Below are 72,089 nucleotides of genomic sequence, written 5' to 3' on the forward strand. Positions count from 1 at the left end.
CTGTCCAGAAAAAGTACATTTTTTTTTTCATTCAGAGAAAGTTGTTGAGAGTCCGTAGGCTAAAGAAAAATAAACAAGATCAAGAGTTTCAATTTCCATGAAACATAGAGTGTGGGAGCTGTGAAGAATAAATGGTAATGAAGTTCTACCTATTTGCACGTATGTATAGCAGCGCAGTTCACAGCAGATAAATCATGGAACCAATCTAGTTGTCCATCGACAGAAGAATGGATTACAAAATTGTGAGATATAAAAACACAGTGAATAATACTCAGCAAAAGAAAGAACAAATTTGTCACTTGTAGGCAAATGGATGGACCTGGAGAACATTATGTTAAGTGCTATTAGGTAGTCACAGAAAGTGAAGGGTCATAAGTTCTCTTTCATATGTAGAAGCTAGGGAATAATTGGAATACAAAAGAGACTTTAAATAATGAAGAAGAAAGGCCCGTGGAGCGATGGAGGTAATAAGGTGATATCGGGAAAGGGAGGAGAGAATCAATGAAGTAAACACTTCCACTGAAGTTATGTGCATGTGTGAGGATACCAATGCCAATCTCAGTGTCATGAATGGGGAAGGGACGGATTGGGGGAGCCAGGGAGAAGCTCACCAAGTGCTCTGCACACATGTCACTCTCACGTTGAATTACACTATGATGGGAGGCTACAATGCACTAATACAAGTATATATTTTTTTAAAAAAAAGTAAGGAATTTCTGCCTCAAAAAATATATAATGAGCCCAAGGCAAGTGGAAACAACACAAGAAAGAAAATCGGGAAAATCAAAAGTGACAGCTTTGCAGCAAATCTAGCAAGCTGTAGATTAAAAATAGAAAACAGAAAGCTGACTCATAGTTCACTTTCAAGAAGAAAGTGGGATTTGTCAACCAATTGTGTTACTAGGAAAATAAAAATGTTCACTTGTCTTCTTTTCCAACAACACAAACAAAGGGAAGAGACATTTGGAGATTTTTGAATTTCATAATCTTTTTTCTTTGCTTTATTGGGGACAGAAACCAGATGAATTCTACCTCTGAGGTAGGTATTTTGAAAGAGGGTCTCACTGAGTTACAAAGGGTCTCACTAATTAGCTGAGGCTGTCTGTGAATCATGATCCTTCTGTCTCAGCCTCCCAAATGCCCACAGGCTCTATTCTACTTTTTATTTTGAAATGGGATCTCATTAATTTGCAGAGGGCTTCACAGTTGAGGCTGGTTGCAAATGTGCTATTCTCCTGTCTCAGCCTCCCAAATACTGGTATTAAAATCCTGCACCACCATTCCCAGCTAAGAAAATCATGTTCCTAATGTTAAATAAACTAAAATATGCCAGAGATCTGAGCAAATTCTTTAATATAAAAGGAGAGGATTCAATTGAACTAGCTCTGTAAAAAATATCATTTGAGTAGCACACATTTCACATGGAATTAAATTTCCTTTTTTTTTTGGTCAAATCACATTATTGTTTCTTCAAAGAAACAAATATTTTCATTAATTTTTATCAGGTATGGTGGTATACACCTGTACTCTCAATTCTTTTAGAGGCTGAAACAGGAGGATCACAGGCCTGAGGCCAGCCTCAGAATTTAGTAAAACCCTGTTTCAAAATAAAAAGAGACTGGTGGTGTATCCTTGAGGAAAATTTCCCTCAATTTAATTGCTAGTGACGCGCGCATGCGCGCGCACAAACTCACACACACACACACACACACACACACACACACACACACTAGGAAGCTAAGCATTAAAGAACTTATTTTATATATAAAACATGAACGTTAGGAATCATGGACCCTCAAAACTGTAATAGTCAAGAGAAGAGAAGAGACATTGTAGCTAATCATCTTTTTTTTAACCTAGCAAGAGATTATTAAATATTTGTTAATTATTAAATATTGTTTAGCAATTATGTACTAAAAACAGAGATGTGTAAAATTTTATTCTTAAAACATAACAACTAAAAGTACAAAAATACACAAAAGCAAAAGTATAGCTGAAAAAAAAGAGGAAGTAGCGATATTAGGTGGTATTTTGTTCTAAATTTCAGCTACAATGGTAATGTTATGGTATACTATCCGACCAATACTGATAAGACATAATACCATTGAGGTTTATAGTTGTAACAACTGGAAATATTAATATCAAGAGGTGGGTCAGTACACTTCTCTACGAAATGAGAAATCACAGAGTAAGGAAGCAAAACGCTTTGTAATTTTACATATACCTTTCCATACTACTTGAAATATTAAGCAAGAACTATTATTAGTGTAATAGAAACAAAAAACCAATTTGGGCGTGGTGGCACACACTTGTAATCCCCGCGCTTGGGAGGAGGAGATAGCATAGGTTCCAACCCAGCCGCGCTGGCTTAAGAGATCCTGTTTCCAAGTAAAAATATATAAAAATTGGTCTGGGAGTATATCCCGGAGGTAGAAGGGTTTCCAGGAACCTCCAACCTCAGTACCACCAAAAAAAAAAAACAAAAAACAAAGAAACAAAGAATCAAAAATACAATAATTATATATTTTATGTGCATCTATATATGTGTACACCTATGCATGCACAAACAAATACCTACAAGGAAAGAGTCCTGTATGTGATTATATGCACGTCTAGGTGCACATCATTGATCCAGGTATATATGTGTAGATGTCAAATTATTTTTTCCTTGTGTGAGTTTACAAAACTCACAGGGTCCTATTTTCAGATAGCTAATGCTGTCGTTTAATGAAGATCTGTACGTTTTCTAGTTATGACTTCCCGTGTTGAAATCATTGCCAGTATTTCTCAGAAACTGTGAAGCATATTCTAGGGAGTATAAATACTTACGGGCAATAAATTGTAATTTTTATTGATACATAAAGTTAATCTCATGACTCTGAAGATGGGGTGGTATAGTTAGCTTCATAAAGCTAAATTATTTTCTCATTGATTATTAGGTCTTAAAATGCACAGTTGCTCATGAAAGAAGATGAACAATTTAGCTGTACAGGGGCTTTTCTGTGCACGGGTTGCTTTTCTGAATGGTATTTTAGTCTCTACGTAGAATACATATTGAGGATAATAATTTTTAAGATACTAAAGCCCCATAGCATAAAAATTTGGCCAGATCATGATCCAAACTAATTCAGAAAAATTATGAAGTTAGAGGAGGCCAAAAGTAAGCACTCAGTGTATTCCCTCACCTCAGCTAAACTGTTCCAGAAGATACCTTAGAAATAAATCAATCTGCCACGCTTATACATCTATTAGTAATTTTTCTAACAAAAAATTATTTTAAATGTATTTTTATTTTTAACAAAAAGTAGTATTAACATTTTATATAGCTAGTCATTTAAATTACAGCTCTAGTACTGCCTTCTTACAAAGCCTCTTCTAATTAGCTCTATCCACATTTACTTACATATTCATTCACTCATGAATTCCATAAGTACCATTTCCTGGGCACTAAGTACTTATCCAGTAATGGAGCATAAATGAAAGTTATAGATTTTGTCCTCAAGCAACCTAGCAAACAAAAACAAAATAACTATATGTGGGCATAATAAAATGTTTATAGGAAAGCCTAGAGTGTTTCTAGAATACCAAAGGACGAAGTTGGGGTCAAAGACTTGTAGAAGGAATATCTGAATTCAGTTGTTAGGGAAAAGTAGAAGTTGATCAGAAATATAAGAGAGCAAGAATCTTCTATGCAGAGGACAACACTAAATCATAAATTAACTGTACTCAGAATTTACGAATCTGTTTGTGTTCCCAAGAACACTTTCTTGCTGCTTGTGAAGCAAACATTGAGTAGAAAAAGGAGGGGAGCAGAGAGAATGATACGGAATCTATTGCAATGATCCGTGTGAAAGATGTCTGTGACTGGGACCATCGTGCCAAAAACAATGAATAAAGATTTCAGGTGATACACACCTGCAATCCCAGTATCTGTCGGGCTGAGACAGGGGGGAATTGCAGATATAAGGAGAGCCTCGGCAACTTAGGCCTTGTTTCAAGATAAAAAATAAAACAGGGCTGGGGTATAGCTCAGAGATAGAATGCCCCTAGGTTCAACCTCCAGTACCACACACACATATACAAAAAACAAAGAACAGAAGAAATTTATGTTATATTTTAGAAGAAGAAAAAAAAAAGATACAACTAGAGGTTTGTGGGTGAGAGAAAAAAAAAGTGAATTTTTTGCAACTGGGTGAATGGTATCAGAGGTATAGGCTGAGGAAGAATATGAAGAGATCCATTGCTGTTGCTTCTGGGAAGACCACGAGCCTATGCAGAAACTGTGGATGACTTCTTTGCTCTTAGAATAAGTCATAAACTTCTCAAAAAGTTGCCACTACACTCCAGCCATACTGACAAATTCTGTGAACATACCCTCTTCTTGTCATTGCAGTCACCAAATCCTCTGCCACATGTACAGTACATCTTGTTTAGCACTCGGATGGTCTGGCTCTGTCCCATTCTTCAGGCCAGGTTCCCTGCACACTCCAGTGAAGATGACTTTTGGCATTCTTTCTACTCCGTTTGCTGCATATAACAGTGCTACCACAGTATGTGTTTATTTTTATTGTTCCCTAAATATAATCTTCATGGAGGCAAATGTAAGCTGTCTTTTTCACTAGTTTTTGGATTGACAGAAGGATGATAGATAAGCATTAGTTATTTCACTAAGAGATGAAGATTAAATATTACAAAGTAAGTTAGAATTATAGTCCATATGTGCTTTAATGGTGGCTTCTACCTGGAAGGCTCTTTGCTGTCCTTGCCTGATTAGTTCCTAATTGGATTTTGAAATTTAATTTATATATTTCTTGTAGAAGTTACACTTTTTTCTCCTGGTACCGGAATGCGTTGCATGCCATTCTGTGTTTCCAGAACATGTATTTTTTTCTCCCCATTAAAAACACTTTGTTTTCTTTATCATGGTGTGTGAGGTTGGCCTTTGTATCTTCTGTCTGTTCTGTTCCATACGTAATACTCCAACCTGTACTTTTAGCTTAACACTCAGCTCAATTACTTAATGTACATTTTTTTCAATATAAGACAAGTCGTGTGTGGAAGTCCTATTAAACTTACCATTGGTTTACATTTTAACTTTACATAACATTGTCACATACATTTGAAAAATATTTTTAAACCAGTATCACGCCTTTCGGATGTGAGGGTGATCTGGCTGCGACATCTGTCACCCCACTGATTGCCAGGGTTGATTCGGCTGATCTGGCTGGCTAGGCGGGTATCCCCTTCCTCCCTCACCACTCCATGTGCGTCCCTCCCGAAGCTGCGCACTCGGTTGAAGAGGACGACCTTCCCGAATAGAGGAGGACTGGTCTTCAGGCAAGGGTATACGAGTAGCTGAGATCCCCCGCTAGAACCTCCAAACAAGCTCTCAAGGTCCAATATCACCCCTTTCTTCATCTCTCTCTCAGCAGATACCCTTGCTTCTCATTTGATGTAGAAAACAAAAGTAATTCAAAGATAATTTCCTCGTATTTTGCTAACAAATCTATGTGCTAATCAGGCCTTTAAAATATTTACTTATTTAATTACATGAGTGCCTGTATTCTGTGACCTCTCTGTACAACTCACAAAAACCCTATTTAGATATTGATTTCCATGTCTTCTCCCATAAAGGATGACATGGTACTACTTTTCACTCTCAGTTCATCAAAATTAACTAATCCCATCAGTTTATTAGCATATAGTATATATCATTTTGAGCTTATTTTTATATTTTTCTACTTTTTAAATTTATATTGGTGCATTGAATCATATAATTTTTTCTTTTATCACCACATCCATCTCCAACTATAATCTTTACACTAGTGTCTTAAAACAATGACCTATATTTTCTGTTTGTTTCCTCCTTTTTTATTCCTTCCTTTCTTATTTCTCTGTCAACTAAGTCTTCATCAGCAACACTTCCAGGAAACTAGTCCCATCAAGGTCACTGATTAACCTCTTCTTTTTTAATTTTGATCACATATTTTCAGTTTTTAGCTTACTCTATTTCAGTAAGCCACTTAAGCATTTTAAGCCACTGATTATTATCACTTACCTTCCTTTTTTTTTTTTTTTTTGCAGGTCAGGGGATGGAACCCAGGGGCATTTGGCCTCCGAGCTACACCCCCTGCCTTGTTTTTTTTTTATTCTTTATTTTGAAACAGGATCTCACTAAGTAGCTGAGGCTGGCCATGAACTGTGACCCTCCAGTCTCAGCTGGAATTACAAGCGTGTGCCACGCCCGACTCCTTTTTTTTTTTTTTTTTTTTTTTTTTTTTGTACTTGGGATTGAACCCATTGGCATTCTTCTGCTGAGATAGACCTCAGCCCTACTTTATTTTTTTATTTTGAAACAGGATCTCATTAAGTTGCTGGGACTGACTTCAATCCTACTATCCTTCTATGTGAGTCTCCCAAGTACTGGAACTATATGTGTGCAACACCACAGATCCACAGATGATTTACTCATGTGTGTGTGTGTGTGTGTGTGTGTGTGTATACCTGAGGATTGAATACAGAGGCATTCTACCTCTGAGCCACACCACCAGCCCTATTTTATTTTTATTTTAAAACTGGGCCTCACTACGTTGATAAAAATCTCACAATTTTCTAAGACTTCCCTCAAACCTGGGATCCTAATGTCTCAGCCTCCCAAGTACTAGAATTACAAGCATGTACCACCATGCCTTGTTTGGCTTACCCAATTCTTAAAACAGCTTCTTCCCATGACCTTCAAATCACATTCCTTATTGTTTTTTCTACTTTATGGATATCTCCCTAATATCTAAGTGGTGGTGACCTCTATTCAATCTCTAATAAATAGACTAATGACACCCAAATTTATATCTTTTATGCTAATTCCTAAACTTTATGACTTTTCATATAACACGTCCAAAACCAAAGTCATTTTACTCTTACAAATCTGCTCCTTAACTCATCTTCCTCATCTCATTAAGTAGATACTCCATTTTTGAAAGGTGTTTTTTTTTTTTTTTTTTTTTTTGTATCAGAACCTTAGTGGTCTGCCAGGTGTGGTGGAGCACGCTTGTTATCCCCGCGCTTGGGAGGAGGAGACAGGAGGATCGCGCAGGTTCGAAGCCAGCCGCGCTGGCTTAAGAGACCCTGTTTCCAAATAAAATGTATAAAATAGTTCCTTGAAGTGTAGCCAGTGGGAGTGTAGCCCAGAGGTAGAAGGGCTTCCAGGAACCCCAGTACCACCAAAAAAAAAAAAAAAAAAAAAAAAAATCTTAGTGGTAAATAAATTCTGCTTTCTCCCCACCACACTCATTCCATCAACCAGTCATCCAGTCATGTTGGTTCTCCCTTTGGTTTCTATGTACAATCAGAATATTTTCCCACCTTTTCCTTCTCTGCCATCTTAGCCCAAGCCATCTTCATCTGTCACTTGGAGTACTGTGTTGACACAGCCTCAAAAATGATACTCAGCTTCTCTGTATCTTTATAGTCTATTTTCCAAATGGAAACCAGAATGAACTGATCCCCATGAAAGAAATATGATCAATTTCTTATCACCCTGAGAGCTTAAAATATATTTAATATCTGTCTTAGCAAATCCAATAGTTAAAATAATAACTTCTGGAGCAAAAATTGTTTGTCTCAGTTCTGGCTGTACCATTTCTTGTCTATGTAACCTTGGCTATAGCCACTATGAAAAACAACATTCAGAAAATTAAGAATGGAAGTACATATGACTCAACAATTTTGCTACTTGATTTGGACTCGACAGATATAAAGTCAGTAAGTTGCAAAGGTATCTGCACCCTATGTTTATAGCAGCACTACACAATAGCCAACGTATAGACTCAACCTTTTCTCATCGGCAAATTCATGGTAAAGAAAATGTGAAACATATACATAATGGAATATTATTCAGCCTTAAGAAAGGAATATAAATCATGAACGAAGAGGACACTGTATGAAGTGATGTAAGCCAGGTGCAGAAACACACAAAAAACACATAATCTCATTTACATATTAAATCTAAAAAAGTCAAACACATAGAAATTGGGTAAAGTAATAGTTACCAGAGGCTAAGTATGGTGGAGAATTGGAGAGATGTTAATAAAAAGATATAAAATTCCTGTTAAATAAAAGAAATAAGTTCAAGTAATCTATTGTACATCATTGTGATTATACTTGATAGCAATATATTGTCTACTTGAAAATTGCTATAAGAATAGATTTTAAGTGTTCTTACCACAAAAAATAAGCTTATGAGATAACACATTGTGAAACAGCTTAATTCTAAAATGTATAAAAATATAAAAACACCATTTTGTACATCATAGAATATATGTATGTATATACATATATCTATAGCTCGCTTTTAAATGAGTAAATTTTAAATATTCTCACCATGCAAAAAATAACTATGTGAAGAAGTTAATGTGAAAATTTGTATGAATATAAAAATCATTTCACAATGTATACTATATCAAACCATCATATGTATATCTTTAATACATTTATATGTATGCATACAATTTTTATTTATCATTTTTCATCAACAAATCTGAAATTCAAGGCTAACTGGATATTTTCAGTGTTCCCAATAGCACTGTTTCTGGTATATAACTAAATTATACTGCAATTATATGAAAGGGTTTTTCATTACAAATAAACCTCAGACTAGTGGAACATAAAGAGGCATTTAATCGTGCAAAGAATAAAGAAGAAGGAAAGTTTTAACAAGATCCATTTAGGACACAGGTGGCTACATAATACCTCTCCCTTGAAAGAGGTATTTTAGAAACATGATTAAACTTTCAGAAGTTCATGAAATCTGGCACATAAAACACAAAACAAACATCTTATATTTTTGTGAAACAGTATGCAAATCACAAGTTTTAATTCAAACTAGAAAATATAAACAAATAGAAAATGACAGTCTCAATAAGGACTAATAGTATCTCATTAAACTATAAGATATCCAGTGACCACTAAATCCCTTCCAGGTGTTTTAGTAAAGATACAGCTATTACTTGTGAAATCATGTAAAATCATTTCTGTTTCTAAGTTTCCTTTGTCTGAATTTATAATGACTTGGGCAGAAGAAGGATCATTTCTGTGCAAAATATCTCTGTTGAGACATCATTAAAGATATTAGATTTTTTCAAACACAACATGCATAATTTAAACATCATCAGAAGCTCATTCCAGTGACGAGGCAGGGTTTGATGAGACAACATTGGGTTTATTGGGAGAAAGAAACCTTTTACGAACACAAAGTATCTCTAATTATCGCTTTATTTTGAACTCACACATAGGCTGCAGTTTCTACTTCTTACTTTTTCTTTCAATTTGTACTTCTTTAATTAAAATAGATTTAATTACCCACATTTTTGTTTGCCAAGAAGCATTATACAAGAAGTATGACTTTGGTATCAGAAAGCAGTAGGTACAAAATAAAGGCCTACTTGTTCAAGTAGCTCATGCTCTGAGACCATTTACATAGAAAATGTCAGCTAAGCCATGCCAGGCATGGTGGCTCATGCCTTTAATCCCAGGACTTTGGAAGCTAAGACAGAAGGATCATGGGTTCAAAAGCTGCCTGAGCTATTACTGTTCATCTATTATTCCTTTTTTGTATTAGTAAATATTACAGACATTCAGTTTCTGAATAAGACATGAATACCTCAATCCTCACCCTAAAACTAAGTATTTAAACTATTGCAAAATGGCTGTATTTTTAGTAAGCAATACATATATTTTAACACATATTTTATGTGTAAATATTGTAATATATATTACAAGTACATATATTAAATATATCACAGACACACATATTTGGGGGGACTAGAATTAAACTCAAGGGAGTTCTACCTCTCAAATAGACCCTCAGACATATTTTATTTTTTATTTTTAAATAGGGTCTCACTAAGTTTCTGAGAACCTAACAAAATTGCTAAATTAGTTTCTGAGAACCTAACTAAATCATGTCTCAATCCCATAAGTATTGGAATTACAGGTGTGCACTACCATGCCTGGCATAGTTTTAAAACATTTTTATTAAGCTTCTCTTTCATATGTTTTAACACAAATATATTAAATAATTTACATATTTTCTTATGAAGAGAAGACACTTTTTATATATGTGTCTGGGATAAAAATGGCTAAAAATCATTTCCCTAGTGAGGCTTACAACCTGGTAGGAGAGCTAAGATAAAATTTCAAAAAGAAAAATAATGCCTACTACAAATAAAGCACAGATAGGAGTTATAAAGCAGAGACTAAATTGAATAACAGAATTTGAAACAAGTACTATTCACAATTAGAAATCTATGGAGTATGTACACAATAAAATTTTATTCATCCATAAAGAAAGAACAAAATTATGTCATTTTCAGAGAAATGGGTAGAACTGGAGAACATTATCCTAAGTGAGATTAGTCAGTCACAAAAAGTTAAAAAATTGGATGCTCTTTCTAATATTTGGAAGTTAGGGAAGAAATGGGTCATAGGAAAACTCTAGATGAAGAAGGTGAAACCAGAAATGAGCAAATAAGGTGACCTAACTTAGGAGGTTGTGAGGGGGGAAGAGATCATGTCCACCCTCAATTATCCCTCCTTACTCTTCTCTACTTCTCCTTCTGAGTCCAATTCTCTTTTTTGTCAAAACAGAGCTTTTGATGTTGGCCTAATGTGTTCACAAAAATTTGAAAGACAGAAGAATAAGATCGACGATTCTTATTAAAAGTAAGATAAAATTGACTGTGTAGCTTTAAATGAATGATAAATGAGTTTAAGATTTGGAGGGAGTTTAGCAAATAAAGAGAAGGCTGAAAGATCAAGCTCAATAAAACAGGAAAAGTAATGAACACTGTTAGAAATTTGGTAGCAAGCTTACTAGGCAGAGGTAAAAATCTAGCAAGAAATCATATTAACCATATGCATTAATTAATATGCATTAATCTCTCACTATAGTCACAACAAAAAGTCATTTTCATTAATTAATAGGTTCTAATTTATCACTATAGTTACAACAAAAACTGTGAGTTTAAATTACTTTCAATTCTTACATCACTCACCAGTATCAGCATCCTAGGCAGGGTCTGTGGGTGAGAAGGAAAATTCTGCCATGTGACGTCATAGGTGAGAGAGTGAACACTGATTCTCACCATTTGGAGTCCAAATTTCTTTATTTATTGTGGCATACTATGTTGATTACATGTATTGAAATTCCACCTTAAAGTCAGGCGTGGTGGAGCACACTTGTAATCCCAGCATTCCGGAGGCTGAGACTAGAGGATGGCGGTTTGCAGACAGACTCAGCTACTTAGTGAGGCCCTCTGCAACTCAGTTAGACCCGGTTTCAAAATAAAGAATAAAAAATAGGGTAGGGGGTGTAGTTCAGAGGCCATATGCCCCTGGATTACAACCCCAGACCCACAAAATGAAAAGGAAATTCCACTTTAACTTTAGCTGACTTGCCAGTATTTTTGAAAAAAATGAAACTTGAATCATTCATATATCTAGTTTAATCCAGAAAGGTATACTTGACTTTGACAGTTTGAAACAAAGAAATATTGATTTTAAAGCATTGTTTTTGCATACAGAATCCTCGGAGAAGAGAGAAAATGGTTATTTGACAATGTGTAGTTTCTCTAAAGGGGTAAGGCTTAATCCAAATTCAAAGATTTTCTGAATAAGTGAAATATAAAAATTACAATATCAAAAAATGATACAAAAATGATACTGAAATTCCCATGTTTCTATTATCAAACTAATGAAGACAATGATGAACCAGAAACATTTTTTTCTGAAGCAAAGATAAATGATTGATAACTCATTACTAATACAAAAGTAGTGGAGAAAAATACCCAAAGCTATCAAACAAGCAAATGGGCTATTTTCTTATTAAATAGTGTAGAAATCTGGAGTTAGCTAATAACTATTTCTTCACCATCACTGGACCAGAACAGCATCAGAAACTTGTTGAGCAGCTGAAAATGATTGTACTAAGAAACTACGTATATTCAATGATGCTCTATTCCTGACACACTCTGAAGTTTAAGATTGTACCTTTTAAAATTATTTATCATAAATTTCATGCTTCTTAAATACATTAAATAGTGGTTGAATTGGTTTGTGTAGTTTTCTATTTAGCCAATATCATTACAACAATATTACCTAGCATATGGATTCTTATTAATTTCATTTATTTTTTCAAAATGGAATTTTGTTTTCAATATGTATTAAAAAGGTTATTAATTTAGAACTTTTGACATCTTTTGTAAGTACTGATGCCTTGAAAATTAATATTAAAATATTAGTAGTGTTATTTTGCTACTGCTTTGTGATCTGTTACAACTTTCTAATTATGCTTCTCACCATAAAAACATTTTTCCAAATAAAAATAGTCATTGATGTAGAATAGAAAATAAATACCAAAAAAAAAACAATCACTCTCAGGACCAGAGACAGCGACACTCGGGCCATACTGAAAATGGTGAGTCCTGTGTCAGGAAATGCAGTTGTAGGAGACAAATTTAATTTTCTCTGTCAAATCTTCATTTTAGTCATGGGAAGGCAAATGCTCCAAGGAAACTCGTAAGTTTATTATAGAGAGTTACGAGTATAATCCTAATAATTTATTGACAAAAGTTATGACAATGGATCAGATTCCACTTTTGAACATTATGGCTAGTAGTCCACAAATTTTCATTTTAAATAAAAAGTAAATGAGTAGGGACAGCATGAACCATTCAACCAAGCATTTGCCCACAGAAATTCTACCAGCGTCCAAAGATAATTTAGCAGGAATAACAAAAATTGCAAAATGTTTTGTTGTGCTGAAAACTTCCCAAAGGTGTGAAAGTGATCAGAGTATTTCATAGTAAAAATGGTATGTTTTAAATGCAAAACAAAGGAAGCAATTGGTGCATGCATCTGCAACAAGTAGAGGAAGAAATTTTAATGACTGTAGAGAAATAGAATGGGATATTTTAGGCATGTTTTCATGTTTCTTAATATTTTGCACTATAGGCTTATCATAAAAGGCTAATCAGTAATTTAAAATAACAGAATCTTAATAATAGCCACAATATTCCAAATGTTGTTATTCACTAAATCAGTGGCTTCATGATTGCTTGAGTTTAGCATTATAATAAGCAGTCTACTATCCACAATGAAGGCCCTTGTCAGTGGGTGAAATATTATACAATTACAGTTTATATTATCACTGCATAAAGGAAAACTTTCAGGAAAGGATCTTAATCAGATTACTTTAAAAACCTGTAAGTAAATGCAGTAATTCATTCGCATGCTATTTTACTGAAGTTAAATTAAAGGGAATATTTAATAGTTCACTGCAGTATTATATAGTCATTTTCCTCAAGTGACCTCAGAGATTCAGCTAAATAATACAAAGAATGCTATCCAAACTAGAATGTGAACTGGAAAAAAATAGTAATCCCACTCTACATAAAACTATAAACTTTTAATAAAACTTATAGCTAAAATTTCCATTTCAAAGTCAAATAGAAGCTATGATCCTTGACACCAGGTTAACACTTCTTAAGATTTTCTGAGAAAAATGATAATTAGACAAGTGACATTTGACATGACTTAGAGGGTTTCTATTAAATATTATCAGATACAGCATCTAAAATCTACAATAATTAGCAATGCTAGACGTACACCACTAATGATATCTTTCTGATTTTCTGCTTGAAGAACAAAACTTTTAGAAAAAAAGTGGTACTGAAATAAGCAAATTAGAAAACTGGTATCTACTTAAAAATTTATTTCAGGAATCTTGCAACAGTTAACTGTTATATGCTGCCAGTATTTACCAATTGCAAAATAAAACTTCATTCATGTAATAAAAACGACATCAATAATCATTACATTAAACTGGGTCCAGTGGCTCATGCCTGAAATCCCATATTTGGAGGCTGAGACAGGACAATCACAACTTTGAAACCAGCCTCGGCAATTTAGTGAGAATGTGCCTCAAAATAAACAATAAGAAGGGCTGGGGTGTAGCTCAGTGGTATATTATCACTAGGTACAAAGCCCAGTATGGAAGGAAGGAAGGGAGGTAGTTACATTAAAGGACAGGTGATTTGGATCAAGTCTACTTTTTCTATCTATAGTTATGTGATCAAATCTCACCATCATTGTGTCTCAGTTGCTTCATATCCCAAATGAAAAAAAAATAATTATAATAATAACAGTAATACATTTTCCTGAATATAAATTGGGTTAGGTAGTCTCTGGGTTATTTTACTGATGAAATTCATGATTTTTAGATTTACTATGCTCATGTTTTCACAGAAATAAAAAGAATACTATTTTCATTCACCTTACCTACAACACCATGAATAAATACTATCTTCATATATCAACCATTGTAGTATTAATTAATTCAATGCTCAGTATAGTATTTAAAGATTTCTATTAACTTCCCCATTCAACAGATGAGGAACTGAACACTAAAGAGATTAATAATTCTCTCTCAGGTTATTTATGTTCTGAGTTCTGAGTGATTGACTTTATTCAGATCTCTTGGGTGACAACACTCCCCTTTTTCTTTATGATGGATTCTCCTGCTTATGTGTCTTAAGCAACTTCTACTGGATTTTACTACTCCAACAAGTCAATAATCATATTTGCTCCAGATGATTACAGAATTCCAGTCAGCCATCACCCTATAACAAAATCTGCTGGTTACAAGAATTATAATGTTATGTGACACACTTAAGTCTTCCAAAACTATGTGACATATTTATCCCAGGAAATTTAACTGATCCAATATCCATGTCTGTCTATTTTTATGTAGCATTAAAATAATAAAACGAAGAAAATTTCCAGAGTTAGGGAATGGTAATGGTGTGACAGAAAAAGCTCTGCACAAAAGTTAAAAAGAGCTTAATCAAAGCCTGGGTGTCCCCAATCCCCACTCCAGTATTTTCTCTTCACTTTTAAATGTTCTGTCCATGGCTTTCTGTAGTCATGGCTTGGTTAAAGATAGCCCCGTAGTAATGGCCGCAGAAACTTTTGAGATTGCCTTTTTTTTTTTTTCAGTACTGAGGATAAAACCCAGGGGCATTCTACCTCCAAGTGACACTCCCAGCCCTAGGTTTTATTCTTTAGTTTGAAACAAGGTCTCTCTGAGTTGCAAGGGCCTCACTAAGTAGCTGAAGCTGGCTGTGAAACGTGATCCTCCTGTCTCAGCCTCCCAAATGCTGGGATTATAAGAATGCACTACCATGCCCGGCTAACAACAGCAGAAACTTTTGAAATGGTAGTATATATGGAATAGACTAACCAAGAAAGTAAGTTTTAGAGAGATAGCCTAGTCAATATGGCCTCTTCCAACAGACATCTTATTTTTTCTAGTTTATTTTTTATTGTTCCTGGTATTGAGAATTGAGACCAGGTGTGATCTGCCTTTAAACTACATCTCCAGCCCTATTTTATTCTTTATTTTGAAGCAGGGTCTCACTGAGTTGCTGAGAGTCTCACATGATATTGAGGCTGCCTTTGAATCTGTGATCCTCCTGTCAGCCTCCCAAATATGGAGATTACAGATGTGTGCCACTGTGTCTGAGTTTTTTTGGTTTGTTTGTCTATTTCTTATTGCTGAATTATCGTTTTACATGATAGGGAGATTCATAGTGAAATATTCATATGTGCGCTTGATGTTTTAAAAAAAAGAAAAGGACTTGATGGTGAAGTTGATCCTAATAATAGAAAATCATATGGAAATATTTTTATACATGACTCCTATTATTTGATTTTAGTTTTTAAGCATGGATACAAGATATTTCAAGTTGGATATTAACCCTATCTAAAATATTTTAAAAAAATAAATACAAACATCCTATCAAAATATATGTTATGATCAGAAAAACAGTGTCGGCCAACAGCACCTAGCTGGGTCTCGGGATGATGCAGAGGGCCAAGAGCACAGGCAGCACCTGGCCTGTGCGGCCACCTGCGCCCTGCCAGCAGAGCCTGCAAATAAGAACTCATTGCTCTCCAGGGACGATGCTTCATGTGTTATGTGGTTACCTCATGAAAACAGCACACTGCAATCATTTTGCAGAAAAGAAAAATGAGTTACATAGTCGTTAAGTTTTTGCCTTAAGTCATACATATGGCGAACAGAAGAGCCAAGAAGTGAACCGCGGCAGGTGGACTCTCAGATCTCCACTCTTACCTTCTGTACTAAATAGCAGCTTCTTCCAACAGAGCATTTGTTAGGTGTCAGGAACAATTGTTTTTGCCCCTGTATTGGATTGGATTTTACCCTTATACTTGTTATTTCTTTTTTCTAGATGAGGAAACTAAGGCTCATTGAAATGAAGTAGGTTAGAGATCATATAGCTGGAGCCTGGGTCAAACTCGTTTTTGTTTTGCTTTTGTTTGTTTATTGCTACTCACATTTAAGAGAGTGTGCACTCTGCCACACTGCCTTGCTGTTAAAACACAACACTACACAGTTACATTCTTTCACTGGCGCAAAGTGATACTAACATACATTCACATATCACTTGAATTTTCCTCAATATTTGCCCCACTCCCCCCAGCCATATAAGGTAGTAAAATTACTGGTCATATCTTCATGTATTTTTTTAAATTTTAAATTGGCACGTTGTAGTTATACATCAAAATTACAATTTCAAATTAACACATTCATATATGTACACAAAATGTCTTTGTATGCTTCACATGAAAATACTGAAGCTTAGAATTAGTAGGAACTTACTAAAAACCCATACAATTTAATTACTTAGAAACTGCAATGAAATCTTGAAGACAATTTATTCAGAGATCATTCAATTGGCTATCCTCCTTAGATTATACTTCTGACATTTTTCCCAGTATGTTATATCTACTGTGTATCATATTTAATTTAGAATGATACATCTTTTATAGTTATTGTTGGCATTTTATGTTTATAATCTCAGTACTTGGGAGGCTGATACAGGAGGGCCTTAACAAATTAGGTAAACCTTCAGAAACTTAGTGAGATTCTGTTTCAAAATAAAAATAAAAAATAAAGGAGGGATTAAGCTATAGTTCATAATAGAATACCCTTTGGTTCAATACTTAGTACCAAATAAAAATATATAAAATATCTCTCTAAAGAACAATTTTTACCTGTGTTAATTTTTTTAACCACCTGGAAAAAAAATTAAAAACACATAATAGTAAAGATACATGGAAAGTCGTTTTTGTTTTTTTTTTTAATCTGGGTTTAACTTCCACATCTAATTTTCAAGGATGGACTCTGTCTGCTTAGTTAATTCACCATCTAATTTAGCCAATAGATTTCCAGAAAATGTTTGAGAGATTTATGAACACTTAAGTTCAGACTGAGGATTTAATGCCACATCAAGGTTTGCTCCATATGAGAATTACTAATGGAAACTTTCAGTAGGCTTATTTGTGAGCACCTTTGATTGAGAGCACTGTAAGGTGAAAAGCCATCCATCAAAAACACTTTTATTTTCTTCCAGTAGTTTATTCTGCAAGGCCATAGGACAGATATTTAGAAGAATAACATTATTTGTGTTCTTAATTTTTTTTCCTTTTAACCTACAGGGAGTTAAACTTGCACACAATTAGAAGCCAGTAAGAATTTCCTGAGCCAAAGAAAGCCAAGGAGATGAAAAACAGAGCAAGGTTTTTAGAGTGGCAGGCAAAAATAAATTGCTTTGTGATACAATTAAATCAAGGATGTATAATACAGAAACTTTAGATGGCCATCCCAATAATGATGTTTTGTCCAATGATGTGATTTGAAACCCACTGAGAAAAAAAAAGCTAAGATCACAGTAAGAACCCTGCAGATATACCTAGTAATGATTCCTCTATCCCTTCAACAAAGGTGATCAGACTGTGGGAATAACTGAACATCCAAGCTGTTCCAGACCTATTAGACACAAAGACCCAGGAACCAAAGGCAGCAACACAGCTCATGTTAGAGTAAGTCAACATGTAGGCAGGCGATGAAGGGCATCCTGGCTTAGATCCAGAGCTCAGAGGATCAATAACATTCAAAAAATCACCTCGTGGTTGTTTTTCCAATCACTAAATAAATAATTTTATCATATTTACTTGTAGTTGGTAAAGTCTTGACATGGCTTTTTGTACCTATAACATAAGAGCCATACATAGATTCTCGTAGAAGGTAAATGCTGCATAGAAGCTCTGAAAGTGTTTCTTCTCCCCAAATGTAGTAAATCAAAATCAATTCTGCATAATCCTAGGATAAACATGGTGATTCATGTCACCCTAAAGAAATTATAGAATGCAGAACTAGCAGTTCCCACCATATTACTACTGCATATACCAGTCTGACCCCCTGCAAAATTGGATGCTTAATGGCACATAAGTGGATTACTACAAACTTTTATGAGAGTGGATTACTACAAACTTTTCTAAGTAATAGTCCAGGAATGCTGGATGTGCTATGTTTGTTAGAGAAATTTAAGTTTCCAGGAAATAGTATAGAGCCACTGACTACTAAATGCATTATTTAACATCAAATGATGCTCTTGGTTCTACACATGAAGTGCATCCATGGTTTCCAGTAACCAATGGCTTCTTTGGGGGTTTGGCCATTAACAATCAGGAGGGATTGGCTACCATCCTGTAAAGGCACCTGATTTGGCATTATAAACTCAAAAGCCTTGAGAAAATAAATCTTTATTGCTTGAAATTATACTAATATTTCCTTCATGGGAATTTTCTGTTAAATTTTGATTATTTTAATTTGATTATAAAATGTTAAAAGTAAGAGAAACACACCAAAAAAATGTGTGTGTATATAAATGTATCACTTTGAATTTCATTACAATGTGTAATTACAATGCACCATTAAAATAAAATACCAAGGCCACCCATAGCAACTTTAGTGAAATCCTGTTTCAAAATAAAAAATCAGGGGCCCAGTAAGACGCTGGGTTCTGGGCAGGGGTCAAGCATGGGGCACGCCAGATGGGGCCCAGGTCGCGGGACTCTGGGCCCCGGGCCGAACTGCGAGTAGCACGCCAGACCCCTGGAGAAACCGGGCCCAGTAAGACGCTGGGTTCTGGGCAGGGGTCAGGCGCGGCGCACGCCAGCCAGGGCCGAGTCGCCGGACCCTGGGCCCCGGGCCGAACTTCGCGTAGCACGCCAGACCCCTGGAGAAACCAAGCTCAGTAAGATGCTGGGTTCTGGGCAGGGGTCGCGCGCAGGGCACGCCAGCCGGGGCCCAGGTCGCAGGACTCTGGGCCCCGGGCCGAACTGCAAGTAGCACGCCAGACCCCTGGAGAAACCGGGCCCAGAACAGAAAAAGATAAAGAAAAATATCGGAGAGGAGGTAAGAAAGCCGTTATGGATGCCAGGACACTGGAGATGCAGACAAAACTTATCTAAATGCACTGGAACTTATGGAAAAATTTGCCGTGAAACAGGACTGCTATTTCTCTATATTGTTAAGAATCTCAGACATCACCTGTAAGGAGAGAGTTTAGCGGAGACCAAGGAGAAATGCGGTGTTGAAAGAGTTCTCCGCGATGGTGGTGGAGACTTGTATTCAGGAGAAGCAGAAACCGAATCCTACCAACTTTATTTTTTTGGAGAAATTACACCAAATGTCGAAAGCTACCATCACGCATGCTTAGGAATACTGGACAACATTCAGAGTGGAAAAAGAGCCTGGGAAGGATTTGAAACGGTGGAGGCAGTGGCAATGCCAGTGGCCAATACTAGGGGAGGCAGAGATCTGATACATTACACCTGGAACCTTTGAAATAATAACCACAGAGACAGTGATCGGAACCTGCTGAGGGATTAGGCGGGCGCCAGGGCCAATGGCCGACATCGGAGCTTATTGTGAGGCAAGGCCACTACTGAGGCCTCCGTGGCCGGGATTGGAACCTGCCGAGGGGTTAGACCAATGCTGGGGCCAACGAGGCCGGCATTGGAGCCTGTCATGAGGCAAGGCTTGTGCTGGGGCCTCTGAGGTCGGGTCCGGAACCTGCTGAGGGGTTAGGCTGGTGCTGGGGCCAGCGAGGCAGGCATCGGAGCCTGCCGTGAGGCAAGGCCGGTACTGGGGCCTCCTAGGCCTGGATTGGAGCCTGCCTTGAGGCAAGGCAGGTACTGGTGCCTCTGAGGCCAGGATAAGAGCCTGCCGAAGGGTTAGGCCAGTGCTGGGGCCAGCGAGGCCGGCATTGGAGCCTGCCATGAGGCAAGGCCGGTGCTGGGGCCTCCGAGGCCGGGATTGGAGCCTGCCTTGAGGCAAGGCTGGTACTGGGGCCTCCGAGGCCAGGATAAGAGCCTGTCGAGGGGTTAGGCTGGTGCTGGGGCCAGCAAGGCTGGCATAGGAGACTGCCATGAGGCATGACCAGTGCTGGGGCCTCCAAGGCCGGGATCGGAGCCTGCCGAGGGGTTAGGCTGGTGCTGGGGCCAGCGAGGCCGGCATCAGAGCCTGCCTTGAGGCAAGGCTGGTACTGGGGCCTCCGCGGTCAGGATAAGAGCCTGCTGAGGGGTTAGGCCGGTGCTGGGGCCAGTGAGGCTGGCATCGCAGACTGCCGTGAGGCATGGCCGGTGCTGGGGCCTCCAAGGCCAGGATAAGAGCCTGCCGATGGGGTAGGCCGGTGATGGGGCCAGCGAGGCCGGCATCAGAGCCTGCCGTAAGGCAAGGCCGGTGCTGGGGTCTCCGAGGCCGGGATCAGAGCCTGCCTTGAGGCAAGGCCGGCACTGGGGCATCCGAGGCTGGGATAAGAGCCTGCCGATGGGTTAGGTCGGTGCTGGGGCCAGCGAGGCCGGCATTGGAGCCTGCCCTAAGGCAAGGCCGGTGCTGGGGCCTCCGAGGCCGGCATCGGAGCCTACCTTGAGGCAAGGCCGGTACTGGGGCATCCGAGGCCGGGATAAGAGCTTGCTGAGGGGTTAGGCTGCTGCTGGGGCCAGTGAGGCCGGCATTGGAGCCTGCCATGAGGCAAGGCCAATACTGGGGCCTCCGAGGCCAGGATAAGAGCCTGCCAAGGGGTTAGGCCGGTGCTGGGGCCAGCGAAGCCGGCACCGGAGCCTGCCATGAGGCAAGGCCGGTACTGGGGCCTCCAAGGCCGGGATTGGAGCCTGCCAAGGGGTGAGGCCTATGCTGGGGCCAGCGAGGCTGGCATTGGAGTCTGCCATGAGGCAAGGCCAGTGCTGAGGCCTCCAAGGCCGGGATTGGAGCCTGCCTTGAGGTAAGGCCGGTACTGGGGCCTCCGAGGCCAGGATAAGAGCCTGCCGAGGGGTTAGGCCGGTGCTGGGGCCAGCAAGGCCAGCATTGGAGCCTGCCGTGAGGCAAGGCCGGTACTGGGACCTCCGAGACCGGGATAAGAGCCTGCCGAGGGGTTAGCCCAGTGCTGGGGCCAGCGAGGCCGGCATCGGAGCCTGCCTTGAGGCAAGGCCGGTACTGGGGCCTCCGAGGCCAGGATAACAACCTGCCGAAGGACTAGACCGGTGCTGGGGCCTCCGAGGCCGGCATTGGAATCCTGCCAATGGGTTAGGCCGGTTCAGGGGCCAATGGCCAGCATCGGAGCCTGGCGTGAGGCAAGTTCACTCCTGCGGCCTCCAAGGCCGGGACCAAAGCCAGCTTAGGGGTTAGACTGGTGCAGGGGCCAGCGAGACCAGAACTGGGGGCTCCCATGAGGCAAGGCTGCTGCTTGAGCCAGCGAGGTCTGGATCAGTCCACTGAGTAGCCAGGCCACTACTGGGACCATCAAGAGTGGGATCGGTACTTGCAATGCAGCATGCACAGAGAAATATCTCAGAAAATATAAATCAGAAGCTTCTCTTAATCAGCAATAACTAGGAGGAAAAGGGCAACAGGAAGAGGTTGAGCTATAGAAAGGGCCCTATAGTGAAGCAACTAATGTGACCAATCAGAGGGTATGTAATACTGGAGGACGGAGCCTCTTTAAAACGCAGGAGGTACATAAACAAATGTATCAAAGTAAATCACCAAAGAAGCGTGGGATGGAGGGAGGGGGAGGGAATGGGATGGGGGCTGGAGGAGGGCTAATTGGATGATGTGTACTTGTATATCCTCTCAAGTCTTGTACTCCAATGTGATTGATATATGACTACAATGCACCAGTTTAAAAAATAAAGTAATAAAAAAATTAAAAATTTAAAAATTAAAAAAAATTTAAAAAATTAAATATTAAAAAAAAACAAAATAAAAATTCAAACAGGGCTAGGTGTATAGCTCGGAATTAGAATGTTCCTGAGTTCAATCCCTAGCACCAAAAAAAAAGATAAAAATTTTTTAAAAGGAATGGAACTGGTAGTCTTAATGTTTTGTATTAATTTTAAAAATTTATGTAAATATAAGTATATATTCACATGTAAATATTGCATATATAAGTATATATGTATAATAATACTGTTTACTAGATATTTAAAATTATAGTATCAAATATTTAAATATTATGTTTATAATTAACATATATAAGTAGATTATTTTTATTTAATGTGAAAGAAAATAATTACTAGATTTGATAAGAATATTATTGGAAGAAAAACATTATCACACTTGTTTAATCTACTAGGTTTATTATACTCATCTGAACACTTAGAATGGTCTATTTGTTAGAGTACTTAAAAAGAAGCATTGATTATATTAAATTTATAAAAGTAGTTTGACTTTAAGAAAATTTAATTACTATAAAGGCTAACTAAAGGTGAGTATTAAAATTTTATGTATGTATGAAAAGAATAATGGCATTTATAAGTTAAAACTAAAAGTGTATTGATCAATAGACTTTTGAATTTGAATATAAAGTATATTTTAATTTTGAATGCTGGAGTAAAAAGAATTTTGTTCCTTATGCACAAAACTGTCCATCAAGGACATGAAAGAAGGTCTCAATGACAATAATAAATGTGAGATTTGGCAAACTTTGTAACATGTTCTACTAAAAGCTCTAAGGTGCTTACGAATTGTTCTTATTCTCTACCTCGTTTAATTATCTCCTTCTTACAAATTGTGTTTTGAATAAAAATTGAATCTACGACTCATGTGCAATTAAAACTATGTGTGCCTGTCAATATGTAACTTTTATGTCAGAAAGTAAAAATAACTGTAAAAAATGTAATTATTAAGCTGGGCATGGTGGCACACACTTGTAGTCCCAGTACTTGGGAGGCTGAGACCGGAGGAGGATCCAGATTCAAGGCCAGCCTCAGCTACTTAGTGAGGCCCTCTCCAACATAGTGAGACCCTGTTTCAACATAAAAAAATATATATATAATTAAAATTCTTCAATAAAAGTATTAAAAATAAAGTATTTGAAAATACCCTTCATTCAGAAGTCTCTAACTAAAAAGGAACAGGTTGGAGGAATCTGCTATCCTTAGATAATAATCAACCTGTCCAACCTTACCTGCTTCCCTCTGGCTCCTCTCTACTACTGAAGTTAGAATTCCTCTTCCAGCTCTGGAGAAAAATATAAATAAATAAATAAATAAATAAATAAATAAATAAATAAATAATAAATGTATCTCTGCAAAGATAAATCAGCAGGGTTTCCCATTAAAAATTAAGCAGAAATAAAGAATGCCATAAGATTAAAAAAACTCAGACATAACTGCATGGGTAACAACTAAACTTTTAATTAAAAATAAAGTTTAGCCAGGTGCAGTAGTGAATAACTATAATCACGGTACTTAGGAGAATAAGTCAGAAGGACCACAGGTTTGAGGCCAGCCTCAGAACCTTAGTGAGGCTCTCAGAACTTAACAAAACCATAGTTCAAAATAAGTTATGAAATAGGGCTAAGGGTGGGTGTCAAAATAAAAATGCCCCTGAGTTCAATTTTCAGTACCACAGAAACAAACATTAGATAGATGATAGATAGATATAGATAGATGGATGATAGAGATAAAGCCAGACATGGTGATGCATTCCTATAATCCCAGCACTTGAGTTGCTGAGACAGGAGACTTGCAAGTTTGAGGTCAGTCTGAACAACTTAATACCCTGTTTTCAAATAAATTAAAAAATACAAAGGGATGAGGGTATAGTTCGAAGGTAGAATGTCCCTGGATTCAATCCCTAGTACCAAAATAAAATAAAGTAAAATAATAAAGATTAAAAACAAAAACCAGTTCAATAAAAAGTAATCATTGTTGGTATCATTGCACCTTAAGTGCATATGGAGTTCAAGTGCTGTAGACAAGTGGAGTTGACCTTGTAAGTTAGTTCTTACTGAGAAGGGACCACAGATGAGGTAGCAGCCACTCCTGCTTTCTCCATTCTCATTGAACAGAAAATCAACAGTATTTTTCTTTTTCTGGTATAATGAAACTACTTGCTTAATTACAGTGACAGCCCTTTTATGAATACAAGCTCGACTCCCCTTTAAGGAAGCACTCGCTTGAGCTATTTCAAATAATTTAACAAATCATTTGCTGGTTCAAATTAACTGAAGAGAGAACATTTTCTGAAAAATGAGCTAACATGAGCTGCATGAGAAAACTTACACAAGAGAAGCCTAAAGAATGGGAATATATTGCTTCTTCATTTGTTATCTCAAAACAAATCAAATTTCTACACTCAGGCATCATACTTGATTATTTATCATTAATATTAGATAATTTCAGCTCTCAGAGAAAGATTTCTCAAGTCCTTTTCTCGGCGTTAGGCTTTACAATTTGACTTTTCCTTGGATGACTTGAGAGTTTATTGAGTTGAAAATCCCTTGAGGAGAAGACGAAAATAGTATTTCTACTGTACACAGAAGTACATAGAAAGCAATAAGCAAATGGTTGTGTAGTAAGTCTCAACTCCTTACTTTGTTTTTACTAGCCATCTCATCTTCACAGTCAGCCTTATGCCACCTAGTGGCGAACCTGTGTAGAGTGCAAGTTAAAACTTCAACATGATATCTTGGGAAAATAGTACCTACCCATCATATTTATAGAAATGTTCATTTAAATTTAAAGTGGTTAAATCCCTGAAGACTCAAGGTATCCCTTAAAAATTGTTAATATTAATATTAATTAACAAATGATCATTGGTGAAGGTACAATAGCAATATAATTTTAATAGTGATTGTGTAAAATAATGTGATTTTTATCTGATATTCTCATTTACAATGAATATTTATAAATTTCTGCCAAATTCTAGTGAAGCTAAATACATGAAGAAGCCTCCCATTGGGATCACATACTAAAAAAACAAGAATGTTAAATCAAACACTTGAAAACATTACTAAAAATTAACAAAATCATTGGTCGGTATTGCCATCTCTTTCATTCTGCTCTTTGCAATAAGAGATAATAAAAATTGTCCCATAGAATAAAACAGAGACAGATCAAATTGCAGCTAAACAGTTGACGCACAAAAATGTGGATGTTCTTTCTCTCTTATATCTTCTACATAAATGTGTGTGGCTTCTCTACACTAATGGAAAGTACAGTGCACCCCACTTGATGCCAGGCTGTAGAGCAGTATAATTCTCTTCCCTTACCGCTACTGATAACAATTTTCAAGCATTCTCATTGGAAAAGTAATAATTGACTCTGACCATATACAATTGTTAGGTCATTTTTATTTCAGAGTATTATTTGGGGTTTGACGGCACAGGGTAGGATCAGAGGGAGTCTGGACTACATTATTTGATGGTGATATGTTTCATCTTTATAAGTTCTATTTAAAGCTAATGAAGAGTTTAAGAACTTGGTAGCCTGGAAACGCATATACAAATAAATAATAAGAAGACATTACTGTCACAAAAATGAATCATATTTATTGAAATGAGAAGACAAGTGAGCTTTTTAGAATACTTTTATTTTCTTAAGAATGTGCATTTCAGACAACCTTCAGAACAGACTGATTACATCTAAACAATAAGCCTTACCCACCCCTGAGGTGACACCATTGGTGTTTTTGCTAAGTACAAAAGAGAAGATTGACTGTACCTTTTCCAGGCAGTTGGCAATAGCGCTATAGTTACCTTCTATTTCTTTCCATTTTAAAGTAGCCGAATCCAAAAGAACAGCCTGACCAGTTAACCTGCCTACAAAATTACAAGGTGATGATGATTGCTGGTCTGTGAAGCTGGCTCTACCTCCCCCAACTCCATTCAGCAAAGGTGCCATCTTTTAAGCGAAATGACACTGAGACAACTGTGGTCATTATGAGACAAATGTGGTTCTCAGAAATTGGAAATAGTTTGCTCTCCGCTTCCTGGCTCAGCCTGTTCCCAGACTTGTGATTATCTCACAACTACCAACCTTGAAGTATGCTGCTCTGTAGTTCATGCTCAGCTAGAGTTTCTTCCTGGGATACCAAGACTGAATGCTAGGTGAATTCTCTTTTACTATCTCTTTTTATATCAGTCTGTCCGAATAAAAGAAAAGGGAAATGGAAGTATTTGTGTCCTGGGCTGTTCCCTACTCTCCAATTTTTAAAAAGTCCTCTCCAGATACTTAGTAGCCCTATCATTACTAATGATTCAAACTCATACCTTAAAGACTTCTGTGACATAGTTCAGCCTTTAATGTGGACATTTTTTTTTACAAAATGGGTGCTTCTGTCCTCTTATATTTATTATGATTGCAAGGAAGACAACATTAAAACTCAGGAGGCTTGGATTGCATATCGGATCCATCACAAGTTACCTAAATTTTCAGGATTTTACTTTTCTGCCTCAGAAATGAAGTTTTAGAATTAGATAGCTAAAGTTTTTTCACCTTCAAGTTTCTATGGTTTTAAAAGCTTATTCATTCATTCTAAGCTAACAACATCTTGAGGCAAAAACTGTTATTAATTGTATTAATTGACATTATTTTGTAAGCTATTAATACTCATGTACTCCCAATTCAGAGATATTGACAACTAATATTGCACATATACTATGTTGTTAAGCACTAATAAATTACATCTCATTTAATCACCATGTAGATTTTATAAATTATTATATTGATCTTTCAAATAGAGAAATATTATTTGAGAGAATAAGATGGTTGAGTATCTGAAAAATGGTAGTTTGAGTTCACATTTTCATGGCTATTTCTACTTTACATTTTTTCTGCTCACTCAGTGGTAAAATGTTTTCATATATATATATATATATATATATATATATATATATATATATATATGGAAAATATACAAATACAAAGGTATATGTTTATATACAAATATAAATAAAATATATAACATATATTTATTATATATACATAAATACATATGTATATATGTAATATATATTACATATATATTAAAATGTTACATATTTTAATGTAAATGTTTCTGGGTAAATTTAACAAATAAATTGTTCTTAATGTTGCACAGATGTATTGACTTTAAATTCAAAAATTGCTTTCTAATTTGTTCCAGAACCACTATCCATTGGTTTTCTCTGTCTCCTCCAAGATTTTCTTTTCATTATCTTCCTGCCTTCTTAGATTTTAAAGCAGATTACACAGCAATTACTCAGTAATAACTTATTAAGTGCTCTCTATGTGCTAGGTTTTGTTCTATGTACTGAAGGTACAGATCTTGCCATTGTAGAGTTTGTATCCTATTGTGGAGGGAAAAGTCTGTAATTGCTATTGAGATGAAAAAGGCATTTAGAGAAGAAAATATTGGTAGGGACAAAAGTATGTCACCAGTAGGCTTTAAATATTTGGGCATTTAAATTATATTTTAAGCTGGGGTTGCCTATAAAATATCTAAGTGAACCTATTAAGTAATATATGAGCCCGGGGTTTAGGGTAGAGGTCTGAGAAGGAGATACAAAATATAACATAATCAGCATACATATATATGTAAGGTTTTTAAGAATGAATGAGATCCCCATGGATATAGATATAAATCTTTAAAGTAAACAAGAGTTCCAAGACCTAAGTCTGATGTCTTCCAGTATTTAGAGAATGGAGGATAGGGAAAGAACCAAAAAGATCATAATACATTTTAGTTAAAATTAGATAGAAAACCAGGACTTTTCTATAAACAAGGTAGGAAGAAAGTCTTTCAAGAACTAGGGAATGATTAACTCTGCCAAGCACCACTGATAGGTCATGTAATCTGTCTTCTATAAATTTATTATTTAGTAATATTGGTAACCAGAATATTGATAAAGACCCCCAAAATTAATTATATTGCATTTATAAGAACTTATGAAGTGGGAGAATTGAGAGAAAGAATAAAACATTTTGAGGAATTATACTCTAAAGGGAAGAAGATGGGGTGGTAGCTGACATAGGGTCATGATAAAAAATTATAGAGACAGCACTGGACAATATCTGAAAGTCAATTGCTTTTTAACACAGAAGGAACCAAATAATAGGATAAAGATAAGTAAGCTTGTCATCAATTCACTCCATAAACCACTCTTTAATTTTTTTTTCTTTTTCATGGTGCTGGGAATCAAACTCAGGGCCTTGACTATACCAAATACATGCTTTACCTCTGAGCTACATCCACACCCACTCAGTAAATATTTTCCTAATGTCTTCTCTGTCGTGTACTAGACCCTGGAGCTAGAAATACTAAATTGAGCCATCAGAGGTCTTTGTTTAAAAATTCAAAGTTCTTTGCAGAATATTAATACAGAATTTGTAAAAGAAAAAATTGTAACTATTGGAGATTACAAGTACAAGACAGGTTAGGAGGTCACCTAGATCACTCTAAGTTTTAATAACTGTCTAGAAGGATATACATATTTCCAAAAACAATTTGTCATAGCAGAAAGATACAGACTTGAGTGAACAGAACAAGGACGCACATGATCAGAATTCAGGAGATTCCAGTGCAAGCTTTCAAATGTGCCCTCTCAGTGGAGTCTCCCAGACAGCACATGATTTGGGCAACAGTGATGGGTTTGAATAAAATATTTCCAGTCAGGGTAGCTCACTTGTGCCATAGAGTCCAGGGTTTTATTGGAGGGAGGTTGGTCATGTTAGAAAGGCCAACTACCTACACAGCTGATACCACCTGGACCAAAACATTCAGCATAACTCACACTGTAAGAATTAACTATCCCATGTGGCCCAAAGTCCTCAGAAAGAGATACTCTGATCAGGCAAATTATTTTAATGTCTTAGAGACTGCCTCAAATAGCAGGTCTAGAGCCAAAATTTTCTTTGGAAGAGGTTCTCTCACATTGTAGTATGGATTCTTCATATTTTATATAAATATTCATACCTCAAATACTTGTTTCAATCTTTAAATGAACCTGGCATTGTTTTATTAAGCAACTCTCTCGGCTTCCAGAAGCTCAGCTAAAACTTCTGAATATTTCAACAGTTTAATCTGATTTCCTTTCTGTTCCTTTGGCTAAAAAAGCTGTTAGGTGGTTTATGTTATTTGATTTCAAGAAAGCTCTGGGATGAATCAACTGTGTCCAAATTGGTAAACAAATTATTTTAATTACTGAGCAGCTTGAAATAATTTAACAATTTTCATCCAGAAGATGAAAAAGATGGAACACATTTTGTGACAGCTGAAAACTTGTATCAGAAAATCTGAGAACAAAAATAAGCTTTAACAGACAGAAGGATATTGAATTTCAAATCCATTGTTTCTCATCATAAAAATAAATATTTCAAGTTACAAAAAACTGAGTTTATATAGATAAACATCCATTTTCAGCTCAAAAGGAGATGACTGAAATGTACAAAATAAATAATCTACAAAATTTAATCCATAACCACTGTTGCCATGTTTAAGAAACTCCTAAAAATACCACACCAAAGCAACCCACACAGATTTTTCTGCAAACTTTCTGAAGTTTTTAGATTTGCCATATTACCTGCATTAATGATTAAGAAACAACGTGCAGTGGTACATAATTTATATGTATGCCATTCCAGCCCTGCAACAGAACACACATTTTAAATTCCACTTACAAGCATATGCTCAGAAGTCAAAACAAGGCAATGCTAAAACTGAATGGCTTTGTCAAAAAAGGTTGTGTAGTGTTCAAAGGAGAATTATCAGTTTATTATAGTTTTAGAGATTATCTATTTTGGTAGTGAAAGGTATGGAAAATGGAGGTTGAGTTTGTGATGATAGTATGGTGCCTAGAACTCTTCTGTATTGTTAAAGTCCTTCGTCAATGCAGTTTGCTCTTTATTCTTCATGTATGTGTGAAGGGGGTACCAGGGATTGAACCCAAAAACTCTATACCACTAAGTTACACCCCTTACCCTTTTGAATTTTTATTTTGAAACAGGGTCTTGCTAAGTTGCCAAGGTTGGCCTCAACTCTGTGATCATCCTGTCTCAGCTTCCCAAATACTGGGATAATAGCTATGTACCACTCACCAGGCTATCTTGTTATGTATTTTTTTTTTTTTTTTGGTGGTACTGGGATTCCTGGAAACTCTTCTACCTCCAGGCTATACTCCCAGACCTATATTTTATAGTTTTATTTGGAAACAGGGTCTCTTACAGGGTCTCTTAAGCCAGCAAGGCTGGCTTCAAACCTCCACAATCCTTCTGTCTCTGCCTCCCAAGTGCAGGGATTATGAGTGTGTGCTACCACGCCCAGCTCTAAGGACCACCTTTAATTAGATGTATTCTTGAATAAAATAAGGATCTATATTAATTTAGTACATACTGTTTACATATTGTACTAAATGCATGTTGTTGTTGTTGGTGGTGGTGGTGGTTTCTTATTTGGTGGTACTGGGGTTCCTGGAAACCCTTCTACCTCCGGGCTACACTCCCAGACCTATTTTATACTTTTTTTAAATTTGGAAACAGGGTCTCTTAAGCCAGTGCAGCTGGCTTCGAACCTGCGAGATCCTCCTGTCTCCGCCTCCCAAGGGTACACCACCACACCCAGCAATTTTTTTTTTAATATTAGTGTTTTTGTACTAAGGATTGAACCCAAGGGCATTCTATCTCTGAAATATACGCCCAACTTTTCTTTTCTTTTCTTTTCTCTTCTTTCTTTCTTTTTTTTTTTTTTTTTTTTTTGAAACAGGGTCTTAGTAAGTTGCTGATACTGGGCTCAAACCTGTGATTCTCTTGTCTCAGACTCCCAAGTACTGACATTATAAGTATATCCCATCATTCCTGGCCTACATGGGTTTTAAGAAACTAATAATGTTTGTGCTACTCATGTTACAGACAAAAACTTAGGGTGAGAAAAACTTAATAACTTGTCAAAAAATGCAAGTTTAGTATGATGCATGTATAAAACCTGAACCTAAGCTGGGCATAGTGGCACACACTTGTAATCCCAGCATTTGGGAGGGTGAGACTGGAGGACCACGGTTTGTGGACAGATTCAGCTACTTAGTGAGGCCCTGTTTAAAAATAAGAAATAAAAAGTAGGGCCGGGGGTGCAGCTTGGAGGTCGAATGCTCCTGGGTTTCATCCCCAGACCCACAAAAATAAATAAATAAATAAATAAATAAATAAAACAAAACCTGAACCTAGATCCATCACAGACTATGACTTGATGTTTTAAGGATGTTTCTGTCAAGGGTAAAGACCTAAAAGACTTGGTAAAGGTCCTGTATAATTCCATGGAATAAATATCTGAAAGAAGTATAGATTAATAAATAATTACTGAGCCAAAATAAAGGCTTTCTGAGCATTCAGAATGTTTTGGTATTGGAGAACAGAGAAGAAATATTCTTCAGGCCTCATGGTCTAGTGAAGAGGAAACAATTCTTAATCGGTGAGTATAATCCCCTTTGGTGGTATAAACAAGGAGTTTGGAACATAGTAAGAACTTTTTTTTCTACTTAGAGGATCATGAGAATAAAACTGTCATGTCTTAAAATGTGAATTCTTCAGAGAAGTGAATGATAAAATGAGATTTACAGCAAATTGACCAGTATGAAAAAAAGTAGAGGGACATAAAATACTGTGGTCTGGTTAAGGAAAGAGAAATTTACTGATCTGACAACAGCATGAAGTGCATACGGACACACTGAAAAGACTGAGAACTGAGTACTATGATCAGATTGTTTATTTCAAAAAATGTAAAATTTATTCCATAATCAAAGAAATCTGGGTTTGTAGTTCAGAGACAGAATTCCTTGGGGTTCAGTCCCCTGTAACACACACACACACACACACACACACACACACACACACACACACAAGCAGAATGGTGGTTGTCATGGGATAAGAGGAAAGGAAATGGGAGTTACTATCAAACAACAAAACTAAAGTTTCAGTCAATAACATGAATAAGTTCTAAAGAACTTATGTACTAATAATATGCACTTCACATGTTTTGAAGATAGACCTCACATTAAGGGTTCTTACAATAATAGAATTTTTGTGTTTCTACTATCCAGAATGAAAAACTTAATAGTTCATAATTATTGGGTATTGTTTCAGAGTGGAGCAAATTACCTTTAGACTAAAGGCTTCTTTTGTTGTGCTTAAAAAAGCACCAAATCAAAACTTTAAAGAATCAAACTACTTATAACTACTTTGTTTATACACCCTAAAATGTACGAAAATTTAAATGATTTTTTCAAATCTTGGTACTAACTGATAAAAATTTACAATGGATTTCATATATTAAAAGTATATATGTATGAAAAAGGCTGGAAAATATAATATGTAATAAAAATAATAAAAACAGACATAAAAGCAACATAGATAAAAGAATTAATAAACAGAAATATAAAATTAGCATTTACAACTACATTCCAAATGTCTAAAAATTTAGAAGAAAAGTTCAAAACAATGATAATTTAAAACCTGGAGGAGCTACAAAAAACCCAAAACCAACTTCTTTAAATGATCACTAAGTCCGCAATGAAAAATGACTCTTTTTTTTATTCTTTCTTTTTTTTTTTTAATTTTTTTATTGGTGCATTATATTCATACAACTTATTGGGGTAAAAAACTTGTGTGTACAAACATGTACTCATCGCTGATTTAACCCCTACCCAAATCCCACACCATTCCCTCCCTGTCCCTCCCTCCCTTGCTTGGCTTAGTGATTGACTTCGCTATGTTTAAGTACATTGTGAGCTTTAGAGATTTTCCTCTTCCCCCCTCATTTCTCCTCCTTTAGGTTGACTTGTTTGCTCCTCTTTTCTCCCTAACTCTCACATATTAGGGAAAGCATCTGATTTCTTATTTTTTGTGCCTGACTAATCTCGCTTAGCATAATGTCCTCCAGTTCCATCCATTTCCCTAAAAATGATGTAATTGAGTTTTTTTTTGATGGCTGAGTAAAATTCCATTGTGTACATATCCCACAGTTTTGTAATCCATTCATCTGTTGATGGACATCTTGGCTGGTTCCATAGTTTGGCTATGGTGAATTGTGCAGCTATGAACATAGATAAACATGCATTAGTTTGGTAGTTTGGTTTCTTTTCTTTTGGGTAGATACCCAACAGTGGTATTGCTGGATCAAATGGTAGATTTGTTCCCATTCTTCTGAGGATTCTCCATACTGTTTTCCAAAGTGGTTGCACTAATTTGCAATCCCACCAACAATGTCTTAGAGTTCCCACTTCTCCACATCCTCGCCAGCATCTGTTGTTGTTTGTGTTTTGAATGATGGCCATTCTAGTTGGAGTTAGGTGAAATCTCAGGGTAGTTTTGATTTGCATCTCTCTGATTGCCAGTGATGTTGAGCATTTTTTCATGCATTTATTGGCCATTTGAATTTCTTCTTTTGTGAAGTGTCTATTTAGTTCATTTGCCCATTTTGTTATTGGATGCTTTGTTTTCTTAGTGTTGAGTTTCTTGAGTTCTCTGTATATTCTAGATATTAGTCCTCTATCAGTGGTGTAGTTGGCAAAAATCTTCTCCCATTCTGTTGGCTATCGATTGAGGTTCTTGATAGTTTCCTTTGCTGAACAGAAGCTCTTCAGTTTCATGCAATCCCATGTATTGATTCTCCATTTAATTTGTTGTGCCTTTGGGGTCTTGTTGAGGAAATGTTTATCTGTGCCTATGTGTTGCAGTGTTGCACCTATGCCCTCTTCAAGGAGCTTCAAAGTCTCTGGTTTAATTTCCAAGTCTTTGATCCATCATGAGTTGACTTTTGTACAGGGTGAAAAAGTGGGCTTAACATCCAATTTTCTGGAAAAATGACTCTTGATAGAAATAAAAGCAGACTAAAAACTCACATAAAAAGATTACTCTGTGTGAAGAGACAGAAATAAAATTTGTTTAAAGCTGAGAAGAATTCCATTGTGTGTATTTCTCATAATTTTGCAATCAATTCATCTGTTCAAAAAGCTAAAATGGAAGGATAGGAGAGGAAGAAGGCTGAGACTGATGAGTGGAGGAGCTGCATCCAAGAATGTGTAAAAGTATGAATACAGCATGGTTAACCTGGACACTCGTTGCTGGGAGGAGGGAAAAAAGAAGTGGGGGCTGGGGAGGGCACTAAACAAAGAAAAGAAAAAAAAGTTGTTTAAAATACAATTTAGGACCTGGTGTGGCAGCTTACGCTTGTAATCCCAGCACTGAGGAGGCTGAAACAGGATGATCGCACAGGTTCAAATCCAGCCTCTGCTATTTAGTGATGCTCTTAGCAACTTAGTGAGACCCTGTTTCCAAATAAAGTATAAAATAGGTCTGGGAGTATAGCCCAGAGATAGAAAAGCCCCTGGGCTCCACCCCCAGTACCACAAAGATAAATAAATAAATAAACAAACAAATAAATAAATAAAATACAACTTAGTGGCTGAGCCTGGTGGCACACACCTGTAATCTTAGGAGGTTAAGATCAGAGGATCACAGGTTCAAGACCAGCCCTTGAAACTTAAAGAGACCATCATCAACTTATGTAGACCCTGTTAAAAAATAAATAAAAGCTGGGTGTGGTGGCTCAGGCTTATAATTTCAGCATTTGGGAGGCTGAAACCAGAGGATAGCAGTTCACAGACAGCCTGAGTTACTTAGTGAATTCCTCTGCAACTTAGTAAGACCTTCATAGCGCAGGGGGTGTAGCTCAAAGGTCAAATGCTCCTGGTTTCCATCCCCAAACCTGCAAAAAACAGAAACAAAACAAAACAAAAAAACAGGGTAGGGATTGAATTCAGAGGCAAAATGTCCCTGGATTCAATTCCCAGTACTAGTTGAAACAACTTAACAAGGAAAATAGACTGAAAAACAGAGTACATTGAAGTCTGAGACAATTTCAAGCCAAATGTAATAATTAAAATTTGCATCCTAAAAGGAAAAAAGCAGAAAATGGAAAAAAGATTCAAAGTAATATTGCTGGAAGTTTATCATATTTGATGAAAACTCAAGTCCAAATATGCAAAGAAGCTTAATGAGCCCCATAGGGAAGAATATCAAATGAAGGCAATTTATAATTGATTAAACCAACTTAATTAAATCAAGTTGAATGAAGTTGAAAAAAATTACACAGAAAAACAAAGGTAGGAATGATAGTGAATCTCTATAGAGATATTGAAAGTCAGAGAGAGAAGAGTATCATCCTTGATTTAAAATATCTTTCTGGGGATATAATCAGTGGTAGAACTTGTCTAGTATGCACAAGGCCATTGGTTCAAACCCCAGTACAGAAAAAAATATAATCCCTAATAAAAAATAAATAAGCAAATAAATAATTGAGTGTGAAATAAGAACTTTTTTAAACCTCAGTAGTATTGTGGCATCTTCTTTTTACAAATTGATCCTAAATGTTTCAGCTTTTCTCTTCAGTTTTTAAGATAGAGCTTTATTGAAATAGAATTCAATATTATGAAAGCCACCCATTTAAAGTGTACAAATAAATAGTTTTATAATATTCATATAATTGTATGAACATCATTATAATCTAAGCTTAAATTTTTTATAAACCCAGAAAGAAATCCCAATCCCCATCTCAGTCCTCCAGCCCTTATCCCATCCCTAAGCAACCCTTAAGCTGAAGGCACTTTATGTAAAGGGAATTTTACAAATAAAGTTTATCCATGCTGTAGCATGCATTATGATGTCATTTCTTTTTATTAAAAAATAATATATCATTTTGTGGCTATAACACATTTATTGATTTCATAGGTTGATAGGCATCCAGGGTGTTTCCACTTGGGGCTACTATAAATAACACTGCTATGGATATCTGTGTATGCTATTTGGTGTGGATATAGGTTTTCATTTCTCTTGAGTATCTAACCTAAGACTGGAATTGCTGGGTCATATGGTAACTCAATCTTTAACATTTTGAGGAACTGCCAAAATGTTTCAAAAGTGACTGCCCATTTTACATTCTCCACAAGACACATACATATAAGGATTTCCATTTCCCCACATCCTTGGCAACAATTTTATCCTCTTTTTTATTATAGCCATCCTAGTAGGTGTAAAGTTGTATTCCACTATGGTTTCAAGTTTCATTTCCCTCATGGGTAATAATGTTGTCTTTTCATGTACTTTTGGTCATGTATATATCTTTTTTGATAAAATGTTTATACAAACGTTTTGTCTATCTAATAATTGTGTTTTCTTTTTCTTATGGACCTATAAGTATTCTTTATATATTCTGATGCCATTTATTTAACAGACATTTACTAAATTTTTTTTATTTTATGGGTTGTAAACTTATCTTTTGATTTTATCAAGTTTAGCACAAAAATTAATTTATATGTATCACAATTTATCTTTTTATTTTCTTATTTCTGCTTTTGTTTCCCCATCTAGAAAGCCATAACCTAAGGGAATTTTCCTATTATATTTTTATCTAAAAGGGTTTACCTCTTAAATTTAGCTGTGGAGCCATTTTTATTAAATTTTTGTGCTAAATATAAGAGATTCCACTTTATACTTTCCACGCAGATATCCAGGTGTCCTAGTTTTATTTGTAAAAAAAAAAAACAAAAAAAACCTCCTCTTTCTCTACTCAATGGTCTTGACATCTTTGTAAAATCAACTTATAATAAATATATGGAAATATTTATAGACTTTTGAAATCTGTCATTGATTTATATTTCTACCTTTATTTCAGTACAAAATGTTTTATTATTGTAACTTTATAAAATTAAAGTCAAGACATATGAGTCCTATTACTTTCTTCTTTTTTTAGGAATATGTTGAAAGGGACCTTTCTATATTAATTTTAGAATTAGCTTGACAATTTGTTAAAAAGGCAACTGGTATTTTGATGAGTATTGTATTGAATCTATAAACCAATTTAAGGAGTACTTCAATCTCATTAATGGTCTTATCTCCCAATCCATGAATATAAAATCATTTTTAAAATTGTATCTTTATTAAGATCTCTTAACAATGTTATGTTGTTTTCAGCGTAAAAATCTCATTACATTTCTTTTGCTAAAATGAAACAATATTTTGTCTCTTTGAAGATTTTATTAATACAACTGTTTTCTAGATTTTTTTGGAATGTTCATTGTTAGTGTATAGTAATACATTTTTATATAACTATCTTGTATTCTGCAAACATTAATTCTATTTATTAATTTTACTTTCTTTTTTTGTACTGGGGATTGAACCTGAGGCATTCTACATCTACCAAGCCTTTTTTAAAATTTTTTATTTTGAAAAACAATTTCACTAAGTTGCTATAGGTCTCCCTAAATTGATGAGGTAGCTTTGAGCATAAAATCCCCTTTCCTCCGCCTCTCACATATCGAGATTACAGGCATGTACCACAGTACCCAGCCATGGGAATATAGTTAAATTACTAAATTAATCTCTCTATTGTCATTGATCTATACAGATACTCTCCTTGATTCATTTTTGGTAGTTTGGGTTTCTTGGAATCTGTTTATTTTAATTTATTAGATATTTATTGGGTTCTTATTGCTTTTGCTTTTTCTGTAAGATTTGTGGTGATATTTTGTATTTCATTTCTGATTTTGTTAACTTAAGTTTTCTCTTAATTTATATTGGCTAGTCTAGCTAAAATTTCTTTATGGTTCTTATTTTCAAACAAAACTTTTGGTTGAATTGATTTTATATGTTATTTTTCTATTGTATGTTTTATTTACTTTATCTCTATTTTTTCATTCTATTGCTTTGTATAGATTTAGGCTCTTTTTTTTCTAGGTTTTAAGGTAAAATAATAGGTTATTAGAAAAATGTCATTTATTTACTGATTTATTTACTTATTATAATTTGGTATTAGGGTTGAACCCAGGGGTTTTCTTCTGCTGAACTACATTTCTAGCCTTATTTATTTATTTATTTATTTATTTATTTATTTATTTATTTATTTTTGGTGGTACTGGGGTTCCTGGAAACCCTTCTACCTCCGGTTACACTCCCATATCTATTATTATACTTTTTTTAATTTGGAAACAGGGTCTCTTAAACCAGCGCGGCTGGCTTTGAACCTGCACGATCCTCCTGTCCCAGCCTCCCAAGCGCGGGGATTACAAGCGTGCGCCACCATGCCCGGCTTTACTTTTTTTTTTTTTTTTTTTTTGAAACAAGGTATAGCTAAGTTACTGTGTGCTATCATTCAATCCAGAATTCTTCTGTCTCAGTCTCTAAAGTACTGAATTACAGGCCACCACCACTGGCTTATAAGGAGATTTTCTTCTTTTTAAGTTTATGTTTATGGATCAGAATACTTAACATTATTGCAAATTTTCCTCTGAGTATTGCTTCATCTGCATCCCCCAATATCTGGTAAATAAAGAGTTTATGCAAAAGTAAGCTAAAGGAATTAGTCAGCAGAGCTGACTGCAATGTTAAAGGAAATCTCTCAGGAAGGATAAATCCTTCACCACAAAATGTAGGCCTATACAAAGAATAAAAAGTTCCTGATATGATATATGTATTAGTAAATATAACAATTTTCTATTAAATTTTCTTTAAACATAATTAATTTTAAAGAAAAATAGTTGCCAGGCGTGGGGGTGCACACTTGTGATCCCAGCACTGGGGAGGGTGAGACAAGAGGATTGCAGTTAGTGGACAGCTTCAGCTACATAGCGAAGCCCTTTGCAACTTAGTGAGACCCTGTTTCAAAAATAAAAAGGACTAAAAAATAGGGCTGGACGTGTAGCTCAGAGGTAGAATGCCTCTGGGTCCCATCCCCAGTACTGAAAAAAAAAAAAGGCAAAGATAATATTCTGTGGGTTTAAAATAAATAAAAACTAAAATATTGCAATAATATAACAAGGCTTAGTGAGACAAGTAATTGGAAGTAAACTGTTTTAAAGTTTCTTGAGTAATATTTGAAGCCATATTATTAAAATGAAGATCATGATAAAGTTAAAACTCTAAACCAAAAATAAGTAAGTTTTCATATTATATATATCTAATAAGCAGAAAAAGGATGAAATCCAAAGAAAGAAGAAGAATAAGCCAATAGGATAAAGCACAGTAGAGTGTTAAATGTTCTCAATTATGTTCATAATGGCTTCAAACCAAAATAGCCTGAGTACAAAGAGAAGAAGGGAATAAGCCAGGCATGGTGGTCCAGGCCTACAGTCCCAGCACTTACTTAGCAAGGCTCTCAGCAACCTAACAAAATCCTGTTTCAGAAACAAAAATTAATCTGGGTGTGGAGGTACACACTTGCAATCCCAGTACTTGGGAGGCTGAGACAGGAAGATCATAGGTTCACAGTCAGCCTCAGCAACTTAGCCTCTCCACAACTTACCAAGACCAAGTTTCAGAATAAAAAGTAAAATAACCCTGGGGGTGTGATTCAGAGATAGAATGCTTCTGGGTTCAACCTCCAGCACCAAAATAATAATAATAATAATAATAATAATAATAATAATAATAATAAATAATAATAATAATAAATGGCTGGAGTATATAGCTCAGAGGAAGAATGTCCCTGGGTTTAATCCCCAATAACAAAACAAAGAAAGAAGCAGAGTATCAGATTGATATTTATTTATTTTTTTTTAATTTTTATTTTTTGGTGGTACTGGGGTTCCTGGAAGCCCTTGTACCTCCAGGCTACACTCCCAGACCTATTTTTACATTTTTATTTGGAAACAGGGTCTCCTAAGCCAGCGCGCGGGGCTGGCTTCGAACCTGCGCGATCCTCCTGTTTCTGCCTCCCAAGCGCGGGGATTACAAGCGTGCGCCACCACGCCCGGCATTCAGATTGATATTTAAAAAGAAGTAATGTATTCTATATATAACCTCGATTAAAACCATTTTAAAGATACAAAGCTAAGTATGTCAAAATAAAAAATAGAAGTTATAGCATGTAAATACTAATCAAGATATAGTTAGATTCCAGATGAAAGAATAATACCAGAAATAAAGAAAATCAGCTCACAGTGATAAAAGTTTTAATTTCATGACAAATACATACCATCCCTATACATTTATGTATTTATAAGAAAACTTCAAACACAGGATAAATTTGCAAGAAGAAGTAATCAAATCTAGAATTATATAAGAACTTCAAAATACTTGAAGTAAAAAAATAAATAAAACTCTGGGCATGGTGGCGCAAGTTTGTAATCCCAGCACTTGGGAGGCTGAGACAGGAGAAACATTTTGAGAAAAACAAAAAATCAGGCATTGTGTAGCTTAGCTGTTTCAACCCTGTCAACAGAAAACTTCATATTTTTTGGTCATGGTGCTTCTAAGAGTCAGGTTAAAGCCACGGACCCTCCAGGAAATGGTCAAATTCAGACACATATACATCACATATCATTTTTAAGACTTTTATGGTTCCCAAGTTATGAATTTCTGTTACAAACATAAAGATCACATTCTAATTCAAAATGATTTTATTATCTACTTTTATGTTTATATTTTTATTTATTTGAGAAAATGTAGTATAAAATCTACTAGAAATTATGGCACACTTTGATATAAATTCTGATTTTATTACTCATATAGCAACTGCATACATTCTAAAAAATAGCGAAACTGCAAGTCTACAACATTTTACTTTTTCATTTAGATTCTAAAAGGTACATAAGTAAACTCTCCACTATACCTCAATGTCTGTATTGGAGTTCACTGTACTATAGTGAACCATGGAAATCACTGGAATTTATCTTTCAAATTCCCTGTGTTTGTGTCTATGATATTGAATCACAAACTATAGTTACCCTGTGAACTCTTATGCTTACTGCTATAAAATAAAACCAAACAACTCCCCTGTGACCCAGGAGAAAATAAAGCCAGAGAGAATCTGCTGAACCCTGTAGAGCAAGTGCATATGAAAATCATGATCACTGCTGTTCACTCGCATTCCAACACAGAGGAGGACAAATACAGCAGCAGCACGATTATTCCATTGGTATACATTATCTCTAATATTTGCTAATTTGACTCTCACAATCATCCTGTGATGAGTAGTTAATATGATTACTCTTGCTTTCTTTAAAAAGTAACAATGGACCAAGATATCCAGCTAGGTTTTACCCTAATTCTGTAGCTTGTGGCTCACTTTAAGCCCTGGTCACAAATGAAAAGCATTTATAAATCTAAATTTCATTTGCTGTCATGTAGATGACACAAAGAATGGTTTTAAAAGAACTCAAATAAAATTTAGGACATAGAGATCTGTAGGTTATTCTTGAAATGATAAATATAACAGAATGCACTTGGTAGAAAAGCATATAGACACATTTTTTATCAAATAAACTGTCTCTGCAAAGCTATCCATCTTTTTACTATCACTTGCAGCAAGGGAGCCTTGGCATATCTGAGAAATCATAAAATAAACCCACAAATATAAAATTTAATGAGAAATCAAATAACATAAACCAATCTCATAAAAAAGAAATGAGGAAATGAAATAAAAAACAACCAAGAAAAAAAATCTGACTTTCGTGCTTTTGATGGTTTGCCAGTTCATAGACTGCTATAAAAAAATCACCATTATTAATGGATCTGGGATAGAAATATTTGGGGAATGGAAAGGTAGATTGCCAGGAGTAGTGTTTTTTGCTGGGTTGACTATATAATTGATGTAAAAGGTATGTGGCAATACCAGCACCATAATGTGAAGAGTGGCAGATTTTCAATTATTTTTATATTTTATTGTTCATTTCTAAAAGTTAAATGCAGTGTAGTGATGACACAAATCCTGAGTAAAAGGATGTTTCATATGATATGTCATAATGACCTCTACTATGGTAGACAGATAATTTACATTTGTATCAACTTCTTAGCTGACTAGCCCTAGTGAGCTCTCCTTAAGGTTCCTTCAACTCTCTGTCCCTGCCTTGTGTCAAGTAAAATGAGGTGCTCACACTAACAAACTAAAAAATCCCAGAGTAAAAATTCACAAGGCAAATAGAAAAGTAACTTTAAAAGTGTTAGGTTGAAAATAGAGTTAGGGGGCTTAGGAGGGAGGTAAAAACACCAACTGGGTTATCAGAGACCACTTATTCGGACCCAGCCCCTCAGGAAAGTTAGCGGGCAGTGGGGGAAGGGACCAACCCATGCGTTTGGAGAGTTGGGCACAGTCCTGATCTATAGGCTGAGTCACGTGATGTATCAGAGGCACCAGTGTTTTGACATCTGTAGTCTCGAGGCACCTGGATTCTCATGATATCTCTGCTTCTGGCTTCCGGGGGAGGGACCCAACATATCAGAAAGGTACTTCCAATAAATACAATTAGGAACAAGTTCTAATTGTACATGAAAGAGTGCCTGAAGTAATGATGATGATGTGTTTGAATATTTATTGAGAATTACCATGCTTTCTGTGTTAGGTACTAGATCATATTATAAGCTATTCTATAAAAGTATGAAATGTGTAAGCAATATATTAGTATAGTCATACAAAAATAACTGTTACATTGCGGTTTTTTCTTTTTTTTCTTTTCTTTTTCTTTTTTTTCTTTTCTTTTCTTTTTTTTTTTTTTTTTTTCCTTTTTTGCAGGTCTGAGGATGGAACCCAGAAGCATTCGAACTCCAAGCTGCACCCCCTGCTCAATTTTTTATTCTTTATTTTGAAACAGGGTCTCATTGAGTTGCAAAGGGCCTCACTTAGTAGCTGAGGCTGTCCACAAACCGCGATCCTTTGGTCTCAGCCTCCCAAATGGTGGGACTACAAGCATGCGCCACCACGCCTGGCTCACATTGTGTTTTTTCTGACAATAAAAATAATAACTATGCAGCTTTTAAAATGTAGAAATATGCCGGGCATGTTGGCGCACGCTTGTAATCCCCGCGCTTGGGAGGCAGAGACAGGAGGATCGCGCTGGTTCGGAGCCAGCCTCGCTGGCTTAAAAGACCCTGTTCCCAAATAAAAAAATATAAAATAGGTCTGGGAGTGTAGATCGGAGGTAGAAGGGCTTCCAGGAACCCCAGTACCACCAAAAAAAAAAAAAAAAAAAAAAAAAGTAGAAATATAAAAACTTCTAAAATAAAACAAAGGTCATCTAAAAATCTAAAATGAGTATTAACATATTCCCCAAAGCTACTAATGAAATATATACACATGTTTAAACATCAAATAATACTAAAAGCAGTCCTCTAATTCTAAGAACCTTCCTATCAACCTCATTTTTAATATCTAGCAAAAAACTACTTTTAATACATTGTGTATGTGCACATGGGCACAAGTGTGCACGCTTGTGTGTGTGTGTGTGTGTGTGTGTGTGTGTGTATCATTGGGGATCAAACCCAGGGGCACTCTACCTCTGAGCTACAACTCCAGCCCTATTTTAGTATTTTTATTTGAAAATGGGCTTCCTAGACTGATGAGAGTCTCAGTTCTTGCTGAGACTATCCTTGAATGGGTGATTCTCCTGTCTTAGCATTCCAAGTACTAAAATTACAGGTATACACCACCATGCCTGGCTCTCTTAATACTTTAAATTATTTTTTGTCTGACATTTATTGCCACATAAACAGATAATGAGGTTTGTGGCACTTGCTTATTTATCCTTATATTGCTTTTATTTTATTTTATATCAGGATTTTAAAATGTTAATACCTATCATCCCTTTCTTCTCCACATAATGTTGTCTTAGCTTTCTATTACCATTGTAACAAATTAGCAAAAATTTAGTGGCTTCATGGATATAAATTATCATCTCACAGTTTGTAGGTCAAAAGTCTGATAGCTCAGCTTAATTTCCCCAGGTGGTCCCAGAAGGCTGAAAAAAAAATTTTAGCCACCCTGGGCTCTTATATAGAGGGTATTAAAAAGAATCATATTCCAAGTTGTTTAAAATGGTTTACACAACTCATTTCTAGATGGCTGAAATCAGATTCTCATTTCCTTGCTAGATGTCAACCAGCAATTGTTCTTAACTCTTAACTACTTCTCTCTGTTCCTTTCACAGGGCTCCCTCTTTCTTAAAACCCAAACCACAAAGGTGGGAACACCAAGAGGCAGGAGCCATTGTAATTTATCATAGAGGCTTTCCCCACTCTCTGCCCCCAAGCCCACAGTGCTTCTCAACGCCCTCACTCGTGGAATGCATGACTTCTTTTACCACTTCCCAAGGTTTCAAGCAATCACCTCCCCTTTCAGTATTTGCTCAAAGCCTTAAATTCATCAATTATATAAGCTCCAGGTTCACATGAGGCTCCTGGTATGTATATAACTCATTAATTACAGCTCTTTAGGTATAATTCCTTTCTATTTGTGGACCTGTGGAACTAAAGTAAAAAAATAATCATCTTTCCAAGATATGACAGAAAGATGTGCGTAGGATAATAGGTTTAGTTTTCCAGGTTCAAAAAAATGGAGAGAAGATAGAAAATGAATTACTGCTCAATGGCAGCTCTAATATTTAGCTGGGCAAACTCCAGCCATCGTTCTTTAAGTTTCAACCCTTAGGAATAATCTTGGCTGAATCTCACTTCTACTCTTTGGCTATTGATTGTGCCAAAACACTCTGGTGTCCTTATAATCTTCATAACCAACCTTATTAATTTCTTCTACCTCGCTGATTATATCTAAGCAATACCACCACCACCACATTCTATTATTCTGGGATTCTATTTTTCCCACTGTAGCCATGAAATTCAAGTTCATTGTAGCAAGCACCTTTTTCTCCTGTCTCACATTATTTTTTCCAGAGGAGAACCACAGGAGAGCTCTCCTCTCTGAGATCTTCAAGACACTTTTCTCTGGAGTAGAAATTAAGGCCTCGTTAAAGAAAAGCCACCACTACATCCAGACTTCAATCACCCAACTAAATTAACTATTGATGTCAGTGTCAAGTGCTGCAGCCACTAAGAAATACAAAATCTCATATGAGTGCACCCCTGAAAAGATTGGGGCTAGCTAGAAATAAACTGAAATGCTCTCTGGAGCCTAAGTGCTTCCCCTAATGGGGTGGCTATTAAAATATTCCAAATACCCTCCATACGAGGGGGGAAGATATTCCCTGCAAGAGCAAAAGATAATCAGGGAAATGCAGGGTTTTAAATTTCTTGGCCTCTTCTGTGCCAATACATTTGAAACAATTCCATGTCTCAAATTCTGGCTGCTTCTTCAGTAGTGCTTAGACATTAGTGTAAGAGACCTGGTGGAATCGATTACATCATTGACCCTTCCAAGTCTTTCTTTGCAATCAGTTCCTGGATCTTGTTCTCATAAGAGAGATAACAGAGTCCTTTGAACCTGCCATGTAGGCCTGATTTTGAGCAGATAGTCTTAATCATATGCCTAAAATTTTTATCATATCTTTTTCACCCATGTGATTTCTAGGGCTAACTCGGGAAGCAATGTGACTTTGCAAATTTTATAATCACTGCTTCTGCCTCAATGATTTGTTTCCACAGTTACATGATTTCCCAAAGCCTGCCCTATATGCCATACTGCTGCCACCCGAGGTTAGGATCACATATGTTCCATCTTCTCTAAGCAAGACAAGTTGTCTTATGTTTCTTCAAAATATGGATCAACCTTACACTGGGCATTGTAGTATGTGCCTGTAATCCTAGCACCTGAGTGTTTGAGATGGGAGGATTGCAGGTCGGAGGCCAGTCTCAGCAACTCTGTGAAGCCCTTAGCAACTTTGTGAGACCTTGCATCAAAATAAAAAATAAAATACAGATGAGAGTGTAGTTCAGTGGCAGGATGACTTTGGACTCTGTTATGGATTGGGAGAGTATGGTTGTGGGGAAACTGTTCCCCAGGACCCCTGTTAGGGTCCTGGACACACTTTCCCTCAAACCACAACAAAACCCAAAACAACCAAAAACAGAAATAAACCACGGGTTCTTGTCCTGAGCCAAGGATAAATATATATAGCTTGGACAGTTGCTGAAGATTTAAAGAAGTTTATTAAAAACATAGAAATACAGAAAATAGAAATACAGAAAATAGTTATAGCCCCATGCCAGAATGGAATGGGGGGAGGGTGGTTCGGGCCAATTCACCACCCCCAAGATACAGCACATAGACCGGACTTTTGATACCCATGACCTCTATCTTGTTTATGTAATTCTGACGTAGTGAACATCCCTGTAAGGTACCTCCCCCAGCAAAGTGTGGCAAGGTGTCTCCTTTCACGAAGGTCCTCCTACCATCTTAGCTAGCTTATCTAATCATGTAGATCTGTCTTTAGATAGAGAAAGGAAGGCCTAGTTATCCTCTCCTATTGACTTGCTAATTACATTTAGCTAAGTCAATCTAAGTTTCAATAACTGTTTGCTTCCTGACCAAAGCCAAGACTTTCTCTGTCCAGGCCTGCCGCCATTTTAACACAATTACTTTTGAAATATATTAATAATCAGAGCTTTCTCAAATCTTCCTAGGCCATTCCTAATACTGGTACAGACTCAATGCCCAATACTACAAAAGAAAAGAAGAGAAGGAGGAGGAGCAGGAGGATAATGAAGAGGAGGAAGGACCAATCTAAAATATGTATGCAATTGCTATTTTTCTTGTCACTTGACAGACCAATTTATTAACAATTAGGATATTAGGCTAAGAAACAAATAATATAGTTGAGAAAAAATAATATAGGGAATTTTTTGGTTTATTGAAAGTGGAGTTCAAATCTATAAAAAGAAAAGCATTAGGGGCTGGTTACTGCCAGACACTCAGGTAGCTGTTATAATGCAAAATCCCCTCACTAAAAGTAATTAAAAAGTGGATAGAGTAGTTGGGACCTAGGACCTTCACATTCTAAAAACAGGTTTGCATAATAAATGACATCTAGCAAGAAGGTAAGAATTTTCCAAGAGTATGGGAGGAGGGTATTGACCTTTGTGAAAGGGGAGCAGATACCACGGTGGCCCCTGAATTTGTGGATCATTCTGGCCCTAACAAAGAAACCTAGGCTTACTTGCTGGGCCAGAAATCCTCAAAATTATAACAAAAGGGGCCTGCATAGAGTTAAGGGGTGGACTTACAACTAGGTCAAAGGATTACTTGGTAAAGCAAGATGGGGAAATATGTATCTGTAAAAGCTGTTTTGTATTTTGAACTCCAGTGACTTCTTTTCAAGCCACCCCTGTATACTATCCTGGGCAGGGATAGTATAGGGCTGTAAACTTTCTCCAATATTTCCAACATTATAATAATAAACTCACATAAGCTTTCAGCAAGAGTTTGGACTAGTGTTTTATCTATACCTAGTTCAGAACAAGAACCCGCAGCTACTGAAATGGTTTTCAAGAGCCTAAAGGGGTCCCCTGACCGTAACAGTTTGTACAAAATAATCAGATATAAACTGAAAATTATTCTGGATATATGAACAATGATCAGTAGGAATTTAGATGGAAGAATGCCGAACTCTTTTAAGAAAAGGAAAATTTTAACCAAGAAACGTATGTTCAAATTAATCCTTGAAGAATTCATACACTTATTTACTTACGCATTTTTTGTAGGAATGTTCCAGAGGCTAGAGTGCATACAAGGGGTATAATTTTTAGCAGTATATTTAACCCACACTGTATTACAGTCTAATATAGGAGATATAAAGGATTTAAGTAATCTCCTTAATAAATATGTGAATACAAACCAGAAGATATTCTATGATGATGCAGAAAAAAGTATAAAAATATATAAAATAGTACACACATATACTCTAAGAAAATTTACCTATGTTTTTTCACATTGATTAGGCAAACAAAAGAATAGAATCAATGAAGAGCTTCGTTTGTACCAAGAGTGATATGAGGGAGCACAACACACTCAAAAATTGATTTTCAAAAGCTACCACAACTTCAAAAAAGCACCATAGTGGAGCAGAGTATGGAAAGAGACTACTGTAGAATGAACTGAAACTCTAGTCAAAGACAGATAAGAGCCTGGCGTGGTGGCGCATGCTTGTAATCCCCGCGCTTGGGAGGCGGAGACAGGAGGATCGTGCAGCTTCGAAGCCAGCCTCGCTGGTGTAAGAGACCCTGTTTCAGATATATAAAATAGGTCTGGGAGTGTAGTCTGGAGGTAGAAGGGCTTCCAGGAACCCCAGTACCACCAAAAAAAAAAAATAATAATAATAATAATAATAATACAGATAAGATAGCCCTACAGGCTGTGATAAAGACTGTATACCATATTTTAAGAGTAGGGAAAACTATTTAAATCACTTAAATAGGATTCTCCCACTGTGAGGAAAACATTCTGTACCGTCCTGACATTAGAATAAGAGCATGTGGCCTATTCAGACAGGAATAACTAGTGGAGTGTAACTAGTGCAAGACAGGGAGTAGAGATGAGGAAGACAGCCCTAGCCTTCCCCTCTGCTTGGAGAAATTTCAGTTTTCTTCCTGATTTTAGGCCGTCTTTCTTAGAAACTTTACTTCAGAAACCTATAATTGTAAATTATCCCTCTGGTTCTTAGTGATGTAATTCTTTTTAAAGTTTCTAGCCACTTTTCAATGCAGCAGTGTTCTTCTTGAAGACTTGGTAGTTACCCATTTGTAATATAAACTTCAAGAAAAATAGCATTTCTATCTCCAGTTTCCCTGAGAGGCAGGGGCCTAACTTTAACAGGTTCAGTGCTATAAGTACTTAATCTATCTCCTTTTCTGAAGTTAGGAAAAAGTGAACTTTTCCTTTGGATACAGCCAATGAGCAGACACAGACATGAATGTCCTATGATCCTTTATACCCATTCCGGGCTCTTCAACATTTTCTAGCCCTTGGTTACATTGAAGTCTATTGAAATCTTGACCTTTCTCCTCACTTGCAATAGTTTTGAATAAAATCTCTCTAGTTTGCTGGGTGTGGTTGCCCAGGCTTGTAATCCCCACACTTGGGAGGTGGAGAGAGGAGGATCGCGCAGGTTTGAAGCCAGCCACGCGGCCTTAAGAGACCCTGTTTCCAAAATTTTTTAAAAAGTATAAAATAGGTCTGGGGGTGTAGCCCGGAGGTAGAAGGGCTTCCAGGAACCCCAGTACCACCAAAAAAAAAAAAAAATCTCTTTAGTTTGTATCATGCAGATTTTACTGACAGAATTAAGACCAAAAAGCATCAAATGACAAGTATAAGGTGTACCAGTATTAGGAATGGCCTAGAAAGATTCAAGAAGTTTTGGTTATTAATATATTTCAAAAATTGATTCATAGAAGTCAGATCTGTGGAGGAGAAGGGCAGTCAGGGCTTGGTTACTGCCAGGAATCAAGCAGCTGTTATAATGCAAATTAACCTAGCTAAAAGTAATTAGCAAGTCGGGAGTTGGGACTTCAGACTTCCACATTCTAAAGATAGGTTTGCACATTTCCCAAGAGGATGGGGGGGGGGATTGACCTTCACTAAAGGAGAGCTGATAACACATGGCCCTTGACCTATGAATCATTCTGGTTTAAACAAAGAAAGCTAGGATCAACAGGTGGGAAATTAAGTGGGCACACTTTACCTATGTTGTAGGAGTACATAGTAGAGCAAATGGAGGATGTTGTATCTATAAAAGGCTGTTTTGTATTTTGTATTTTAGTGACTTCGTTCAGACCCCTCCCTCATGCTACCCCTGAACAGCATGGGGCTGAAACTGTCTTCTGTATTTCTATATTTTTAATAAATTCATTTAAATCTTCAACAAGAGTCCTGAGTTGTGTCTGTCTCTCCTTAGTCCAGGACAAGAACCTGTGGTTCTCTGAAGAGACTTCTAATACCACTGGTTTGTACTTCTAGACTATGTTCAATGCCTATTATCAAATTATTTCATATTTCTTGAATGTTCAGGTTGAGTTGTCTTCTCTATATTGTTGACTATGTTCTCAGTTTCGAATGAACTGTCTTTGAAGGATGATACCCTATTTTCTATGTGGTCTAGCCTGCCAGAGGTATTTTCTATTGTGGTCTTTAATTCATTTATTGACTCCATTTTATTTACTGCCTCTTTTTGGTTCTTACTTAGGGCCTAAAATTCTATACTGATATGCTCTTTCATTTCCTCTTTCTCAAAGTCCTTTGATCATATTGCAGATTAAAATTTAGAATGCTTCTTCTGTCATTTCCTGAAGATCAGTATTAGAAATCTCTGGTGTTGTGGAATTAGTTGTGAGAATTGTTTTCTCACTGTTCTTCATTTCATGTTTTCAAAGTTCTTAAGTTCGTATTTCTGTTGTCTTGGCATCTTCTTTCTCTTTGTGTGTAAGTCCTGTGTTTATTTTATATCCCTTTATAATAATGTCTATGATGAGGGTATATATTTGCCACTACAAATATGTCTCATATAATCAAAATTTTGAGTTTATTCCCCAGAGCCTCTTGAACAATATATAGTTATTAGTGCAGGCAAACCAAACAGGAGTCTCTGATTGGCTGCCAGCTATTCTACTCTCCAGATTTAAACTGTTTAGGGATAAAAATTTAAATGTTTTGTCTAGAGCCTGCAACTTGTTAATTGAAATTTAATGCCTCAAAGATACCACACTGCTCTGCTGATTGTGAAACCATGAAACTGCAGAATGTTGACCTTCAGCCTCTGTGGCCAGTGGTCCTATGCTCAGGAGGGCCAGAGATTGGTATGTCCTAAGCTTGTTACCCAGCTTGCTGAGCTTTGACACTACCATTGATCTGCTGGTTACAATCACATGGAACACTGTCAGTCACTGGCATGCACATATGCCAGACACAAGCTCTGCTGGAAGACAGAGTGTCAAGTTTCCAGGCAGTGGTCACATGAATCCTTGCAGGCCCCTGGCTTCCATGCTTTCAAGTCTTAATTTCTGAAGGGAGAAGTTATTCCATTCTGAGCCCAGGGTTTGCATGGCTTTGTTACCTAGATGCTCTAGGCAGCTTTGATCACATGAAACCTAGTTTAATTCCCAGCCTTGATGCTTGTAGCACCCATACATGACCAAGTGAGATATTTTTTCACTTTTTGAACCTGCAACCCAGTAGGCTGAGTTATTTTACTCCACAGATACTATCGTTAGATGTATCATAGTGATCGCTGGAGGCCCTGTAAGGGCACAGTAAACTGCCAACTCTAGATCCTTCCTACCAAAATGTTTCGAGGGGCTGTCTGCTAATTCAGTATTCTGTTGTGTCTAACTGTAGCCACCACTTCTATCTCCATGGAGTAATTTGAAAGCTAACAGACCCCACAAATTCCTGGGCCACACAGGGCTGTTTTTCCCTGGGGCAGTTTGTTAACTCACCATCTTGAGAAGAGCTGCTCATACCTCTGCATGCAGAGACAAGTTTAGTGGTAGCCTCAGGATCTAGCTGGGCCTTATGGGTAGTTGGGTCTTTGTCTAGCATGGAGAGAAAAGTACAACTACTTTTAATAATGGTTTGTGGTGAGTGACTCACCAAGATTCTGCTGCTTCTTTGCTGCAGTTGGTCTCTGGGAGTGGCTGGTCCAAGGAGCCAGCAGTTCCACCCAGAGTCAGCTTTAGAAGCAAAGATAAATTTGCCTTAAGAAGCAAAGTTGAGGAGCTCATCAGGTGCTGTGTGTATGTCCATCCCTATCTCTCTGAACTTCACTATTATGTGTAATTACAATGCATCAATAAAAGTATATTAATTTTTTTAAAAAGTTCTGCAACCACAGAGCATTAGAATACATTTTTAAAATAAGTATACTAAAAAAGAAGCAGATTTGCATTGATAAGCATTAAAAAGCATAGATATTTACGAGAGTTTTGTCTTATGATAGAGGCATATATCTTTATTTGGAAGGAGAGAATTTTATTTGGAGGAAAGAGAAAATTAAAGGCAAGAACAAGAGTTGTTTCAATAGAAACTCCAAAGATGAGGTCAAGTTCATTGCTGAAACTTTCACAGGAAGTTACTTTAGCTACTTTAAGAGAGGAATAAAACTGAATGATTCTGTGCTGGAAATACAAGGTTATTAAAATACTTTATGAATTCTGAACAAAAAATCTTTAACATACTATGGAATCACAAGTTATTGCATGTAAAACCCAACTTATTTGAAGGTGCTCAATGATTATTATTTTCATTGAATTTTCACATATTCTTTATGCTGGTATTTTATTTTATATACATAACATCAGTTTTGAAAACAGTTTTAATTTAATCAGGGTCCAAAGTAAAAAATTTATATGGAAAGTAGTATTTAAATAACGTAAAGATCTGTCTGAATGCATAAATGAACTAGTACAATATCTAAGGTATAATAGCATTCAAAACGCTGATTCTTTTCTTGTGTCTTTTTTTTACCTAACAAAAGTATCTAATACAATAATAACTATAATACTTTAATACATATTAAAATAAAATGTAGTCAATATTTTAACCTTTATTAACTATAAATAAATACTAATTTGGGAACAAATATTCCACAAGTTTGAAAGTTTTTAAGCATAATTACATACATAGAATCATAACATAATGTCTATATTTGTATTTACAACAAAATTGAATGTTCTCTGCAATAATAAAAATTCTAAGCATTTTGTTAAAATACATACAGTTGCAACATTTTCTAAATTTATAATTAAAAATTAGAAATTCTTGGTACCCACACCACACATAATTGCCCTGTTACAAGAATTGACATTCTTCTATAAATTAGCAGAATCATTTGCTCATACTTATAAAAAATAAAATAAAAAGGTGGGCATGGTGACACACACTTGTAATTCCAACATTTGGGAAGCTGAGACCTGAAGATTGCAGGTCACAGAGAGCCTCAGCTACTTATTGAGGCCCTCTGCAACTTAGTGTAAACTTGTTTCAAAATAAAGAATAAAAAATAGGGCAGGGGGTGTAGCTTGGAGGTCAAATGCTCCTGGGTTTTACTCACAGACCAGCAAAAAATAAATAAAATAAAATAAAATAAAATAAAATAAAATAAAATAAAATAAAACAAAAAGCTGGATGCAGTGGCATATGCTTGAAGTATCAGCAATTGGAAGGCTGAGACAGGCAGATCATAGGTTTGAGACCAGCCTCAGCAATTGAGACCCTCAGCAATTTATCAAGATCCTGTTTCAATATAAAAATAAAATAGGGTTGGGTATATAGTTCTAAACTAGAATAGGTTCAATTCTCAATGCTAATAGATAAATATGACCTTAAACATTAAAACATATGTTTATTCACCTCTTCATTTTTTTATAAAAATAGTCATGGCATAAATCGAACATCTCACCACTATTTTAGTTGAGTAAGACAACATAAACAAAAATTGTTTTGTTACCTAGTATGTGTAATAGAAGAGGTAAGGATGGTTAGTAGCGTATTTAACAATAGTTTACTTGTGGTAAACATGATCATCACTGTAAGTTCAACTACAGCAAAGGGAAATAACTTGCAATAATTAGATGAGAAATTTGAAGTTGAAATGACAACTCAGTCACCCGATTAAATATTTCTTGTCACAGTGGAGTACATTGTGCCTTCTAGAGGTTGTTTTATCTGCAAGTTCTCATAGCTAGCCTACCAAAGCAGTCTACACTGTCAAGTTAACTCCTAACTTTCAGTGAATCCTGTTTTTCTCAATTATAATAATATTAATAAAACACCTTAATTTTTTTCAAAATACCCTAAGTGCTTAAAAACTATTATCACTACTGTTGTGTCATCTATCCCCCAAAATGTTATCATTGTGCTCTAACTTCCACCAGGAAGTATAACAGTAAGTAATCACAATTATATGAACTCAGAATCAGTTTATCTTTAAAATATTTGTGATGAATTGATTAAATGAATGTAAGAACATTTCTTATATATTTATTTTCTCTTAAAGATTAAATAACAATAAATACAAATTCTTTTTGTAATATGATAAAATTGGCATGCCAATGTTATAGTTTCTTAACTACAGAGCAAATAAGTATCCAAGATTAAAACAAAACTGTGGTTTATGTCATACTTTTCTGACTTTTCAACCTATAAGGTGTCTCTTTATCTCAATGGGGGGAGTAGTTGAAAAAATTTAATATATTCACTTTGAAATATATTCATTTTATCCATTCATTTTTAATATATTCACTTTTTAATACATTTCATTAAAATATATTTTCTTTTGCTGTTGATTTATTTTATTTATGTAATAAATAATACTTTCCAGGAAGGAAGAAAAGAAAAAAATTAAAGTTATTGTGACACAATAATAAATTAAAACTCTGAAAACTATACAAAATTATAAGCATAGTTGAAAATAAACATTGCATTTGGGCAATCCTATATTCCATTTTTCAGTTTTTAGTGGTTTTCTGCTATCTGAAAATTATAAAATTCAAGAAGTTATATTTAGTACCCCAAATCTTAGAAGAAGAAACAGATTTAAGTGAAAAACCAATTACCTTCTATGCCCTCTTTTTGATCAAAAAAATCTTTTCTTTCTGGACCATTTATCAGACACCAGAAAGCTCAAAAGGCTAATTGAAATAACTACACTAATTGAAATAATGGGTTCCTACTGAACCTTACCAGCAAATCTTGGCAAAATAAATGGAGATGGAAAAAAGAATAAAAGCACTAGAAAAAATGAGGGGCAGAAAAATTGGACTATAGAAAAAGAAGACTGATGATTAAATGGATGACCAAATACATTTAGTGGTCAACTAGTTGTACCCAGAAGTTCTCCTTGGATTTTAGTATTTGAACAAAAACTATATAGAAAAAGAAAAATAGGTCTCATCATTTAAATGTAGTTTCTTATAATTTTACTGTCAAATTTTAATTTGAGCTAAGAGGTTTAAAAATGTGCTCTGCTCTATAAACAAAATAACTTTGAATAATCTCAAACCTCATTAACTGCTTATTGTTTTTATTTTATAAATGTTGATAAATGAATGAGACCTAGAAGAAAGGAATTACACAAAGAGAATAATCGAGGTGTACAATATCGAAACGATTTTAAAAGTTGTAGGTAGGGTTAGAACACTCATGGTGTGATTAAATACCCTAAAAGAGCAGCACCAGAGATATGTCACCACCTCTAAGTCTTAAGGGCCAACAGAGGTGCTTACAAAACAAATGGTAGCAACTCCAGGAGCAGTGGCTTTCTGAAAGAAAATCAGTCAATTTTTAGTGATGCTACAAAGAGAGAGCCAAGGTTATCAATACTCTCACCTCAGTAACTTCCACCACCCAATCTTTTGGTTGATGAATCCCAGAGGGCAAGCCAAGCTGAAAGCTAGAAGAATAGAAGATACATTTCCATACACTCCCCACAGGACAGTCGCTGGGGGAGAAAGATACTGAAGAGTAAGGAGTGGATCTGGAAGGGTACAAGCTACATCCAGATGACCAACACTCTCATTGCGTGGGTTTATGACCTTCTGCACACACGCCTACCAGGAACAGAAAATGTTAGTCACCGACTACTGAGTAAATTTGCAAAAGAGAAAATGGGAGTGGAAAGTATTCAGGAAGAAAACAGAGCTTCCACAATGCCTGTATCTATAACTAGTCATACATCAAAATTTCCTTTTATCACATATTTCATGTCTTCTGTTATCATCACCTCCATAAAAACAGTCACAAACTTAGTGAAGTAAACCTACACATATCTTGTAATGCCTGCCTATCTTTAATGGCCTGTTTACATTTTTCATTGACTAAGATTAATGTGTAAACAAAACTACTAGGAAGCACCTCATTGAATCTTATATGTCTCAAGCATAGTATTTATAATCTCATTGTTGTTTATTTACTCTCTGTGTACCTATTGGTTTTGAGCCAAGAAGAAACTCAAGTGGCCAATTAAATAAAACTATAACTATGTTCACTGGTTTAAGTATTCTTTTCTTGGGCAATAGTGAGTTAATTGGTGTTATCATGAAATCACCCATTCTCATACATCATGATCCCCAGATTCATGTCCTATAATTAATGAAAATTTTTCAAAATATATTAATGCTGGTTAAAGGTGTTGAATCTTACAAGATGACATCACAAACTTACAGGGCTTCATTGTCTAGCTGGCACCATAACTTATTACTCAGGAACCTAACATTCATCAATTTAATCCATCTGCTTCTGGGTTAATTAGTAAAAAGAATGAATTGTGTTTCTATGCATCTTTTGCCTCTCTATCTATAATATGAGTTTCTTGTTCAAAGGGATGTTGTATAGGATATCATGATAATGAATAATGTATTTTTGTAAGCACACAGATGGTGGTTAGACAGAACCACAGAGGATATAAAAAATCATTTAGAATATATGTTAATTCCCATCAACATTAATTTCTGCTTCTCCCTCCATCTTTAACTCATGAAGGATAAGGTCAAACATAAACAATCTTTCCTATTGACGAGTAGTATCTCCATATGTATAAAATCTTCAGCACAAGCTTCTGCTCTTGGCAGGTTGAGGATGTTGCAGAGTTAGAAATTAGATTGGTCTTAACAAAAGGTAATCTATGTTGTTATACACATATCTAGCCTCTATTCCTGTTATCACAGCCCTTTATACATGGATGTATGGAGTAAGAAACTGAATGCTAAAAAAGGAGGTTGTCTGAGTTGTACAGGACATATCTGAAGTAGATGGCCATTTATGTTAGATATGAATATCTTGAAATCTTGTGCCTATTTCAAGATACCCATCAAAATATCTCTCATGAGATCAATGATATCTGTATTCCAATCTTATTCTTGCTGTCTGCTTCAATCAGCATTCTCAACACTGTGACCCAAAATACATGATGATTACAACTTAGAGGAAGGAAAAATCACTTGCTCACAGTTCTAGGGATTTTAGTCCATATTAAACCAGTTTCCAATCAATATCAGGATCTATATATCCTCAGGGAATAATAGTGGGGAACAGAGAAAGGGAGAGAGTTTTTATAAGCACGTGGCAGCAGAGAGAAAAAAAGTTACAGAAACAAGCCTTGGAAAACCCTGTCCCTGGCCATATCCTCCAATACTCTTCCCCAGAAACTAAGTCCTATATCTAACATGGCTATCTTCAACACAACATGAGGTCTGGGGAAAATTTTATATCCAAACTATAACACTTTCTCTGGTCAACCTATCATAATCTTGATTAATTAGTGTAGATGAGTACAGAAGATACAGAAACAAAACATACTTATAGCCAAATGATTTTTTATAATCCTGTCAAAAACATATGTTGGAGAAAAGACAGCCTTTTTAACAAATGTTGTTGGAAAAACTGATTAGCCATTTTTAGAAAAATGAAATTAAATTTCTACATCTCACCCTGTACAAGAGTCAAATCAAAATAATCAACGATTTGAAAATTAGACCAGAGACTTTGAAATCACTAGAGGACAGCATAGTTCAAACACTCCAACATATAGGCACAGATAGAAAATACCTCAATAAGAACCCAAAGCTCAAGAAATGTAAAGAATGATTAACAAATGAGATGACATTAAACTAATATTTCTTCTCAACAAAGGAAACCATAAAGAGTCTAAAGAGGAGCCTACAGAATGAAAGAAAATCTTTGCAGGTTATCCCTGTGATGGAGGACTAATATCTAGAATATACAAAGAACTTAAAGGAATTGTCATTAAAAAAAAAATAACACAATCATATAAAAACAAACTAAACAGACACTTCACAAAAGAAATAAAAATGGCCAATACATATGAAAAAATGTTCAACATCATTAGCAATCAGAGAGATGCAAATCAATACTACACTGAAATTTCATCTAACCCCAACCAGAATGGTAAACATAAATGAAGGGGATGGGGAAAGGGAAGAGGTAAAATTTCTAATGTACATGATGTGTATTCACAAAACATATCAAGTCATCAATCATTAAGCCAAAAATGGAAAGAGGGAGGGGGAGAGAATGGGGTAGAAATTGAGTAAGGGCTAAGTGAGTGATACGTGGATGTGTGCCTCTACCATCTTGTACTTCATTAACATATATGACTACAGCCGGGCGTGGTGGCGCACACTTGTAATTCCTGCACTTGGGAAGCAGAGACAGGAGGATCACACAGGTTCATAGTCAGCCTCACTGGCTTAAGAGACCCTGTTTCCAAATAAATAAATAAAAGTTCTGGGAGTGTAGCCCAGAGGTAGAAGAGCTTCCAGGAACCCCAGTACCACCAAAATAAATAAACAAATAAAATAAAATAAAAATAAAGAATTAAAAAAAATAGAGCTGGGAGTGTGACTCGGAGGTAGAATACCCCTGGGTTTCATGCCCAGTATCACACACACGCACACACACGAACACACACGAACACACACACACACACACACACACACACACACACACACAAAATTAGATGCTTCACTTTTATGAATGTTCATACCAGTAAATTGAAACAGATTCCTCTGGGGAGAGGATGGACAAAGTGCTATAAAATGCAGTGGCTTTTCTTAGATGGACCTATCTTCTGCCTCAGGGGATACCTGGTATATGGTATGCCAAAGCTCTAAAACTTAGAAAAGAGGCCGTGAATCCAAACTATGGCAAAGTAAATTAGCATTCTTCCCATCAGACCTGAAATCATTTTTGTTGGTATAACCAGTTAATCCTCAAGTTTCACTACTCTGTTTGTAAATTCAACTACTCATTAAAAGTAACTTAGAATTTCAACATCAGTGGCCATGAGTCTTTCAAAGCCATTTGTCAATATATTCAGGGCAGCCAAAATTGAGTTACTCAAAATCTATATTCCCAAAGTTTGAACAAGGTGAATTTCCGCCCTTTTTTAACCTCTTATATGTAAAGAAGTACTCTTTTACATATTTTTAATGCAATATTTTCCACAATTTTGTGCTTTTTTTTTTCCTTTGGTGGTTGTAGCGGTCATTGTCATGGTGGTGTGAGTATGTATGTATGTTCACGTGTGTGCATGCGTGCCTGCGTGTGTGTGTGTGTGTGTGTGTGTGTGTGTGTGTGTGTGTGTATGTTTTTTTAAAATGAGTGTTGAATCCAGGGACATTCTATTTTGTTTTTTGCAACAGGGTTCCTGAGAGTGTTAATAATTTGTTGAGGCTGATCTTGAGCCTGCAATCCTGTTTCAGCCTCCCAAGTACTAGGATTATAGGTGTGCACCACTACATTCTGCTTGCTAGTGATTGTGATGTTTGCAATGCCCGTTAAGCACAGAGCTGAATTGTTGTCTGGTATTCTAAATCTCAGCAAAGCTAGAGGGAAGGATACGAGAGGAAGAAAGCTGAGGTTGTTCAATGGAGGAGCTACATGCAAATATGTGTAATAGTATAAATATAACGTGATTAACCTGGACACTGAAGTTTATTGATGGAAAAGCTACATGGGACTATGTGTATACTGTTAATATAATATTGCTAACCTGGACACTAAGTATTGGGAGGGAGGGAAAATGGAAAGGGGGGAACTAAGTACTGTGTGAATATATGGCATTGTCAATATGATCCAGATTATGATGTGAGACTATAGTACACCAATAAAAATAATTAAAGCCTTTATATATGCAATTTTAATTGAATAACTGTTAAATATATATACCAGGTATAAACTTTGTGATATTGTTATGCAGACCAAAACAAGCAATATTGCAATAAAGAAAACATTGCATAAATACATTAATATAAATGATGCAATAAATTCATAAAAGGAAAGATGAATTTATTTTGGAAGAAACACCTTGGGGATGACTTTTTAGTAATGACTTTTTTTTTTTTTGGTGGTTCTGGGGTTCGTGGAAACCCTTCTACCTCCAGGCTACACTTCCAGACACCTATTTTTTATATTTTTATTTGGAAACAGGGTCTCTTAAGCCAGCAAGGGTGGCTTCGAACCTGCCCAATACTCCTGTCTCCACCTCCCAAGCACAGGGATTACAAGCATGTGCCACCATGCCCAGCTTAGTATTGGCTTTTAAAAGAAAATATCTATGTGACTTTAACATAGGGAGATGAAAGAAGAAAAGCATTCCACATAAAGAAAATGCCATGGGTAAAGGAAGAGAGGCATAAAAGTGTATGACAAAAAATGGTAGGTAGCTTGATATGGTGCCATTTAAAATAGATAGTGAGAATAGATTGATAATGAGATGGAAACTTGTCAATATCATCTTGATATTATATCTTGATGATATTGGTCAGTATCATTTTTCATCCTATGTGAAAAATATAGTATGAAGTTTGAAACATACAGGCACTGAGAAGACAAGGAAATTTAGAATTTGACTTAGACTTTCTCTGAAATGTAACTTTTATTAAATTATGGCTCTTTCCTTTGGATTCCTAATTTAAGCATGTGGGAGCCATGAAATAATACTTCTGAAATGGCAACTTTGGTGCTTTAAATTTGTAAGTAATAATTTGCCCCAGATTTTTCTTTTATTTTTCCTAATAACTCATTGCCCTAGAGAAATAAAAAAATCAAAAGCCAATATAGTTATATAAATATGCTCAAAATATTTCAGTAACATTCAAAGTAAATTTAGAACTTTCATTTGATGCATTTAAATGGAGCCAGTTATCAAAAAAAATCTGCTTTTAAAAACAGCATTACTTTATATCTAATTTCAGGTAAAGGTGAGAGAATATTGATTTTTCTATATTTAGTTAGCATTTTTATAAGTACAGTTCATATTATTCATTTTATTTATCACATGAAAATAATAATAAACTAATAAGTGGTTCAGAATATAGGAATTAGAGTCATATTAATGCACTACTAACTATAAAATTGGATATTTTTATTGTTATTGAGCATCCATATAAAATCTGCAATATGGAAATATTAATATTACTATAAACCTGTTTTGAATTGAAAAGTAAATATAAATAAGATAGTGCTTTCCATTCTTTTGAGTAGATACCCAGAAGTGGCATTCCTTCATCATTTGGTAGATTTTGTTTCCATTCTTCTGAGGATCTTCCATACTGTTTTCCAAAGTAGTTGTACTACTTTGCAATATGACCAACAATGTATTAGAGTTCCCACTTCTTAACATCCTCACCAGAATTCATTGTTGTTTGTGTTTTGAATGATTGCCATTCTAATTGGACTTAGGTGAAATTTCAGGGTAGTTTTGTTTTGCATTTCTCTGCTAATGATGTTAAGCATTTTTTCATACATATATTGACAATTTGATTTTCTTCTTTGGTGAGTTGTCTATTTAGTTCATGTGCCCTTTTTTGATTGGGTTATTTGTTTTATTAGTGCTTAGTTTCTTAAATTCCCTGTATATTCTAGATATTAGTCCTCTATCGAGGAGTAGGTGTCAAAAATCTTTTCCCATTCTGTTAGCTCTTGGTTGAGATTCTTGATAGTGTCCTTTGCTGTACAGAAGCTCTTCAGTTTAATGCAATTCCACATATTGATCCCTCTTTATTTTCGTGTGCCTTTAGGGTCTTATTGAGAAAGTTTTTACTTGTGCCTACGTGTTGCAGTGTTGGACCTATGCCCTCTTCAAGGAGCTATAAAATCTCTGATCTGATTGCCAAGTCTTTGGTCCATTTGAATTGACTCTTGTGCAGTGTGAGAAAGATATTGAATTAACTCTTGTGCAGTGTGAGAAAGTGGGGTTTATTTCCATTTTTCTCCATATGGTTAATCAGTTTTGTTAACAGTGTTTGTTGAACAGTCTATCTTTTTTCTAGTGTATGTTTTTGGCCCCTTTGTAAAAAATCAACTGGCTATAAGTGTAGGGATTTGTTTCTGAGTCTTTTATTCTGCTCCATTGGTCTGTTTATCTATTTAGTGCCAGTACCATGCTGTTTTTATAATGCATGCATATTTATGTTCATAGCCACACAATTTACAATTGCCAAAATATGGAAACAGCCAAGATGTCCATCAAGAGATGAATGGATTATAAAACTATGGAATACATATACAATGGAATTTTACTCAGCCATAAAAAGGAACGCAATTACATCATTTACAGAGAAATAGATGGAACTGGAAAATGTCACACTAACTGAGATTAGTCCATCACAAATAATAAGAAATTGGATGCTTTCCATAATATAAGGAAGCTAGGGAGAAATTGGTCATAGGAGGAACTCTAGACAAAGAAGGAGAAACTATAGATGATAAATAAGGTGACCTAACTGAGGGCGATGGGAGGGAGGAATAGGAAAATTATCTAATATACATGATGTACATTCACAAACAAATCAAAGTCAATCAGTAAGCCAAACATGAGGAGGCAGGGAGGGAATGGGTTGGGAATTGGGTAAGGGCCAATTGAGAGATGTGTTCATGTATGCCTCTACCATCTTGTACTCCATTAAGATGTATGACTACAATGCACCTATAAAAAATATTTTAAAAGTAAAAAATAAAATAGTGCTGTTGTTACTAAAATTAAATAAATAAAAGGAGCCAGTTTATGTACCACCACATTGTTACTACTTTCCACTTAGTGATTAAAAGAGAGGTAGTATATCAATGTATTGACAATGAAAAACTCCATCTGCTAAAAAATAACTTTCAGTACATGTAAAGGAATGGAAAAGAGGGAAGCCAAAAGATTTTACTCAGATGTAATCCCGAGGCATAATGTTTTATGCTAAACATACCTCATAACACTGTTTCATAGGAAATTCATTCTTCTTTTCTTGAAGGACTCAATACTCACTGTATTCATTTTAGAATAAAAATAAAATGACGTGGCTGGGAGAGGTGGCGTATGCTTGTAATCTCAGTACTTGTGAGGCTGAGACGGGAGACTCGCAGGTGTGAGGCCAGCACCAGCAATTTAGTGAGACTCTGCTTCAAAATTAAAGAATAAAATAGGGCTGGGGTGTAGCTTTGAAGTAGAATGCCTCTGAGTTCTATCTCTAGTATCACACACACACACACACACACACACACACACACACACACACACACATAGGTATATATATAATGTGCATATTTTACTTAAAATATAAACATGATACTTAAAATAACTATAATCCCCAAAATCCCTTAAAAGGAAAAAATAAGAATAAAACAATGACAAGATAAAGATTTGAAACAAATAGCAGAAAATATAACAGAAAAGTTAAAATGACAAATTGGTTACAGCATATTTATTAGGCTAGTAAATTGCAAATGATAAAACCTCACATGTTAGTTTGTTTTTTACACTGCAACACAAAGCAGCTATGTGCTACATGGGAGGCATCTGAAAAATGATTTAGAAATATCACACATAAAAGAATGAATAGAGACATCCTGAAAATATCAACAATAAAATTAACAGCAAGAAACAAAACTAAAGTTGTAATATCAATATAAATGATTTTTAATCCATAAAATATACTGTTACATGACACAAGTAGAAATTATTCATAATGAAAAAACACTGGGAAGTGTTTGCCCTTTGGAAAACTCTATCACTGTCAAACTTAGGGCCTAAGTAAAGTCTTTCTTCTCCCTTATTATCATATATTCTGGGTTCAGAGTTAATGTGTGAGCTTTTTGTTTAATCGAGACTTTGTTTCCAAAGGAAAAGAAAAGTTGCTTTATGGAACTTTTCCTTTTTGTGTTCCAATCAATCCATTCCCCCATAATTCCATATTCTGTATGCTTTTAAAATTAAGGAACCTATGTGGAAGTAGGCATGTTAGTTTTCTATTACTACTATGACAAATTACCACACAAACTTACAGGTACACAATGTATTACCTCACAGTTTCTCTAGGTCATAAATTCAACAAGAGTCTTACAAGGTTAAAGTCAAGGTTTCATCACAAAGACATATGTTCCTTACTAGTGGCCCTGGGAAGAATCCCTTCCAGATCCTTTGATTGTTGGCCAAGATTAATCCTTCATAGTTCTAGGGCTAAGGTTCCTATTTCTTTGCTGATATCAGACAGAGGTATGCCTTAGCTCCTAGGGGATACATCACATTCATTTTACACCTGAAAGTTCTCTGACTCTCATGTCTATATTACCATCTCCACTTCTTACTGCCTCATCTCTATTATTTTTACTAGAGAAAGTTCTTTACTTTTAATTTTCTTAGAATAAACTCATGGAGAAGTCCCAGGATAATCACCCTATTTTAACCTTACATTTTTATAACCTAATAAGTATCTTTATTATTATTAAAATTTTATAATTTTAGTACTTTTATTAGTGCATTGCAATTACATATCATGAGCATAACGCTACATTATTATTATTATTATTATTATTATTATTATTATTATTATTTTGTTATTGAGGATTGAACCTAGGGGCTTTTAACTCTGAGCTACACCCTCAGCCCTATTTTATTTTATTTTGAAACAGGGTTTCATTAAGTTGCTGAGACTGGCCTCCTTCTATTTTGCTGTTTCAGATGACCACGTATTGGAATTGTAGATGTGTGCCTGGTTGCACTAATCTTGTTTTTAATGTATAAAATCTCTTTTGTCATGTAGCATAATCTGTTCACAGAGTCAGGTGTTAGAACATGAGTTTACTTGGAGAGCCATTATTTGACTTACCATAACAGGAAGATACTGTGTCAAAATTATCTCACAGATAACTTTTGGTTATCTTTCCACTAGAAATATCATTATTTTGTGTATCAGATCTACTTATCATCATGCTTCCAAGAGACCTTAAGAGATTATGTCTTCTTCCTAGGCATCCAAATGAGCACAGGGAATGGATTGGTAGACTGCCATTAAACATTTTGGCTCCTTCACTAAGATGTATGACTACAATGCACCAATAAAAACTTTAAAAAAAATTTGCCTCCAAAATCAACATAAACCTACAGGCACCAAAAGATACAGAACCAAAGCATCTAAACAAAAGTTAACAGAAATTCACAGAACTAGCTTTTTAAATAAATATTTTTAAATGGAGCCACATTGGCTTATAATTCTGGTAGAGAAAAAAAAATTATAAAAATATAGCATACTTAGAAAAATATAATTTGTAAAGTTCAGCAAGTTTATATTAATCTTGAGTTAACTCTGAAAAAAACTTTTTCTTGACTAAATATTTAAAAACATTGCCAAATGTTACACTGTAAAGGATACTTGAGAAATCCTAAAAAGTTGAAATAGTAGATCCTAATCTAATAACAAAATGAAGAAGAAAGGAAGAAGAGGTGGAGAAAGAAAAGGAATGAGGAAAGAGAAGAGAAGGAGAATATGGGAAACAAAGAAGAAAGTTATTAACCATTTTCTACATTCCAGGAACAGTTCTACATTCTTTTACTCTTCAAAAACCCAAAGAAATACTGTTATTATCAATATTTTACAAATAAGGAAACTAGAGTACATGGCTATTAAGTAAAATGTTGAAGACCATAAAACTATTTAGTGGTACATCAAGATATCTTAATAAAGCTGTGCATAATATAAATATTTTGGAGATTCAGCAACTAGTTAGACTCTCATGATCCTAGTAAGACCTTTTTCAAAAATAAACATAAATCAGGCTAGGGGTATAGCTCAGAGGTAGAATTCCCTTGAGTTCAATCCCCGTACGACACACACACACACACACACACACACACACACACACACACACACTAGCTTTCCTATAGAATTTGTCTCCTTAATCACCAATCTACATTTAACCTGATAAATAATGATAACCCTAGAATTTTATTATATTAGAAGAAATTATTTATGCTTATATTCCTCCAAATTTTATATGTAAAAAAATACATTCCCACCTAATCTTCATTGTAACTATTTAGAAACTGGACTTCTAAGGAAGTTCTTAAGGTTAAGTGAGATCAAAAGGGGAGGGCCCTTTTGATGTTCTTATAAGAATAGATACCAAGCTGGTTGTGGTGGCTCATGCCCAGTACTTGAAAAACTGAGAAAGGAGAATCACAGGGTCAAGGCCAGCCTCAGAAAGACCCTGTTTCAAAATTAAATTAAATTAAATTAAATTAAAAGCTTGAGTATATAGTTTGGAGTTTCAATCCCCAGTACAATAAAAGAAGAAAGATGAGACACCAATAAGTACCCAACTCTCTCGCCCTTTCACACACATATGTCAAGGAAAGGCCACGGGATCAGAGAATGCAGCACAAGGCCAGAGCCCACCAGACACCAAGCCTACAGGAAACTTGCTGTTTAACTTCTAGCCCCCAAAACTGTAAAAACAGTAATTTATGGTCTTAAAACCACTCAATCCGTGGTATTTGTTATGGTGGTCTGAATAAACTAACACATCCACTCTTTAATATTTTCAAGTTCTTCATAAACATCCTTGTGTAATAGAGAAACCAATGACCAAAAATATGGAACATATTTAAAACAATATAATTAAAATACGGTTTATTAAAATATATAAGGTATGGCTCTTATGAATATACGTTCTTTTGGCAGGAGACCATGTATTCATACTTTTTCGAAATAAACCAAACTCCAAAACTGGGCCCTTATTGACTTGAACACTTCTACACTTCCTGTTATGGCTCTAGCAATTGCTTCAAGGACATACATGTTGCCCACTCAAAAGCTCTAAAATAGCCAGGCATGGTGGCCAATGCCCATAATCCCACTAGTTGGAAATTTGTGACAAAAACATTACAAATTCAAGGCCAGTCTCAGCAACTTGTTGAGGCCCTCAGCAACTTAGTTTTAAAATAAAACAATAAAAGTGGATAGGAGTATATCTCAGAGGTAGATTAACTATCCATTTAATTTCTAGCACCAAAAAATGGCGGGACAATAATTGATTTCAAAGTTTTGAAAACAAAAGAATAACCTTAAACAACTATAGTAGTTAGGAGAAGTGTCAGCAAGTGCAGATTTAGCAGTTATAAAAGCAAATTACTTACCTCCAGCATTGCTATCTAATTTTCAAGAGCTCCCACTCCTGAAAAAAGCAGCAAATGTTACAGTACAACTTCACTGTGCTAATCATCAGTATGAACTCATTCACAGCAATAATCCTTCTAAGGGTTATGATACGTTTAAAAAAAAACTGATATTTTGTATTGTTGATGTTTGCTACAGCATGTATGACCTTGGTATATAATATTAAATACAATCAATGTACACAATGAGGGGTAAATGCTAGTTGGATAAAGCAAAGTTTCATCATGTACAGCATTTGCATTACACTGAAGTCAAAGATTCTTTTGATATAACTAATAATATTTGGAAATGATACTGCTACCTTGAGATGCAGAACAGTGCATATTATATGCCACCATGGCATTAAAACAAGGAATAGAATATATATATATATATATATATATATATATATATATATATATATATATATATGGACTTAACTTCTATATATGTTTGAGAAATTTTTGAGAGAGAAAAACAAAATACAATTGAAGCAGGTACTCTTTTCTACAGAACTTGAACCAAGTAAAATAGACTAGAGGTGATAAAACCATTTGGCAACATACGTAAGAAGAAAGTTCACAGATAGAGGTGGGTAGAGAAGTGACAAAGAAACAGTAGGTTCTGTTGGAATATTTTGGATCTTTGTTAAGTTTTCTTGAATGCAATGCAGGCCTTGGGGATTTGTTACATAAGCCAAGTACTGACTTTTTGCTTAACATAGTTTGAGTTAGATTTTCTGTCGTGTTCAACCTGACAAGCCCTACCTAAATAATATAAAACTAAGGTTTTGCTAAGGAAAACTTTTATAACTTTTTAATAAAATATTATGTCACCAAACCATTGGTTCAGGTTGATTAAAAATAAAATAAAAAGCAGAGAAAAATATTTTTGTTTGTTTGTATTTTTTAACTGAGAATGAAGGAAACATTCCAATGTGAATTGGAGAATGCAGTTCTCAAAAAAATATTGTTCCTTGATAAGATGGGTGGAAACCTGGATGTAATGTAGATTGTCTCTTTAGACTGGGAATTGAGTGTGCTCTTTTACTCAGAAGTCTAAACATCATGCTAATTATTATTGCTGAGCAATGATGGCAAAAATATGTGATTTAAAGAAACAATTAGGGTGATTTTGTTACCCCTGGGTAACATGAGGCTGTAAATGTCTTCTGTATTTCTATCTTTTTAATAAACTTAAAAAAAATTAACAAGAAATTCTTAATCTACAGATATGAGATAAATGAAAATGACCTAAAAACAATCACAATAGCTAGATATGGTGGCACTCACCTATAACCCCAGTAACCTGGCAGGCTGATCTAGGAGGATTTCAGGTTCAAGGCCAGCCTCAGCAACTTAGCAAGATCCTGTTTTAAACTAAAAAGCAAAAATAACATAAAATAAAATAGGTTAGGGCAGGGTGGCACATGTTTGTAATTCCAGTACTTGGGAGGCTGAGACAAGGGGATCAAATGTTCATGGTCAGCATCAGCAAATCAGTGAGGCCCTCCGCAACTTAGTGAGACCATTCCAAAATAAAATAATAAAATAGGGTTGGGAATGCAGCTCAGAGGTAGAATGCCCCCCAGGTTTAATCACCATCCTGCCTAGCACCCCCCCTAAAAAAATAAGGTGGATGGTATAACTCAGAGATAGAATGCTCCTGGATTCAATACGCAGTAATACACACACACACACACACACACACACACACACACACACTCACACACTTATAATTGATTAAATATGCAGCCTAAAGTAAAAAAAGATGATTTTAGATTTAGAAGAAAATGATTTTGATCTGAATCAGATCTTCAGATCCTTATTTAAAGAAATGCTTTATAGCAATACCTTCCCAAAACTCTAAAAACACTAACTCAGAAATATAAAACCCTGATGGTAGAAAATGCTATTTTAAAGCAGGGTTTTAAGTGTATATTTTAGAGACTTTGTAAAAATAACAATTAATGATGAGGAATGATGAGAAATTCATTGCCATTCCTTATTTCTTTTTATTTAGACAGATTTCTTTAGTTAATGATGAAGATACTACAGTTCTAAGTACAGATACAATCACAAGTGGATGTTGAACATAAACATAACACTATAAAAAACAAACATGGTAAAGTGAAGCACTTCTAAATAAAACATAGAATCTTGACCTGGAACCCATTACATATATGCAGGATATGCATGTTATGCACATATATACAGTAAATAATTTGGTAGCAATGCAGACCATGCATGGGTCTCTTGCACAGATGAAGCAGCTCCGTGAGCAGCACCACCTCGTTCTGCTTTTGGTAGGCCATTCTAGAACAGGCCTTCACTGAGAGGTGCTCAGTGTTCTTCAGACACATACAGTATTTATTGCTCTGTTCATCTATTACTTCCTAAATTTGGCATTTACTCATTGGAGGATTTAGATACATGCCTAAAAATATGATGATTGAATACTCAAAGGTAGATTCATCTAGCATTAGTCTTAAATTTAAATTTAAATTTAATATTATTTTATGACTGTTATTTTCATGTTTCTTCTTTTTCTGCTATCTCTCTCTCTCTCTCTCTCTCTCTCTCTCTCTCTCTCTCACGCATGCTGTTTTCAAGCAATCTCCATGTTAAGCAGCTCTACTAAGCATATGTATTTAACTGAAGAAAAGTTACTTGCTTTCCCAAAAATTGCAGAAAATTGAAACTGCAAATTTTTATATACATTTGCAAAGAAATTTACTTCATATTATGCACTGAAAAATTTTGTCTCCTAAATGCTTGAGGCCACACAGTTAACCAGCTTGCATAATTCAAACACTTGGAAATTCATACCCACAAAAATCTAAATCCAAACTCCTATTGCAGAAAATAACATGGGAAAATCCTTTTTTGCATATTTTAAATACCATATGTCAAATTGCATTTTTTGCTGGTAGAGACAGCATTTTAACTCTGGTGATTCGTAATTATATTCAAGAAAATTAGCATTTTTTATTATTATAAGACCGACTTTTAGGGTAAAGGAGATCCCATGCCATCCCACAGCGATTATCACTTTTACTAGATGTATGATTTTGGTTAAAGGAAAAGCAGGAACTGAGTCCATACTCATGAAGTTGGAGTCAAGAGGGCAGAGCCAAATCTGCTCTAGCAAGTCTGGGAATCGGAACCTACATATTGGTGAAATATTTTCTGATTGGCATATTGGGCACATATAGAGTCGATTCTGTTTCAAAGCCCATCTCACTTGAAGAGTTTAAATGTGTGGATAAATCTGAGTGGGAGTTTTTTAATATTTTTATTTTTTGCTTCTTCCTTAATCTATAAATCAGGCTGAAAGTTTTAAGATGTCCTTTGAAAACAAGTTAGCAATACTGTTCCTGTTTGTCCTCGCAGCAGAGACGGAGCAAGTGCCTATGCTGTGGAGACAGCAGAGAAGACGTGGCTCACCTGGTGAGTTTATGGTTCTGTCTGCTGAACCTGGTGAGTTTATGGTTCTGTCTGCTGAACCGGAAGCTAAATGAACACCAGTCATTTACACAGAATTGTATGAATGGTAGCTGAATCCCAGTCATTTGTTGTAATGCTATTTCCCTTGTAAGTAAAAAGAAAATGTAACACCAGAAATATTCTCTACCTAAGTTTCATGGACTAGAGGATTTTTGCTCTTGTGTATTGAGTAAATTAGGTTCTTTTCCAGTTTTAGGTTGTTGCCTATTCCCATTGCCTTAAAGTAGTTTTCATGTTTGGGTGGGGAAAGCTAATGATGAATAATTTAAATGAGTTAGCCAAAGACACATAGCTGATAAATATAATAATAGGAACTTGTCTCACCAACTCCACCAGAACCACCAGCCCCAGGAAGCCCTTGCTCCTCAGAAAAGCTGAGCAGTGAAATATTAGAAAGAGCCTGGCTCTCCCTAGCTTCCGGCAACCTAAGTTGGATAGGAGGGGGAAGAGGGAAATTCTTGAATATACATGATGTTCATTCACAAACATAGAGAAGTCAATCACTAAGTCAAACATGAGAGGGAGGGAGAGAGGAGAGTATGGGGTGGGTTTGGGAGAATGGCTAAATGAATATTTGTGCAGATATGCCTCTACTATCTTGTACTCCGTTCGTTTAGATGCATGACTACAATGCACCAATAAAAAAAAGAAGAAGAAAAAGAAAGAGCCTGGCTCAACTGGCTTCTCAAGATTTTGTTTTGCTTTTGTCTTATTTATTCTTTTTCTCCCAAATGAACTAACCTGATGCTTTTTAAAAAATCTGGGCAGACACTCATGGAAGCAAACCTAAGCTCTAGTGATAAGATCTGTACAACTGCCTTTGTGTCTGTGTCTTGCCATCTGTTAAGAGCATATTGCTGTTGCCTCCATAGCTTTACACATATGTGATAAATATGCAATAATTAAATCTTTGGCAGGGACCCAATCAAAGTTTTATTTAAAAAACAAAATTAAAATGAATATTTGTTGACATGCAAAAACATGATGAAAAGAGAGCATAATTCAGGTGTGGTGACCCATGCCTGTAAGCTCAGTTCTGGAGGGGCTAAGCAGAAGGATCACAGGTTTCATGACAGCCTGGGTAAACTAATGAGACCCTGTTTTAAAATAAATAAAATTTTAGTTCTTGAGAGGCTGAGAAAGGAGGATCACAGGTTCAATGTCAGCCACAGCAATTTAGTGCGGCCTTCAGCAACTTAGATTAAAATTTTTACATAAAATAGGGTTGGAGGTATAGCTCAGAGGTATAATAGACATAATTAAAATGAAAAGGACTGGAGGTATATCTCAGAGTTAGAATGCCCCAGGCTTCAATCCTTAGCACCACAAGAAAAACATAAAAGCCAATCATGGCGATGCATGCCTATAATCCCACAGTTTGGGAGGCAAAGACAGAAATATTAAAGGTTTGAGGACAGCCTCAGCAACTTGGATAGACTCTCAGAAACCTAGCAAGATCCTGTTTAAAAATATAAAATAGGGCTGGAGTTGTATCTCAGTAGTAAAATGTCCCTAGGTAATCCCCTGTCCTCCTTCTCTTAATGAAATAGCATCCTACTGGCAGACTTATGAAGTAAAATTAAATGTAATAGAGTATAGGTTGATAATATTCATCCTAGTAGGTTAAGTTTCTTTGTGAATACCATAAATATAATAGCTTTAAAGAGCCTTGGCACTAGCCAAGCATGGCGGTACACA

The sequence above is a fragment of the Muscardinus avellanarius genome (genome assembly GCF_963383645.1).
Source record: "Muscardinus avellanarius genome assembly, chromosome: 1".
Classification (NCBI taxonomy): Eukaryota; Metazoa; Chordata; class Mammalia; order Rodentia; family Gliridae; genus Muscardinus; species Muscardinus avellanarius.